Raw genomic sequence first — 72,089 nt, 5'->3', positions numbered from 1 at the left:
GCTTTACCAGCATGGCTGTTGAAAGCCAGGTGCTAAGGGACCGAGGTCTGTATGATTCGGTAATATCTACTATGTTGAGGGCACGGAAGTCCTCTTCTCGGCAAGATTTATCATCGTACATGTAAGGCCTGCATCTCCATGTGAGGAGATGGGGTGGCATCCACGTACATATTCAGTTTCCAGGATCCTGTTGTTTTTAAAGCGAGGAGTGGATCAGAAACTTGCATTAAACACCATTAAGGGGCAGATATCAGCTTTGGCTGTCCTTTTTCAGCGTCCCTTGGCGACTCATTCATTGGTGAGTATGTTTGTTCCGGAGGTTCAACATGTGGCCACTCTGGGTCGACCACCACTACCTCTGTGGGATTTGAATTTGGTGCTCTTGGTGCTTCAGAGACCGCCGTTTGAAAACATTAGGGAGATTCCCTTATTGACACTCTTTTAGAAAGTAATCTTTCTGGTGGCCATTACATCTGCTGGGAGGGTTTCTGAGTTGGCAGCCTTGTCTTGCAAGTCTCCCTACTTGATCCTCCACAAAGATAAGGTGGTGCTGCGTCCGCAGCCTTCGTTTCTTCCAAAGGTGGTTTCGGCCTTTCATCTAAATGAGGACATTGTGCGTCCGTCCTTATGTCCTCGGCCGACACACACCAAAGAGGTGGCTTTGCATTCATTGGACATGGTCCAGGTTCTGTGGGTGTATCTGTCTGCTACGCTCCTTTTTTGGAGGTCGGACTCGCTGTTTGTATAGGCTGGTCCAAAGAAGGGACTGGTGGTCTCATCGTCCACCATCTCTCGGTGGATCAGACAGATTGTAGTTCAGGTTTATGCCATAAGGGGACGAGCGCTTCTCTTTCCTGTCACAGCGCATTCTACCAGGGCAATTGGTGCCTCTTGGGCTTTCCGACATCGAGCGTAAGGCGGCAACCTGGTCGTCCGTTCACACTTTCACTAGATTTTACAAGGTTGATGTGAGCGCATCTTCGGATGCTTGCTTTGGACGCAAAGTTTTGCAGGCGCCTGTTTAAGGTTGCAACTCCTGCGTTGAGGAGCACTGGTTGTTATGGGTGGAGTTATTTTTGTTTGCTGTGCCCACCCCTCGTTTCTTTGACACTGCTTGGGGACGTGCCTAAGGTCCAGAAGAGCTTCTGTCCGTCAATGAACGATAGAGAAAATAGGATTTTTGTACTCGCCGTTAAATCCTTTTCTCTGAAGTTCATTGATGGACACAGCACCCACCCCTCCTTTTTTCTGTTTGTACTGCTTTTGACAAACTGAGCTGCTGGAGGGGTTATAGCCAGTAGGACCGCCCTCTGGGCAATACTGTGCAAGTGTTGCTGTTTTAACACTTTCTGCCTAGTCCTCTCCTACAGTGGCGATATAACCCCAAGGTCAAGAAGAGCTGCTGTGTCCGTCAATGAACTTCAGGGAAAATGATTTTATGGTGAGTACAAAAATCCTATTTTTTTCCACAGCAATACGTTCCAAATCCCCTCTCCTCAGAAGATCCTGTTCACAGCAGCAAAACCACCCTATGCCTTAAATCGTTAGCCTACCTGGCGGTATTCCCGAGTCTGGCTCGGGGTGAGATTTAATTACCATAAGCTGTATTCCCGAGCCAGACTTGGATCGCATTGCACCGCTGGATCCATGGTGGGGGTTACTTACCTTGTCCCCTGGATCCAGTGGGTTCGGCGCCAAATTCAAAAAGTAAATAACACAGTATAGATACAGTAATCTTACAGATTACAGTACTGTATCAAATAATTACACATCCCCTTTGTCCCTAGTGGTTTCTCCAGTGTCCTGCATGCAGTTTTATATTATAAATTACTGGAGATTGTGCATAGCAACCAAAAAATGTCTGTTTACATCAAAAGTGGTTATAGACCAGCTAGAAAACAGCGATAATAAATTAGAATGACTCGCAGAATTGAATGATAGTAATTTGTGGGGAAATTCGTCATCAAACACTAAGTAATGACGGCGACCATTCTGCAACTCAGCATATTTCATGTTTTTGATTTGTTTACATTATTGAATAATTTTTATTATTATTTGTTATAATTATTTATAGTTCTATATTATAATTTATGATTTCATATTTTATCATACCCAGGATGTCTATTAGACTCTTGTTTGGACCGATTTAAGTGAATTATTTTTAAGAATTACGGGCCTACAATATAAAACGCCAAATTTCCATGCAAAATAATGGTACCGCTTTCAGCACCTAAAATTTGAAATAATCATACCGCCAGGGAGGTTAAACAAATACATTCAAATTCCTACATTTTGGATGGAATTTTTAAGGCAAGTTATTGCTTCCTTGAGGCATGGGGAATACTTGGCATCCATAGACATCCAAGATCTATCAGCATATTCCTATTTGTCTACCTCATCAGTACCTTTTCCGTTTTGCGGTTGGAGAAAATCGTCTCCAGTTTGTCACACTGCCCTTTGGCCTATCCTCTGCTCCCAGAGTATTCACAAATGTACTTGTACCTCTTCTTGCCCTTCTCAGACTCAAAGCATCCAGGTCACAGGTTATCTGGATGACCTTCTATCCAGCCATGGAAGGAATTCCCTACCGTGGCAGATTTCCAACCCAGCCTTAACCATAGGGAAGTTGTTTTTGCCAAGTCACAGGAAGATCACCATGATCAATGCCATTTGGGCTGGAAAGGAGTGTTCTAATCCCTCCCTAACAGTTCAAGGCATATGGTCGGCAGAGATAGCTAAGCTCCCAGATGACATGCTGCAGGTCAGAACGATATGGATGGCTATGCACCACTCGACCCCCTTTCTGCAAGCACATCCAATCAACTGTGGTCTACATCAGTCAAAAAGGGGGCACCAGGAGCACAGCAGCCCTGAAGGAAGCAAGCCAGCTCATCTCATGAAAAAACACTATCCCGCAATCTCTGTTGTCCATATCCCACGATTGGAAAAATAAGACAAATTACCTCAGCCATCAATGCCTGTAGGTCAGGGGTGGCCAACCAGACAAAGACCAAGAGCCACATTTTTTACCAAGTTACCGCAAAGAGCCACATCATACGCATGGGCACACATGAACATCACCCCATCCCTTCCTCATACATGCATACTTTTGCCCAGCTGGATTTATTGTAAATGTCACACACTGTTTTAACACTACAAAGACCACAGGCCAGTCATTTTGATCAAGTCAGTAATCTTCCTTTGAAAGTACATCCATGTGACAGAAGACAGCAGCTCATCTAATTTCCAAAATCCAAATTGTCTTACAAACAGTGAACTGGTCAGGATAACAATAAACAGTTAATGGGTCTTCTAGCCTGAACTAGCAGTACATTCTTCCAAAAAACATCACAGAAAGCATGCAGCACACACAGAGCGTAGCGTTTTCAAGCAGAAAATCGCGCGATTTTGCTGCGTTTTTTACCACGATTTGCGGCGTTTTATACCGCGATTTTGTGCAGGGCAAAAGGTCACCAATGTTAAAAGAAGAAAAACACCCAAATCTGCTCAATTCGAGTGACAAAAAAGGGTCCGGAACTTGTTTGAGCGTCAGGCGTTCGGCTTCAGGCGACATGGAGTGGAGATGTGAACCATCTCCATTGAGAATAATACATTTTTTCCCCTCCAGCGTTTTGTAGCTTCAGGCTTCAAGCTACAAAACGCTCAGGTGTGAATGGGGTCTAAGACCCCATTCACACCTGAGCGTTTTTCTTCTTTTAACATTGGTGACATTTTGCCCTGCACAAAATCGCGGTAAAAAACGCGGTAAAAAACGCTTGAAAACGCTACACCCAGGTGTGAATGCAGCCTAAGGCCTCATGCACACGAGAAGCAGTTAAACGCGTGTTCAGATGCAGTTGGACACTTTTTTCAACTACCCCTGAACTCATTCAATGTTATCCTATGTGTCCATGCACACAGTCTCGTTTTTTGCCGTTTTTATGCAGTTGCGTTTAACCTCGTTTTTCCAGAAGCAAAAAAATGGGTTCAGACACAAAACGCGTCTAAACGCGGCACCCGCGTTTTGCGTTTATATGCGTTTTTAAAGGAACCCAATTTTTTTTTACCTGAAAACTCAGAAATATGATCTGAGAATGACATTTTGTGACCCGACTTTGGGGGCCCATATCTTGGGGCCAATTATTGGTATGCAGACACTGTGGATCTAGCACTACAACATATCCAAATTTGAGGATCCTGTCACCAAGAGACCCCGAGATAGGGGGCCTCAAATTCGGGTCGCAAAATGTCATGCACTTTTCTGCATCAGAGATACATGGCCTCAAAGTCAACTGTGACCATCTGCGGCAATGTAATTTGGTCATTAGGGTTGGGTGTTATGGTAAATGGTTATCCATTAGGGTTATTGTTTAGGATTAAGGGTTGGATTAGGGTTAGGGTTGTTTAGGGTTAGTGTAAGGGATAGGGTTAGCTGTTAGGGGTAGGGTTAGTGTTAGGGTTAGGATGAATGGTTAGGGTTAGGATTCTGGATATTTCAATAAGGCATTAAAAAATATTATACTACCATATACAGCAGCAAAGAATTAAAATATATTAATCAGTACATATTTCATGATAAAAAATATATTAAAAAATTGGCCAAATAAATTTAAAACAATTATAAAAAATCTAATTAACATAGATTTGCTTTTAAATAAAACTATTTGAAACTAGAAAAAAATGAATAAAAACATATATTAAGATTAAAAAATAATTAACTATTTTAATATTGTTTTATATTAGAAATAATGAAAACATGTTAAAAATTGCCACAAGAAAATTTTAGATATTTTTAAAAATTGGATAATTTTCTATAAATAGACATTATTTTTTTTTAAATAAAGGACAGAGAAAAAAATTCATCTGTACATCTATAGATAAATATATTTTATGAATATATACACATACCTGATCGTTTCCAACAGACGTTCCTCTGGTGACACACTGTTTCTCATATTTGTGTCCATGAATGTCAGACCAGGTTGTACTTTTTCTAAGAGCAGATCAAATGTGACAATAGACATCCGGCTAAAATTAAAAAACTTGTCGGGGTAGGTACGCAGCTGCACACACATTTGTGAAATATCCAACGGACATTCACTGTCCCATCAACGGATGGGTCCAATATCGACGAGCTCTGACTCTGCACCTCTCACGAAATTTGCGACGTTGCTGTCTCATCAAGAGCAACATCAGGAGCATTTCCTGACATATATTCAATATGGGATCCATTTCAAAATGTATACCACAGAAAGAGAGGCAAATGCAAGTGTACAACTACTCTCTATGCTGCTGCTGCTTACTCTGATCAAAATAGCAGAAATAGTTAAAAAAAAAACATGCTTTGAGAGCTTGGGGAGGGTCTACATGATGTTATCTTTATAAATGCTTATAAACGCAAACGCGTCTAAACGCGGCATGCAAACGGGCCAAAACGCGCGTTTCAGCTTTTTTGAGCTTTTCACCTACGTCTCGTGTGCATGAGGCCTAATGCAGGCCATACACGGTCGAATTTCGAACGAATTTTCTTTTCTTTTCAAAAATCATTTTTTTGTGATCCGATGATGCCACCATTGATTTTCGAAATTCGGCCGACCAAGCCTTCAATTTCACCTCATGTTGCTACAGAAAATAATTTTCTTGGCTGGGAATCTTCTTTTCTCTCCGTAAATTTTCTTTTATCTCCGTACATTTTCTTACGTTTCTCGCACGATTCTCCCATCATTGATTAGAAAATCGTTCGTTTTTCGAAAAATTTCCGTGTCCGATCCCTCAAATTTTATTTCCGCACGAAAATCGGCTGTTGCTGCAGCCCACTAATGGTGCAAAATTCATCCGAAAATTCTTAGATATGATTTTCGAAAGAAATTTTTTTCGAAATTCGAACCGTGTATGGCCGGCATTAGGCTGCATTCACACCTGAGCGTAGCGTTTTCAAGCGTTTTTTGCGGCATTTTTTTGCTGCGGTTTTTTACCGCGATTCGCGGCGTTTTTTACCACAATTTGCCGCGATTTTGTGCAGGGCAAAAGGTCACCAATGTTAAAAGAAGAAAAACGCCCAAATCTGCTCAATTCGAGTGACAAAAAAGGGTCCAGAACTTGTTTGAGCTTCAGGCGTAAGAGCCGCATGGAACCGGGCAAAGAGTTGCATACGGCTCGGGAGCCGCGGGTTGGCCACCCCTGCTGTAGGTGAATGAGCCTTTTACTCCTACATCTTCAACCTAAAATGTCAGAAATGGAGGACTACGAACGCGTTGATATCCTGGTCTCCAGATTCAGTAAGTTATCTCTGTTAAGGTTGGTCTATGTGCCTTTCCGCTAGTGCAAATTCTACCTCGGCTGCGGCACAAAATATAGCTGGTGATTCTCATTGCACAAAACTGCCCCAGAAAAAACATGTACACAGACATACTTAGACTGTTGGACAACCCTCTGGCCTTTTCCCAACAGGCCAGACCTGCTGTCCCACTGTCATCCTGCTTCTCAGTCACTGGCTTTAACAGCATGGTTGTTGAAGCCCAGGATTCTGGACGCAGAGCAGTCTGAGTATGTCTTTCCTACTTTGCTAAAAGCAGGAAAGGACACTTTCAGAAAGACCCATTATATTACCTGAAATTCCTTCTTTGCCTAAGGTGAACACAGACACTTCAATACCAGAGATTACTTTGGGCCTCACATTTTTGCCTTGCTGCAATCGGGACTTGGCCTTAAGCACTCTAATGCCGTGTACACACGATCCCAAAGTCCATATCAGACCCTTATCCAAGCATGCAGTTCGGCCGGTCAGGAAAGGGGGCGGGGACGAGCGAGCGCCCCCCCCCCTCCTGAGCCGTACCAGGCCGCGTGCCCTCAACATGGGGGGGTGCTTGTCCCCAACCAGGTGACGGGGCCAGCGACGTATCAATCTCGCCCATGGAGATGGCGGCATTGACCTCCTGCGCTAGTCCCGTCTACCTGGTGCCTCGTTCAAAATGAACGGACTTTCCCCCGTGTGTGGGCAAGTCCGTTCATTTCAAACGTACGGCGGACTCCCGCCATAGTCCGGCGGAAAAGTCCGGTTGTGTGTGGACAGGTCCGCTTGTTCAGAAAGTCCGGCGGACTTTCTGGCAGTTTGTCCGCCGGATAGTCTGATCGTGTGTACGCGGCACAAAAGGACATGTTTCCAACATTATTTGCCCTTTATATTTTTCTTAAATCCTCAAACTGGTTATTTTTGCTCTTTAGCCTCCCAACCACCCTTGAACCTATTGGGAATTCCCCTTAGCTGGTCCCTCCTGCAAAGTAGCCTTCTTGGTTGCGATTACGTCTCTGAGGTGTTTCTGAGCTAGTAGACCTCTCTTGTAAGGAGCCATCAGTCTTCCACCTCAATGAAAACATAATTCTGCTCATTTTTTGCCCTGCTCCAAAGCACACAAAAGAAATGTCACTGCCTGGACGTAGTCGGCACCATCTACTTAAAGACACAACCTTTTATCAGGAAAACGGATTTGTCCTACGATCAAAATCCACCATTGCTAGGTGAATAGGACAATTCATGGCAAGATTCTAGACTCTATAAACAAAGCACCTACTCTATTGTGTGCTCACTCCACCAGATCAGCTGGCATTTCAACATCAAGCTTCTGTTGCCCAGCTTTGTAAGTCACCATCTGGTCTTCTTTTCATGCCTTTTCAAAGTTCTACCAAGGGGACGTCCAATCTTCTATGGCTGCAGCTTTTGGCCACAAGATTCTTGCAGCACACTCTGAAATTGACCCTTGTTGGGCCTAGTTGTTACCCACCCTTCTCATTCACTTCTTAAGTGGTCTATGAATTACTAGCTTTTGTCCTGTATGATTAAGATGCAATGGATTTTGACTCACCTGTAAATTCCATATCTTGGTGTACAGTACAGGACACCCTCCTCTATATTCCTATGTTACTGTTGCATTGCTTGCTTCAAAATGAAGGATTCGTGGTGTGGAGTAGGGGTTATAGGGGGACTCCCAGGGGTGGTAACATCAAAAGCTTATGGGGGCTCCCAGAAGTGGTGTCTTCAAAAGCTTTGCGTGTCCAGTCTCCCAAAAGTATCCACCTAAAAGCCCATGCTCTATGAATAACCAACCTTTGTCCTGTACTGTACTCAGGATATAGTACTTGCAGGTAAGTAGAAATTCCTTTTTTTTTTCTTTCATTTTTGATAAAGTAGGACAATGTCACTGACGGGTTTTTTTTCTTTCATTTCACAGGGATATTTTCCTTCACTTTCTGTCCTGGGGACACAAGAGGAAGTGAGAGGATATCTTTACAGCTGGAGAGAAATCTTCTCTTAGTTGTCACAGGGACGAGTGTCCCTGTTGAAAGATTTCTGCTCTATTTCAATTCTGGTTGCAATTCAAAATTTAGAATTTACCCTTTCATTCCTATCACAATGGTGATCAGGACAAATTGAATCTCCCTAACCGGGACACATCAATGCATACTTGGCAAAGGTTCTAACCCCCTCGCCACTCTATCCAAATCTAAAATGAAAAAAAAATACTGCCCTTAGTAATACTTTAAGGGTTCCTTCCATTTGACCTCTCTACATACAGTCAGTTCTATAAATATTGGGACATTGACACAATTACAATCTTTTTGGCTCTATACACCACCACAATGGATTTGAAATGAAGCAAACAAAATGTCCTTTAACTGCAGACTTTCAGCTTTAATTTGAGGCAATTGCTCAGCAGGAGCGAATCACATTAACTGTCATTTACTGTGTTGATGGGGGAATCGTGCAAATTTCTTTCCTGCAACCTTTGGTTGCGTCTATGGTAGACCTTAAGTTACATCAGGCTTTCTCTAAGGGGCCAGCAGACACCAAGGAGCCTTTCAGAATGGATGTTTGGCGATACATTTTTGGCTGTAATATTTTGTCAATAAATAGCAGTCCTTGAGCTCCAGTCAAGTGATTTTGCCTAATCTGAGATTTTATCACGAGAAAGCATTTTCTAAGCCCTTGTACACACGGTCGGAGATTCCGTCGGAATATTTCCTATCGGACCATTTTGTCGGATATTCCGACTGTGTGTGGTCTGCATCGTTTCCGTTGGAGTATCCGACGGACCAACTTTTCCAACTTGCCGGTAAAATTTTCCGACAAAATGCTCCGATCGGACATACTCCAATCATGTGTAGCCTACTCCGACGGACAAGGTGCCACGCATGCTCACAATCAGATTCGGACACGGAAGCGCTCGCTCAGATAAAACTACTGCTCGTAATCGATATAGCACATTCGTCACGCTGCAATGTTAAAAATTCTTTCATGAAGCGCATTCTCTTGTTCTTTACAATGCTGCAAGAATTAACTTCTTTTGATGCTCATAGTCACACAGACTTCTCCCGAACGTATTCCTGAGTCTTTTTTACTCATTTCAGCAATACAATTTTTTAAATTGTCACATCTACACAATTTTATTTCTTTTTTTATTGTTTTTTGGGTGAATTTTGTGGGGGAGTTTTTCATAAACATCTCCTTTTTTGACAGTTTGCTCATCTTTGCATTTTTTGGGGTGTGTTTTGTGTGTCAACTTACCACAACAACATTATTATTTTTTTTTTCATATTTTCTTTTTCTTTTTTAATCTACAGGAGGTTGTTTAGTGTTGGTACCCCTTGTTATTCATTTCACTTTGTATTTTTGAAATGTACCTGCCTGCTCACAAATAAACTGGCCTTTTTGAAGTAAAACACATACGCAAGTATTTCTTCAAACAAAAAAAACCTTTATTTATATAGTTTTATGGGCCAAGAAGAGCATGGTGGGGAAGTTAGTGAGGCAAATATGCATGAGGACAAAGGGGCAGAGCATATGAATTAGAGCATATTGCAATGATGGTAATTAGGGAATGAGGAAAGAAATGCAAGACATTGGCAATCCTTGTATCCTGCCTGCTGATATAAGGGGTCAGCAAAGCCAGCAGATGGTGAAAAGTGGGGTCCGTCATCCGGCGATAATTCCTGAAATCATCAGGATTATTCTCCCGGATCTCACGGAGTAAAGGCATGTGCGAGAACTGGTCACGCTGGCGCAACCAATTCTTGGTCCACAAACGCCTCCCCTCCCTGTTCATGGAACGGCTTGTGTCAAAGTAAGAACCCCAACATGAACCCTTTGCACAGCACAAACTCTACGACGAGTACGTAGACGAAACATGGTTTGAAAACGGTCGGCTGGTCAGATTGGACAACAGAAAGCACCGATAAACAGCAATGCCTGAAAGAACGATCTGAAAAGCAGAAGCAAGCAGACAATAAGCAATGCAAATCAAAGCGTACTATACCAAGATATAGTCCACAATGAGAAACTAATGCTTACTGACTACACGCACTGATTATCAGATACGCAAAGACAAGCAGAAACTGAAAAGCGCAAATCGTCTCTCACCAAACTTCTACTAACACGCGATGCACACGAGATCAGCAGAAGGAGCCCAAAGGGTGCCGGACGTGGTGCTGTACTTCCCTTTTCTAGGCCCGTCGTACGTGGCTTACGTCACCGCGTTCTTGGCAACCGGAAATTCAGAAACTTAGTCTGACCGTGTGTATGCAACATCACTTCCGGACCACGTCCGGAATTAATCAGTCGGAATAACTCCGACGGATTTGCTTGTCGGAATCTCCGACCATGTGTACAAGGGCTTAGTCTCTCCACCCCAGTCCTTGGCTGGGAGCGCTGCTCGGATACCGATCGGCAGACCTTTTTTGGTCATGCCCCTTCAACAGAAGCCGGCTGTTTGGCCAGCTTCTGTCAGACTGGCTGCTGTACACATGGGCTAAATGTCACGCGGTTTCTATTCGACTGGCCAATGCCACCTCACATTTGACCCTAAAGTTTGCAGCACAGCAAAAGGCTGTAAGGAATTGTGTCAGACATTTGTGGAGACAGCCAAAAACTGCAGAGAATGATTCATCATTGAGCCTGCATCTCAGTCCAAGAAGCAGATGTTGACCTAGGGCCTAGACAAAGATGGCCTTGATTGTCTAATGAAGAAAACAGATGAAAGTAATGTCTTGAGATATGCCGTGCGCTCTGTTAGAGGCAATAAATACCTGTAAGTGTTACACAATTTTGTATGTGTGCACCAAATGTGGAAAAAAATATATATCTAATCTTACGCAGTCGTGCGACATGGCTCCCAAACAAAATTGGTGTGCTTTTTTTTCCCCCACATTTGATCACCTCTGTGGTTTTTATTTTTTGCGTTATAAACAAAAATAGAGCGAGAATTTTGAAAAAAATGCTGAGAAAATTTAGTACTGTTCGTGATACTTTTTTTTATTTGCACTAACATACAATATTTCAGGACAAGCTTTCGGGGTATGTCCCCTTCTTCAAGGTCCAAGCAGTACTCAAAAAAAAAAAATGCAATATTTTTTACTTTTTGCTATAATAAATATCCCCAAAAAATATATAAAAAAAACTTTTTTTTCCTCAGTTTCAGCCGATGCATATTCTTCTACATATTTTTGGTAAAAAAAAAATCGCAATAAATGTTTGGTTTGCGCAAAAGTTATAGCATCTACAAAATAGGGGATAGTTTTATGGCATTTTTATTAATAATTTTTTTTTTTTACTTGTAATGGCGGCGATCAGCAATTTTTATTGTATGCAACATTATGGTGGACACATCGGACAATTTTGACACGTTTGGGACCATTGGCATTAATACAGCGATCAGTGTGATTAAAAATGCATTGATTACTGTAAAAATGTCACTGGCAGTGAAGGGGTTAAGTGTGACCTAATATGTGTTTCTTACTGTAGGGGGGGCGAGGCTTGGTGTGTGACATCACTGAAGAGTGAAAAGTATTATCGAACCGAAATGCTGAGAAAGATTCACCAAAAGTAGTTAAGAATGTAAAGGCTATGCTGCAACCAGAGAATGCTGGCAACTCACTCTCATTCACGACTGACTGCTGGTCAGGACCAACAAAGTCAGCAATTAGTCTTACATGCCACTTCATTGACAGCGGATGGACAAAAGGGCAATTGGTGTTGAATACAAAGGTGATGCAAGGATCCCACCCTTGGGAGTACATTGGAGAAATGTTTCTAGGCATGCTTCAAGACAGGGGAATAAACAAAGACCGAGTGATGCTTGTGCTTCATGACAGTAGCACAAACATGGTATATAGGAATGAGGCTTTCTGAAGTGTCTGACCTCAGTTGCATGGCACACACCCTGCAACTTGTGGTAAATGATGGTCTGTCAAGCCAGAGAGCTTTGATAGATATAATTGGCATGCTGAAGAGGTATGCAGGCCATTTCCACCCTTCAATCCTTGCCAAGCAGTTAACGAGGTGCATTCAGGAAGACCTTGGCCCACCCAGAAACAGTTCTAATGTCCTCCTAAACTGTTCTACTGTTATTAGTGCCCCCAGATCCTCTTCCAATTTTCTCTTATTTTTAACCAGCCTTTCCCCAGTAATAGTTTTACTACATATCTGTTCATAAAGCTCAGAGAGTAATCCTTTAGCGGATCCTGGCTTAACTAGCATTTGGATAAGAGGGGCTCTACACCAATCCACTGCTTGTGTTTTGAACTGGGTGTACATGCATGTCTGATTTAAAGATACCTATAAAATTAATGGTTTGGGAGACCATACTCACTCCTTAAATCTACAAATGACTTCAGTGTACTCCCCTCATAGTCGTACAATACCAAGCACTTCCCATTCATTGATTTTTCACATGGGAACCAATTCTTGATTGGTTTACGCAAAATGTATAGCGTCTACAAAATAGGGGATAGTTTTATGGCATTTTATTATTATTATTTTTTTTTATTATTAGTAATGGCAGCGATCTGCGTTTTTTTTTTCGGGACTGCGACACATCGGACATTTTTTACACTAATTTGGGACCATTGTCATTTATACAGCGATTGATGCTATAAAAATGCATTGATTACTGTGTAAATGACACTGGCAGTGAATGGGGTTAAGTGTGTCCTAGGGAGTGATTCTAACTGTTAGGGGGCTGCGCTTCAACACACAGGACAGTGATCACAGCTCTCGAGAGAACAAAAGCATCTCCCCGTTCTTCCTCTCCATGACCGCTTCTTAAAGGGGAGGTACTTGTATGCCCTTTTGCCTACCAGCGCCATTCTGCTGACGTACATCTACGTGCGCTGGTCAGCAAGAGGTTATTAATTAACATTAACATGTTCAGTTTATAGATTTGTGCATAAAATTAACCCCCGATTTTGTAGCAAATAAATGATGATTTTTACATGTAGGAGAGAAATGTCAGAATTGTCCTGGGTCCTCCAGAACGCCTGATGGCGCTCCCTGCATGTTGGACCTCTGTATGTGGCCACACTGTGTAAAAGTCTCACACATGTGGTATCGCCATACTCGGGAGTAATAGCAGAATGTGTTTTGGGGTGTAATTTGTTGTATGCATATGCTGTGTGTGAGAAATAACCTGATAATATGACAATTTTGTGGAAAAAAAAAAGGAAAAAAAATCTTGATTTTGCAAAGAATTGTGGGAAAAAATGACAACTTCAAAAAACTCATCATGCCTCTTACTAAATACATTGGAATGTTCGGTCCCCGGCATTAACCGGGGGCCCGCATGGGACAGGGCAGAGGGCTCTTTGCCTGTGCATTTTCTCTCCTTTCTCTCAGCAGGGCTATTGGTGCAATATCCCTTAGCAACAAGCCGTCATTGGAGGAATTTGGCGGGCTGTTTCTTCGCGCCTATGACTGCTTATATAAGCCGGACGCTACCTCAGCTTCACAGCCACCTGAAGAGGACCAGTTTGCGCTCAGGTGTACAGTTAGAATGGAGTCTCTCCTTCGTCAGCTTCTGGAAAAAGCAGAAAGCTCGGGCGGTGAGGAGTGGCTGAGGCACTGCTTAGCTGAAGACCCTCCTGCTTTTTCTTCTCTCCCTGCCTGTCTGACGCCCATGCCGAACATTATGGAGGAACACAGGAATTCTCCTTCAGCTGGCAACTCCCGCACACCTGTAGGAAAAGGAAAGAAGCAGAAAAAGTCGGCAGCCCCTGCTGTTCCTTATTCTAAGGAAGATTCTTTCACTTCTACTTCTCGTTCCAGGTATCTTAAAGATGCTGCAACTTTATCCTCCTCATCCTCCATTCCAGAAACCAGCGCTGCAGCTCCTTTGGGACAGAATGCTGTGTCAGATATTCCGCCTGGTGAGAATCCTGTTTCTTCTTTACCTGACTTAATTGTTATCCTTAATTCATTAGCAAATGCTTTTACTAGCCTGTCAGAAGGGGAACAAGGATCTCCCTCTCCCTCTCTCATTGCCAGGGCTCTGTTTGCAAGCGCTGGCAGTTCTTTTCAGAATAGACAGCAATTAAACAATGTTTCAGTTCAAACAACTATCCCTGTACAGGAGGCACTGCCTTCTGGTACCTTACAAGGGGCACATTTATTTGGTGCAGCTCAGGAGACACAGCCTGCTGGTGCTCCTATTAATACTATGTCAGGTGTACAGTCTTCTGGTACTTTTTCCTATAATTTGCAGCCAGGTGCACAGTATTCTGGTGCAGTGTCAGGTGCTCAGTATTCTGTAGCGATATTACAAAATCCTGTTAATCATTTGAATATTAGTACTGCTCCCCCTATTGGTGTAAGGGAAGATGTGCAGCCTTTGCTTGCTTCAGGTGCACAAAATATTGGTGCTTATCAAGATGGTACTGGGTTGCAGCAGTCAGTCACTGCGGATGCTTTAAAGGTTGGCCCTGTCTGGAACGCTATGCGTTCGCAGGGTAATGTTAATATTCCTATGGAGAAACAGTTTAACCCTTTAAGAACTCAGAACATTTTAGTGAATACTGGTGGTCTTTTACAGCCTAGTTCTTGTAATAATACACCTTGTCAAGTAGCAGAAGCTTGTATGAAAGAGGCGCTTCCGTGCGAAATCTCCCCGTTAGGTTTCCACTTGTCTTCCTCAGTTAAGGAAAAAATTTGGAGAGGAGAATTTGTTGATTTATTATCCCTCCTGCCTTCTTCTAAAGAATTTCTTTCTAAATTAGATAAGAAATCAGAGGAGCGTTCAGAAGAAGATAGAAGGAGAGCAGTACCTAGAACATTCCAGAATTGGCTTCAAGCATTCTGTATTTTCGCTTCAGTTATGGGTGAAAAATTTCCAGAAACATTTTCTGGGCTATTTCAACATCTAGACATTGTTGCTGAGGCCTTTAGGCATTTCGGGGGTATTTCATGGTTTCATTATGATGAGAATTTCAGGCAGAAGCTGGCGGTACACCCTTCTCTACGTTGGGGTGTGAAAGACGTTGGCCTTTGGTTAAATCTGATGTTGCCTCCAAAACCGCAGGTGCAATTCAAAGCACCCAACGCTACTAATAATTCATTTCGCAAAGGTTTCTGCTTTGCATTCAATGAAGGACAATGCAGATTTCTGGCCAACTGTAGATACAAACACGAGTGCTCATATTGTACAGGGTCACACCCGGCTTGTAGATGTTATCGAAAGGCCTCTGCCATGTCAGGTCAGCCTCAATCCAGGGATGGGTTTTCAAAAGGCACAGACAACGGTGAAATTGTCAAACATGCTTCCTTGGCTAGAAATGTATCCAAACACCAGGATGGCGGAGCTGATTTATAGCGGCTTCAAGCATGGTTTTTTAGTCCCTGGTTTTTCTGGGTCTGGTTGTAAGTTAGTGGACAATTTGCGTTCGGTCTTTTCACACCCAGAGGTTGTTAGGGTTAAAATTGAGAAAGAACTAACAGAGGGCAGGATTGCGGGTCCGTTCTTCTCACCCCCTTTCTCCAACTTCAGAATTTCTCCATTGGGCGTAGTTCCCAAAAAAGAGCCAGGCTCTTTTCGCCTAATACATCATTTGTCATACCCTGCTGGCGAGTCTCTTAATGATGAGGTTGCTGATTTCGATGCTTCAGTTACGTATGCTTCTTTCGATGAGGCCTTGGTTCTCCTTGAGCATTTTGGAAGGAATTCATTAATGGCCAAGGCGGATATTAAGTCTGCATTTCGTTTACTCCCAGTACACCCGCAAGGCTTTAGTTCTCTAGGTTTTCATTTTAACGGATATTTTTATTTTGATAAATGTATGCCAATGGGCTTCTCCTTATCTTGTTTTTACTTTGAGGCTTTTTCTTCTTTTCTTCAATGGGTAGTGTCTGTGGTGCTTCCCGGTGCTGGTTATATTCATTATCTAGATGATTTTCTTTTCATAGGTCCACCGGAATGTTCTGTTTGCTCTGATTCTTTGTCAGCCTTCTTTGATATTTGTGAAAATTTTGGCATTCCCCTTGCCCAGGAGAAGACAGTGTTTCCATCTACTAGTCTGGAATTTTTGGGCATTGTCATAGATTCAAATGCCATGGAATTCAGATTGCCTCCATCAAAGCTTTTCAAGATTAGGTCGCTAATATCCTCTTTTCTATCTAGACGGAGAGTTCTGCTTAAAGATGTCCAATCTCTATTAGGCTTGTTTGCTTTCGCTGCAAGAGTAATTCCAGTAGCTAGGATTTTTTCTCGCCGTTTTGCTAGGGCTACAAAGGATTTAAAAAATCCTTTTTCTCATGTTACCATGTCAAAAGCCATTAAAGATGATTTAAAGGTATGGGATGAGTTCTTTCTAGGTTTTAATGGATCAACGGTATGGCAGAAAGAATTTATAGACGATTTTGAACTAGGCCTTTTTACCGACACTTCAGGTTCTATAGGCTTTGGTGCTTTCCTGGCAGGTCATTGGTGTGCTTCAAAGTGGCACACATCTTGGAGGATTCCTGACATTGCGCGTAACCTAGTCTTGTTAGAATTATTCCCAGTAGTGGTGGCGGTAGTTATTTGGTGTGATTTGTTTAAAAATCGGAGAGTTTTAATTCACACGGATAATAAAGGTGTCCTATTCGCGATTAATTGTTTATCTTCTAAGTCTGATTTTGTAATCAAATTGATTCGTTTCTTAGTTCTCCATTGTATGAAATATAATATTTGGCTTAAGGCTAAACATTTAGCCAGGTGTAAGCAATAGCATTGCAGACTCGTTATCTCGTCTTCAGTTTTCCAGGTTCCACGAATTGGCTCCGGAGGCAGACCCAATTGGCTCCCAATGCCCGGAATTCCTCTGGGGCTTGATTTGGGATTAATCTCCGCCAATTTAAAGAACTCCGTTTCACTGAGAACATGGGAGGACTATCTGCGAGCATGGTCGAGATGGGATAGTTTCTGCTCTACATACAATTTAAGTATTGCCAGTTGTAATGCTTACACAGCTCTGTCTTTTGTTACTTTTTTAATCCATTCTAACCTTAGTGCAGCTTCTATACATAAAATTTTGGCCGGTGTTTCCTTCTTTCTAAAATTTTTTGACCTTCCGTCCTTGTCTTCTTTCTATACAGTACGTCAGGTATTGAAAGGTTTTAGGCGTTCCCATTTGGTTAGAGATGGTAGGAGACCCATTTCTATTGATCTTTTGGTTAAATTAATTCAGACTTTGCCTTCAGTATGCTATTCCCCTTATGAAATTTTATTATTTAACGCAGCTTTTTCTTTGGCATTTTTTGGCGCTTTACGGCTGGGTGAGTTTTCCGCCTCAAATAAGTCTTCATGCGCTATCCTGTTAGATAGTGATGTGTTTGTTTCTTCAGATTCTATCACTATATGCATCAGAAGATCAAAAACCGATCAGGTTGGGAAGGGACGCATGATTAAGTTGGGTCGGGCAGGGTATATTCCTATCTGCCCGGTCCAAAATAATTTAAATTTTATCGCCTTTAGACCTTTCTTTCACGGGTCATTCTTTATTCACAATGACCTGTCTCCTCTTACTCGTTATCAATTTTCTTCTGTCCTTTCTTCTTGTCTAAAAACCCTTGGTTTGTCAGGCTTTTATTTCTCATCTCACTCCTTCAGAATAGGGGCTGCCACTGCTGCTAATTCTATGGGTTTTTCTTCTGAGGAGGTTCAGAGGTTGGGTCGTTGGGACAGTGTTAGATATAAGTCTTACATTCGACCTGAATTAGTTACTAATTAAGTTTCTTTTCAGATTTTCCTAGGTTCAAGGTCTGGATTATAGGCCATTCATTTATTCATTGGGCCTACAAAAGAGCCGAAGCACGGAATTTCGAAAAGACTTTGGGTTTTAAGGTTCATGCTTTGCAAATCTTTTGGCATGGTGTTAGGGGGTTACGTTGGAAAGATGTAAGAAATGAATTAATTTATTTAAATAATGTTTGGCCCAGCCCGGATCTATTAATAATCCACGCTGGGGCAAATGATATTGGTAAAGTTAAAACTTGGAATCTTTTATGTGAGATGAAACAGGATCTCTTTTCGTTTAAGGTCCTTTTTCCATCCGCAATTATCGCTTTTTCTGAGATGATTCCTAGGTTACTTTGGTCCCCCTCTAGCAATTTGTTTTATCTAGACAAGATTCGTAGATGCTTAAATAGGACCATTCATAATTTTTTGGTTTCTTCCAATGACCTATCCTATCGCCACGTTGAGTTGGAAGGTTTTATCTCAGGTCTCTATAGATCAGACTTGGTACATTTGTCGGTCATAGGTCTGGACATTTTCAATGTAGGTTTGCAGAATATGATAGAGAAAGCCACGGTGTTGGGGGGGCCTCAGCGTTTTGTTTCACAATTGGCTTCGGCCGGTGGGGTTCGTCTTCCAGTATAAGTCTGGAAGGACATGGTGATTGAGATCTGGTATTGGATCATTTTGTTAATTTTGAAATTTAATTCTATGCTGAAAGCTGATTTTTTAGTTAATGTGAATGTAGCTAATTTGGGTTACCCCTTGAATAAACACCGTGGCCATTTATGACCAAATATACTGTGTGTCAGTTTCAGTTATTTATTATTAGCTACTCTGTACTGTCCCATGTTCGGTCCCCGGCATTAACCGGGGGCCCGCATGGGACAGGGCAGAGGGCTCTTTGCCTGTGCATTTTCTCTCCTTTCTCTCAGCAGGGCTATTGGTGCAATATCCCTTAGCAACAAGCCGTCATTGGAGGAATTTGGCGGGCTGTTTCTTCGCGCCTATGACTGCTTATATAAGCCGGACGCTACCTCAGCTTCACAGCCACCTGAAGAGGACCAGTTTGCGCTCCCACCCCCCCTCCCTATTTTATGATTGTTTAGTCACGGTGCTATTCAGTGGGGGTTCGTCTTTCAGTATAAGTCTGGAAGGACATGGTGATTGAGATCTGGTATTGGATCATTTTGTTAATTTTGAAATTTAATTCTATGCTGAAAGCTGATTTTTTAGTTAATGTGAATGTAGCTAATTTGGGTTACCCCTTGAATAAACACCGTGGCCATTTATGACCAAATATACTGTGTGTCAGTTTCATTTATTTATTATTAGCTACTCTGTACTGTCCCATGTCTTCTTTCCAAAGAGGGGTCATTTGGGGGGTATTTGTACTTTTCTGGCATGTTAGGGTCTCAAGAATTGAAATAGGCCGTCAGTCCTTCAGGTTTGATCAATTTTCAGATATTGGCACCATAGCTTGTGGACTCTATAACTTTCACAAAGACCAAATAATATCCACCAATTTGTACTTATTTTTACCAAAGATATGTAGTAGTATAAATTTTGGCCAAAATTTATGAAGAAAAAATTACTAATCTGCTAAATTTTATAACAGAAACGAAGAAAAATTCATTTTTTTACAGAATTTTCGGTCTTTTTTCTTTTATAGCACAAAAAAAAAAAAAAACTGAGAGGTGATTAAATACCACCAAAAGAAAGCTCTATTTATGTGAAAAAAAGGACAAAAATTTCATATAGGTCCAGTGTTGCATGACTGAGTAATTGTCATTCAAAATGTGAGACCACCAAAAGCTGAAAATTGGTCTGGTTATTAAGGGTGTTTATGTGCCCAGTGGTCAAGTGGTTAACTAGGGCTTATTTGGGGGTTAGGGCTTATATTGCAGCCATCAACGACAATCACGCTAGGTCTTATTTTCAGGGAAACAGGGTAGCTTCCTGTTCTTAGAGCTGCCTTTTGTCCGCAACATGTTGCTGCATTGTTTTGAAAGAAAATTCAAAGTGCAAAAACAGTGTGCATGAAAACCACCTCATACTATCACAGACGTTTCTCTGCACCTCCCTATTTCTATGGCCGAAATACAATTTTAGAAACAGACCTTCCAAAAAAAAAAATTGCAACTCTAAAGTTTGTGGTGCTGGGTGTAGAGGTATTGGGGTACAATTGACTCCATAAACAGGTATTGCATGTGTAGCGGTTGATTATCACTAAATCACCCTGTTGCCAGACCCCCATCTATCACCTCAAAGACAATGAGCAGTCATTCGTGTAGTTTTGTTGCGTTTATTGGGGGATACAACTTGGTTTGGGTAAAGGAAGATATGGGATGCCCATAGCACTTATTGAATTGTCATCACATTAGCAGAACATTGATTAGCAGCTTTAGCCCCGAAAAATTATGCCCTTCTAACATTCAGTCTATTTCCTCTGCATATCTCCACTGCAGAAAATTGCTTCTCTTCCTCTGCACTCACTCCTGCAGACTATTACTCCTCTAGATTCCTCTCTTCTTATACAAATCCTCTATTGCAAAACTGTTAGATTCATGATGCTTCACTTCCAGTAATACAAAAAGGGATCACTCTGAATAACCCCAGTTTGCTGGCTGTACTTTAATGGTGTTGCTTCAGCAAATCAGTAAGCCAGAGGCATGCAATACCTCTCCCCGATGGCTCAGAGAATTTGCTAGCTACACAGTCTCTTTAAAGGTATTACCAGAATGCTTTACCGAGCCAGAGATGCTTGGTACCTCTCCCCGACGGCCTAGCAAATGGTAATGAGCGCACTGCTGTTCCCAGCCAGTCCATAACTGCAAACGCTGTGTTCCCCGGCCACAGTATTCTACACTACTCTCAACAATTCTCCTCTTGCTTCTTTCACACTGACCTTCTCCAAAGGACAAGTTCTGTGTTCCCCAGTCACAGAACTTTTGATCTATTCTCAGTCCTACTGTTACCGCTTCTTCACCGATCTCCTCCTGTGTACAAGTCCTGTGTTCCCCAGTCACAGCAGCTTGACACCAAACTCCATGGTGAAGATCTTTATCCAGGAATATCTCCTAGCTGCTCTGCCATCCCTCCTCTGCGCTTGGCGCGCCCCCCCCCTGTGGGGACGCCCTGCAACAGCTACCTAAAACTCCATTCTCCTTTTCTTCTACATCGTCGGAACCCCCTGACAGCATGTGACCCCAGCTTATATGGGAGGCATGCCCCCTGCCAATACCGAATGGTAATTGGTCAGAGCTCCTCACATGAGCTGCCTGCCACTCAAACCTCAGGTCCAACCCCTGTTCCAGAACAATCTTCCTGAAAGCAGGGGAGGCACCTCCGAGTCAGAGCACAGGTGGTCACACCCACCACTACACTAAACACTCCCAATCTCAAATAAAAACATACAGGCCTCTCTAAATTTGCCTACACTGATATCTTGAACCCCGAAAAATCCTATTCTAGCACCTATCTTATGGTAGAGGGTGCTACACATGACATGCAGTGTCCTGGCTGCACACACTGAAGGGCAGGCATGTCTGCATTTCCTAGAACAAAATGTCAGTGCAGGAATACTGTCAAACACATCATTGTTTTAGCTTTCCTGATTTTTTAGTCTCTGCAGCTCTTCCTGCTGCCACTGGCTTTGTTTCAGTCACTGACACTCTGTAACAGTGTGATAGAGATGCAGGTAATCAGTATTCCTTGTTCACTCAGTGGGCTTTTGCTCCACAAGTCACAAACCAGAAGTAACATCTGACATTACTGATGGTTAGTGCAGAGGTCGTGCAGGAGTAAACAGAATGCTAGTTCCTTGTGTCCCTGTTTAGCTGCGTCAAAAGTGCTTGTATTAGGCCAGGGTTTCTAAATCTTTTTTAGTCATGGCACCCTTTAAAACTATGCAAAATAAAGAGGCATCCCAGTCCCAAGCTTATTTATTGGACTGAAGGATACTGTCAGGTCACCTTGAGGCGAGGTGACAGATGCACACCGTAGGGATCAGGAGTGCACCGCAAGGTTGTGGACCCTATGGCTGACTGCTGCAGACAGGAGACAGATCCCACTGGGGTTAGAGCGTAAGATTCCCTTGGGCGCAGAGTCTAAGAGCCAGCAGGTGTTCACCAGCGCCTCTAGTGGTGAGGATGGACTTGGCTGCAACTGGCTCCAGGTTGCGACCCCCAGGGTTCCCCAGCTCACACCCACAGTAGGCAACAGGAGGATAGAGGTAGTGAGGGACAAAGCCAAGGTCGGGGCCACAAGCAGACAGGAATAGTCAGGGACATGCCAAAAGGTCAGGATTACAGCCAAACAGGGATAGTCAAGGACACGCCAAAGTCGGTAACAGAACAACAGTAGAGCACACGGCAGGTAACAGGAAGCTAACACAAAAAGGTTGATCAGCAGGGTTGGCCTGCAGTGCACAGGTTAATATAGAGCTCCCTGATAGGAGCTAGGGTGGAGCCATGCCAGAGGATGGATTACAAAAGCAGACAGGTGAGGGTCGGCTGGTCTCTAGATGAACACATGGAACCAGGTAAGCAGACAAACTATTGCATAACCATGACAGATACTGGCATGATCATGTCACCCTTTCCTTGTCAGTTTCCCCTTTCACCTCAGAATTTCCCCCCTTACACCAGAGCGCTCCCATCACATCATAGTCACTCCATTACATGAGAGCCCCCTTCACCGCAGAGTCTCCCCCCAGTCACATCAGAATCAGCCCTCTTCACATCAGAGTCCGCTTCTTTGAGGCACTCCTAAAGTGCCTCAAAGAAGATGCTTGCAGGACTTTTTTTGATGTCCTGCCAGCGCACCGCTCCAGTGTTAAAGCCCTCGGGCTTTCACATTGGAGTGACAGGAGAGGCGCTATTTCTAGCGCTATAGCACCTGTAAAGCGCCTCGGTGTGAAAGGAGTCTTAGCCCACGTACACACGGTCGGAGATTTTGCCAACCAAATCTGTCGGATTTTGCCCGTCGGATTTAGTCCTACGGATTGTGTCCGAAACTGTTGCATACACACGGTCGGGCCAAGTTGGCGAAAAATCCGATCTTTCAGAATGTGATGACGTAATTTCGTTACGATGGGACTACATTCAGGCTAGTAGCCAATAGCTTTGATGTAGGAATTTGATCTGAGCATGCATGCCACTTGGTCCGATGAAAATGCTCTACACATGATCGGATTAGGTCCGTCCGGCCCAGTTGGTCGGGAAATCTTTCCAACATGTTGGAAAATTGGGTCGGACGGAGATTCGGACGGAATCAGTCCGATGCATACCACACACAGTCAGATTATCTGACGACACGGTCCGATAAGACTCATTCCGACAGATTCTCCGACCGTGTGTACAAGGGCTTAGAGCTACAAGAGCAGAGTTTCATTTACAGAGAACTGAGCGGACTAAGCTCTTCAGAAAACCAGCCAGTGTCACCTTTAAACAGACCCACAGCTGACTGTAGCACCAGAGGGCTGGCAACAGCACCACGATCTTCAAGATCTCTCAGGAGCATCTTTACACACGCAAGGCCTGAGGACAGCTGGTTGCCTCCTTCCAACTTCCAAGCCACACCTTACGTCTGTGATACCAGACTAGATCTTCACCGGACAGCTCCCCATAGTCAGCTCTCTCTCTCTCTAGCTTCGGGGTCTCAGCATTCAGTTCCTCAGGTTGCCCACCTGAGGCCTTGCAACAGCAAACATGGCAGCAAAGCCCCCTTGGCTGGACAAATTCTTTACTGGAAAAGACCCAGAACTCTCTGTGCTTCAAGAATATATACAGTCTCACAGCATGCCAATAGGGCCTACCTCCTTGGGATTGGCCAGGGCTGTATTAATATGTATGCCGCCATCTGCACAACTCCACAACTAAAATCCGGAAGCTTCTCAGGCTCTCTGGAGACAGAGGGAGGCAGCAGCTGAGCACACTGAGCAGACCTAACTAGTAGAATGCAACTGCACTGATTACAATGAGCAAACTAAATCTACCTTGTTAGGGTCAATCCTGTGTCTAGGGTGGTCCCTCTTTAACCTCTCAGACCTCAGATCAATGTATAGTGCAATTTCAGATATATCTGGAGCCAAGTCTCAAAAACAGAAATGACACGCATGCGGTATTGTATTCTGGAAACTGACTGTATTGAATCACCAGAAGGCCTTTCTTAAAGCGAATTAAAAATCACACAGAATATTCATAGTTAAAAACATGCACAGTAGATATTAATGCAGTTACAACTGGACAAAACAAGCAGCCTTTGTTCTTTGTTCTCCAGCAGCTTAAGGAATGTGAGAATATAGATAAGAGAGCATGTGAGACAGTTCACTTTACAAGAATCTCATGCTGAGACAGATATTTGTGAATTTAAAGGGGCACTCAAATTGTATATATTGTGAAATGGAAGTTTGTGAATATTAAGATGGCTGAAACAAAACAAGATGGAAGCTTAGCATAACCTTTCAACCTCCTCTTAATTCATAACTATGACTTTCTACAGATCCGCAGCTCCTGAAATGTACGGTTCTTTCTACGTTTGTTGTACTCATTTACATAAAGCTGCAGATATTGTGTATATGTGTGAGAAGGTTGGTCTGGTGTAGTGCATTTGCTAATAAAAAGCAAAATAAGCTTGAAAAGCAGATAGCCTATCAATCCTAACAATAGTACTATGATAATCATAATCACTATGTCCTTTAACCATGAAAACATTCCACCTAAACCCAAACTAGAAAAGGGGTTCTGAGACATTCTTAATACTTAAGGCTATTTTTCAACAATGACTTGAGGTTTAGAGGGACAGCTAAAAGTGGGATCTTAGCAGTTTCTGGGTGTAACTTACTACAAATCCAGCCTTTTTTTTATCCTTTCTTGCATAAGCATATTTAAATTTTAACTGTAAAATTTTTCCAGAAAAACCCGTTTCTTTGATCAATTCATTAGAGACATCTCTTTTACTGTGATTTCTGGGGTGGAAGTCAGTATGGTTGGTGTGTACTTCGCTTTTACCACATATGAGTTTTAAGTCCCCTAAGTCATCAGGATGATAGATACAATTAGTTATCCACACTTGGACAAAGATCAGAAGTAGAAACCTCTAGACCACAACTTGATCACCGACCTGGAAAGGGTGGGTTGGTACCTGTGAAGAAGAAGGAGAGGTGTGAGCTACTCTTCTTTCAACAATATCAAGAGTTTCAATCAGTTTTATTTACATATTCCTCCTGTACTTGTTCCAAATCACCTTCCTCCACCATCAAAGGATGATTAGCCCATGGTGCGGGGAATGGCCTACCCATGAGTACCTCAAAGGGGGAATAACCCATCACACTGTGAGGGGTCATTCTGATTTCAGCTAATACAGCTGGAAGAACTTTTCTCCATTTGCCAAAATTTCCACCCGTAGCTTTCCTCATCCTGTCTTTAATTGTTCTATTCATTCTTTCTATAATCCCTGAACTCTGTGGATGGTAGGGGAGGTGAAATGTTCAGTCTGTTTTTAGTACTTTTACAAGATCTTGGCAGATATTAGCTGTGAAGGCTGGGCCATTGTTTGAATTTATTTGTAATGGACATCCCCATCTAGGAATAGTTTCCTGTGCAAGGATCTTCACCACAGTTTGTGCGTTTTCATTGTTGGTGACAAAGATTTCTGGCCAGCGTGACATCATGTCCACTATGACCAAAAGGTATTGTTGTTTCTTTCCTTCTTTGGGCATATGAGTAAAGTAAATGGGTAAACGGCGTTGTTGAGTACTCAAGATGTTCATGCTTTGATTTCTTTGGGTTTGTTGGATTGTTCCTAATGCAAGTGACACATCTCCATACAAAAGCTTTGACTAGATTAGGTAGTCCTGCAATGAACAAAAAAAAGCATCTAGGAGTTCACATGTGGCCTGCCAGCCCTTGTGACCCAGTCCATGGTATTGTGCAATGAACTGGGGGGGGTGCTAGCAACAGGAATACACGGTTTCCACTCTATATAAATTTATCCTGTTTTTGGATCCTTTTGCACCATTCCATCACAGTTCCATTGTGCAATATCTTCAGGGGTGGCAAAAGCCTGCAGTTCCTTGAGCCAATGTGTCTTTCAGGGAACATGGTTGAGGTGTTAGCATGGGCATTTGAATGTCTGCCTTTTGTGTAGATGCAGCTTCTTTGGCGATTTTATCAGCCAATGCATTCCCTTTGACTATATCAGTCATTTGGCCTGTATGTGCCTTACAGTGCATGATAGCTAATTTTGAAGGCAACTGAATTGGATCTAGTAATGCTGTGACTAGGTCAGAGTGTGAGATGCTCTTTCCATCTGCTGCCACATATCCCCTGCGAAGCCATATTACACCATGGTCCCAGGCCATACCATGAGCATATCTGGAATCAGTGTAAATGTTTACCTCTTTTCCTGATAATGTATTGGATTAGCCTCGAGGACAGTATCCGGCAGTTGGACCACGGCATATCCCGCATGATAGACATTATCCCTTGGTCTGCTGCAAGAGCCATCAACAAAAACTGTGCAGTAGGGATTGGTACTGAAAGCATGTCTTCTCTAGGTGAAGTGTCCTGATATATTGATTTTGTACAATCATGAGGTGGTGGTAAGTCATTCTATTCTCCTTTAAGACCTAATAAGGCATTGAAAATTGGGGCTGGGCCAAAGTTTGTTTGAACTTTTTATTTTCAGGTTTGCATTGGACAGGAGGATGAATTCATACCCACTCAATCCCCGTGCTTACAAATGCTGACTATGTAAAGTTTTGAGGAGTGTGGTGACATTGTGTGTAAGGTAGTGTCATGAACCAAGGTAAATGGTGTTGCCATCTCTACAACGATTGCACAAGAAGCCAGCGCTCTAAGACACACAGGCATGCCTTGCACCTGTACTGGAACCACCTTTGAGAAAAAAGCTACAGGGCGCAGTCTCCCACCATGTTCCTGGGCAAGTACTCCTGCCATGGTTCTGCAATTTTCTCTGGCAAACAAGTGAAACATTTTGCCATATTCAGGGAAGCCGACGCTCGGGCTGGTAACCATTGCACATTTCAACATGGCAACAGCATTTAACATTTCATCAGACTATTTTACAATATCAGACATTTCAGAGAGGGTTGCTTGTCTCAGTATATTGTCATAGAAAGAATAGTCAGGAATCCATTGGTGGCAGTAACCAATCATTCCAAGAAAAGTGAGCATGTCTTTCTTGATAGGTGGGCGGGGCAGACCCACTAGAGCAGCAGCTCTTTTGTGACTGACTTTCCTAGCTCCCAGAGACAGCACAAACCCTAGGTACTCAGCCTCCTGTTTATACCATTGTAACTTTTTCTTAGACACTTTGTGACCACATATATGTAACCATTTCAATAAGTATAAGCTATCAGCTCGGCAGTCCTCCTCTGAAGAACTACAAATCAAAAGATCATCAACATATTGCAACAGTACAGAACCATGAGGGGCAGTCCAAGGCTTGAGGGTGGCTTGAAGTACTATAGAATAGACCACAGGTGAGTCTATGTAACCCTGGGGCATTCTACACCAGGTAAACTGGCGATTGAGTTGGTCAATCGACAGAGTAAAAGCAAAGAGTGGCCGTGTCTCCTCGTCTACAGGGACGGAGAAAAAAAAAAAACATTCTTTAAATCAATCACAGGAAAACATTTGGCTGTTGGAATGGAGGACAGGAGTGATGGAACATCAGGTACAATGGGTGCTATTGGGACTATGAGGTCATTTATGGCCCTCAAGTCCTGTACAAACCTAAAGGCACCATCCGGCTTCTTTACAGGGTTAACAGGTGTGTTGTATGGAAAAATAATTTCTTCCAGGATCCCATCCTGCAGAAACTTTTTCACCATTGGCACTATGCCATCCATTTTTTCCTTAGAGAGTGGATATTGTTTGTGATAGATAGGAAATGCACCTTCTTTGAGACTTGTATGGTGTGCATGAAATAAGTCCTACATCCAGATCTGTTGTAGACCAGACCTGGGGGTCTATATCCTCAAAATCTTCTTCACTACTTTGTTGTGACAGCATCAATAAACCTGGTTTACATGCTACTATAGTGATTTTATCTGAGGAAATGTCTAGACCTCCTTCTGAGTTGGTTCTAATTTTGATTCCTAGTGGCCCAAACAAGTCTCTTCCCATCAAATTTACAGGGCACCTTGGTATTTTTCTAAAAGAGTGTGTGCATATAGTGTACCCTTCATCATCTTCTATTGGTAGGGGTGGGGTACTATATGTTTTTTGTCAGTATCCCATTAATTCCCATAGAGGATTCTGCTGGTTCCCATTTGCCTTTGAAATGATCTTCACAAATAGTGCTCCTAGTTGTCCCGCTATCAACGAGATAAGGAAGAGGTCTCCCATTTACTGAAATAACAACCATTGGACTGTCAGTAAAATCATTTATGACAAAAGGAAAAGCTGGGACACTACCCTCCAGGCCCCATCATTGTTGTTGATTCCCCCATTTGATTGGAAATGTTGGACCTTGTTGGATTGATGTCTGTGGTTGTGTCTGGTTAGGGACAGAGCTGCTGGAGTTTGGAGTCTGTGGAGAGGTGGGGTGAGGACATTGACTCACCCAGTGATCCTCGGCACCGCAGTTGAAACATCTGTTGTTTCTAGGGCTACTCATCCCTCTTCCATTTCTGCCTCTACCTCTTCCTCTAAAATTTCCCTTCATATTTCCTGGTAAAAGTTGTGTGGAGACAGGTAATGGCTTTTGGTATATCACAACAACCTGCTGCATCTTTCTGTGAAAGTGCTTTGCCAAAGTCAGTTCTAGAAAGGGTTGATCATTCAGTAATCATTTGTTTGACTGGGACTACTAAATGGGCTTTGAGATTACTCAGGAAAGTCTGGATCAATAATGTATCCATAGTTGGCAGAATACCCAAACCGGCTTCCCGTGTCCACACATCATTGAATATTTTCCATAATCCAAGAACTGATTCTCCTGTCTTTTGTTTGCATGCTATGGCGGTGGGCAATGAAGATTTTGGTTTAACACATCTCTCCCTTGTTCTGTGTTAAGCTTGTAATCGGTTGCAGCTGTACCCGCTGGTTCTACAGTAGATATAGTTCCAACCTTGGTCCAGTCCCAACCTGTACCTGTCACTACAACACCCTCAATAATTAACCTCATATCTTCCTGTGTGTAGTTTCTGACTTTACAAGCCCTTCTCAGGTAGGCGAGAGTGGTGGGTGCAGAGCCAGTGGATTTAGGACAGTTTTTAACTATGCGATTTATTTATTTATTTTTTTCCAGAATTTTTTTATTGAATTTTATATAACACAAAACAGTTATAATGAGGCACATAGGGTAAATTTCACAGCATTTGCATAATACCAATATGCGCGAAAGTCTTATAATTGCCATCAATTGATAAACAATAGATAATACTGGTATGTATCACCCATAAGCAATATAGTGCATACAATATTAGTAGAAAAGTGATCATTAAATACAGTAGCAAAAATATGCAACTAAATTCTAAATCAAAGAACGTCAAACCAGGGGGAGGTTATATAGATGGCTAAACAGGGCCAGAGTCCGAAGGCATGTCCCATCTCCTTATGTCCACCCCTACAGGGAACTTGCTGTGGACAGGAGAGAACGAAATTGGTAAGCATGAGTGAAGACCTTAGTGTTCCGAGGCCCAAATCAAGCGAGGTTATTGATAGAAAAGAGAGGGGAAGAGAAAAAAAAAAAAAGGGGGGGGGAAAGCGAAAAGAATGGAGAAGGGGGGGTTGCGGGGTAATGGGGTGTGTGGACAAATATATCATTATTAGAATGATTCACAATTAGAGCTATTGGACCGTTGAAGAGTTGCTATGTACTACTTGACTTCTAAAGTGGGACCAGCAAGACCAGGTGGTACTGAACTTGTCATGTCTGTCGTGGGCCTGATGGATTAGCCTTTCCATTTCTTCAATGCGGTCTACTTGTTGAATCCATTCGTTGACAGTAGGTGGATGAACTGTCTTCCAATGTCTGGGCTCGTTTCGGAATAGATGTGTGATGCAACAGAAATTGCGCTGGGGAAAAATCTGGAGTATACGTGGTTATATTGGCAATCAGAGCGTGTATTTCTCGCCAAAAAGATGCGATTATGGGGCATTCCCACCAAATATGTATAAAAGTACCTTCTGCCGAATTACATCGCCAGCATGTAGAGGGAACTTGTGGGAAGAGTTTGTGAATTTTAATCGGACGTGCGATACCATCTGGAGAATATTTTATATCTATTTTCTTGTGTGGAGACATTAATTGAGCCCTTGTGCATAAATTCAGAGATGCCGCCCCATTCATCTGCGGAGAAGGTGCAAGAGAGATCTGTCTCCCATATCCGATGTATATTATGCAAGGGAGATGTATCCATATGGAATAGTGCTGTAATTTTCGAAATCAGGTGGGGCTGTGGCTCAGAACTACTGCACAAGGACTCAAAGGGGGTAAAATCTCTATGCCAATGCGTAATCGGTTTAGTGTGGGTCAGAAAGTGCCTTATTTGAAGAAATTTATAAGATGGTATGTGGAGTTCTGGGAATTTAGATGACATTTCAGTGAATGAAAGAAGATTTCCATTAGTGAAAAATGTGTGTGCTCTGTATGTGCGGGGAGGTAAGGGGCCACTCAAGTTGTGATCACCCATGCCTGCCAAGAAATCTGGGTTCCCGTTCAATGGTGTCATGGGACCGGGGACCGGATTAAAATTTAGAGCACGGCAAGATGCCCGAAGTGCTAGCAATGTTGGCCCTATCAACGGGTGCATGGAGCAGATGGGGGGGGAAGTGAGGATGCATTAATCCATGGGATATTCGATAGGGGAAGGTGGGTAAAGGCCTGTTCTATCCGGATCCAGTCTTTACTGGCGCTATGTACATGACAATCCACTACTCTTGTGAGAAGAACGGCCCTATAATATGTCTGTAAATCTGGCAAGCCCAATCCCCCTAGCCCTTTGGGGAGAATCAGTTTGTTCCAGCTCAATCTAGGGGGACGATAAGACCAAATGAATTTTCTGCACATGCGACTGTAAGATGTAAAAAAGGAGGGGGGGAGCTTGATGGGGATAGTTTGCAATAGTTACATCAATCTGGGAAGGACATTGAGCTTCAAAATGGCTATTCTACCAAACCAGGAAAATGAGCCTTTATGCCACTGCAAGAGATCGTCTTGCAGTTTAATAAGTATGGGGCTAAAATTACATTCGTAAAGCCTGGTCAAATCAGTTGGAATGTGAATTCCCAGGTACGTTAACGCTGATGACTCCCACCTAAAAGGGTAGTTATTTTGGCAGAGTGTAACCGTGGCCAGTGGCAGTGTGACGTTTAGGGCTCTGGAGAGATAAGGTTTGGAAAGTGTTCAGGTCTTGAAGGAGGTTAGGAATAGTAGTTATCGGGTCAGTCAAAATAAGTAGTATATCATCCGCATAGGCGGCTATTTTAGGGTTGGGATTTAATGGTAATCCCTTTGATGTCGGGGTTATCTCTCATCCTTCAGAGAAGAGGCTCTATAGTAAGGATAAATATGAGGGACGAGAGAGGGCAACCTTGACGTGTGCCGTTGGCGATGGAGAAGGCATCCGACAGGCGTCCATTGACCCTTAATCTAGCCGTGGGGACCGAATATAGTGCCATAATCATTTGTACAAAATTGACAGGGAAGCCAAGGGTCTGCAGCACCACCTTCATGTTATCCCAAGCTACCCTGACGAATGCCTTCTACGCGTCCAAGACAGAAAGAATCCTTTTGTGTTTGAGATTGTTAGCCAATGATGTATGTTAAGGGCCTTAGTGGTGTTGTCCCTGGCCTCTTAACTATGCGATTTATGTCTTCAATCTCTATAACTTTCTTTACTAGACTGTCACCTACAGTCATGAAGGGCAGCTGTTGAGTTGCAGCTGTCGCTTCTTTCTCTTTCCGCTGTATCCTTTGAGCTCTAGTCTCGGTTTGTTTTCCTGATGGGCTTATTATGTTAGTTATACCAAATCTGTCAGTAATACTAGTAATAAGGGATCCTCCCATTGCTTCATTATCCTTATCTTCCTCATTATCCTTATCTTCCTCAACATCCGACTCTTCCTCTGTATCTCTTACTGTGAATGAAACTACGGCTGTTCTGTCTGCCTGTTGTTGTGGAGGTGGTGCCTGTGGTATTTGGGGAATATTTGGAGGATTAGGGTTGTTGGTTTGTGTAACATGGAAACATGCTAGCAAATCTAAGTCCTTGGGACTCAGACTTGGGTATAAACCTTTTGGGACAGTGGGAGTTGTAGTAGCATTATAGGGTGGGGGCATTGTGACGAGATTTCTCTAACTCATGTTTCTTCTCCAAAGCTGGATCTTTATCCTGTATTTTGGGAGGTTTAATATTTTTATTTGTCCTATCATACCAATTGGGAGCGGATGTCAACCAGTTTTACACTCCCTTTCACATATAGTCCTTGTCCCATTGGGGATTCGGACCATAATATGGCCATGCGTCTTTGTCATTTAGACAGAGACCTTTGATCATATCCATATGAAAGGGGTCACTTGCACCATTTCGGGGAAAGGGACTACAGCGGCCTAGACCTTCTGTCCATCCTGCCATATGATCCACCCAGGGGTTAACGAGGTAGTGATCCATCCCACATACTCTGGCAACAAATTCCTTACAACTTTCGCCTACTTTTGGTATCGGAATTTTACCCTGTGTTTTTCCCATTATCAATTCACAGTGCATGACTGCCACCTTGCGGTGTGAGTCAGACAATACCTTAACTTATTTTTCTTAACCTTAACAGAATAAAGAAAATAGACTTGGAACAAGCTCAAGAGTCCTTGGACATACAATAAATGCACAACCTTGTATGAAATTAACTTTACAATGTACATTAATTCTTAAAATTTCTATATACAGTTTACCTTCCATAAAATATGGACCTCTACCCAAATTGTGTCTATAACCTCTGGGGACACTGCTAACCAAGTGTGCCCTTTGGTTCTTGAAACAAAACAGCAGTCCACATATACACTCAGAGCACTTTATCCAGTGTGATACTTTTAAAGCAAAGCAGTTATACAATCATACAGAGTTTACACAATACATCCATCATCAGTCTCTTGTTCTGTCCCAAACGGAACTAAAACTCTAGAGTACGCTGTAAATTCTCCTAAGGTCACCAAAACCTTTTCAAGTGTCCCCAAAACACTATTTATATGACCGGTCAACATTTATCTCTACTTATGAGAGGTTCTATAACCCAACAGCAATCTCTGTGGGATGGAAGCCAAGCCACAGGACCCCGGCAAGTCAATTTCACTCAAAAAGAATAAGATTCACTTACCGAGTCTGTTAAGGGTAGTCCTCCATCCCTGTTAAGGGTATTCTTCCATCCCCCCAGTGCTGTTGGGGTCAATCCTGTGTCTAGGATGGTCCCTCTTTAACCTCTTAGACCTCGGATCGATGTATAGTGCAATTTCAGATATATCTGGAGCCAAGTCCCAAAAACAGAAATGGCATGCACACAGTATTGTATTCTGGGAACTGACTGTATTGAATCCCCAGAAGGCGTTTCTTATAGCGTGTTAAAAATCACACAGAATATTCATAGTTAAAAACATGCGCAGTAGATATTAATGCAGTTACAACTGGACAAAACAAGCAGCCTTTGTTCTTTTGTTCTCCAGCAGCTTAAGAAATGTGAGAATATAAATAAGAAAACGTGAGACAGTTCACTTTACAAGAATCTCATGCTGAGACAGATATTTGTGAAGTTAAAGGGGCACTCAAACTGTACATATTGTGAAATGGAAGTTTGTGATTGTTAAGATGGCTGAAACAAAACAAGATGGAAGTTTAGCATAACCTTTCATACCTGTCATTTACAGCCAGACTGGGTACAGTAAGACAACCAAATTTGTCTATCCAAGCATAGCTCCACAACACAGTGAGCCAACACTAAATAAATATATATCTAATCCTACCACCTATCTAGGAGAATGCTACACAAGTAATCAGAAGCAGAAAAAACTACTGCAACCAGAATATAACATTAACCATATGTATAAAGATGCACAGCAGTGTAGAAATAATACAAGTGTAGCAAAGTCCTGGGGCCCCTGAAGCCCAATGATGACCGCCAGAGTTAAGGTCAGCTGACATCCTTCAGTGTAGAGTGGATTACAAGACATGGTGGGTGTAATGCAAGATGAACAGGTGGATGCCAAACACTTTTTGAATGCAAAGAGATTTATTGTCTCTTAAACAGAACGGTGGGAGAGAGGATTAGGGTCAGGACACCCTTAGGTAGATGCAATGTTAATTGGCAGACTCCGAGACTTCTATAGGTAGACGACTATACAGGTGAAGGCCTCCAGCCAGGCACCACTTCTGTATAGGTAGGACCGCGGTCTCCTCTGGCAACAATTTTATAGCTGTTACTAACGGTGAAGGTATTTAACTATGCCCACACTCACTCACTGTAGGTCTTCACTCAACGAGCTCCCAGTCTCTCTCACTAAACTTCAGATCCACTAGCTACTGGATCCCCTGAGCTCTTTCACTGTAGTACTCAGTTTCTTCCTCAAGTGTCACCCCCCGCTTCACTGCTGGGTAAACAGGCTCACCTACAAATATACTCTAAGGTGACCACTACACATACAGTAGCACAGAGCTAGCTATCTGGCACTGTGCATGAGAAATAATAAGGACAGGGCAGAGATACTCTGTCATAAGGATTTAGATATACACGCAGTAACTGCAGTTAAACTAGTAGATCATAGGAATACTTGCATAATAGTTCCATCTAACTTGGCGTTAAGCAGCATGGACAGACCATATGGCTGAGACCTTTTCTCTCTCTCTCTCTCTCTCTCTCTCTCTCTCTCCATCTCCTCCCTGTGTTTCAAAGCTATCCATCCAGGGACAGAAAGTGCATATGTAATATATTTACAAATTCAGACAGTAGAGGGCAGCAAATGCCTACATTAGAAAAATGCCAGAGGAGGGGCAGACAAGACAATTAAACCTGTAAGGCAAATAATGATACTTTCAGGACACATTGTCATGAGGACAGAATAGGCTCATTGACACTGTAGCTTATATGTTAGCAGATGTATAATGCATATGGGCTAGCATTTGTGGCTTTTATCTTGTGCTGTAATATGCTGCAATGCTTTTTTATGTGCAGCTCTTAACCCTCTACATTTTTTGGACTGTATTTTATTAACATGTACCGCATGTAAATTCTACAAATACTACTTGTCCACACCAACAAAAGGCGGTGTGAACTGAACTCATATGATATAAGGTACAGCGTTGTATTGGGAAACACAGCCCCATACTGCTGTTGTGAAGAAGCCTAAAATGATGGGAAATCCAACATTTTACAATTGGAACAAAGTTGTCACATGGATACTGCACTACCTTATGTGTCCCTATGACTGAAAATAAAGGTATATCTCCCTAAAGTGGTTCTAAAGGCAGAAGGTTGTTACCCTAATGCACTGTATGCATGAAAGTGGATGTAAACCCTCACATATACCCAGTGAAGTGAACAGCCTCAGATGATACACAGGGATGAAACAAATTTCCCTGCATAAGTTTTACATGTATATCTGCTGTCTTCATTTTTATATACAGTTTAGAAAGTTCTCTTTGTGTTAGATTTTCTCTTCCTAGTTAGCACTGCAGTGAAGTCTGGGCATACAGCCAAGACAGCTGATTGGAGAAAAGGCACACACCCCCTCTTCTCATAGGTAGAAACTTTCAGCTCTGTTTGTTGAATCATTCAGCTCTGTGCTAATCTATAGCATCTTCCCCACAAAGCTCTGGCTGCTTTTATCATATGTGACGGATAACTTGTTAGGAGTTATCAGGCCGATAACAGAAGAACTGGGCAGGAGACAGCTACAGGACATAGTGCTTTGAAGAGAGATAATAAAACACTGCAGCTATATGTTCCCAGCTCAAGTTTCATGAAATCGGGTTTACATCCACTTTAAGGTACAAAAACCTTTTGGGTGCAGTTCCACTCAAGTTCCCGTGCCCTCATAGCCAGAGGCTTGTTATGAGGGCACTCGACAGAGGGGAGGAGCCAGGACTGCCGGCCGGGGGACCCCCCCAAAAAAAGAGGTTTGGGCTGCTCTATGCCAAACCATATCACAGAGCAGGTAAGTATGACATGTTTGTTATTTTTTATTTTTTTTAAGCAACTAAGGCCTCATGCACACTGGATGTTATAATAACGTTATAAAAACGGCAGTAGCTTTGCGGTGAGTTTTTCAAAAAATTTCAATGTTTTTTCAATAGCATTTTTAAGGGTTTTTTTGGGGGGTTTTTCAATGGGATCAAAAACTTTAAAAACCACTGGTGACCCACACTTTTGAGTGTTTATCTTTGTTTTTTTGATGTTTTTACAGCTGAAAAACTTCTCTCAGAACCCACTAGTTTTGTTTTGTTTTTTTACAGCCAAAAAAACGCTCCAGCCAAAAACAGATAACAGCCTATGTGTGCATGGACACATAGGATAACATGCTGGATAGTTTATTGACTGTAGAAAAAAAAACATCTGAAGCCAAAAACAACAGCTGTAAAAATGTCCAGTGTGCATGAGGCCTAAGGCTTCATGTACACTGTTGCTGGTAAATGGACGTTTAGGAGCAGTTGGGCATTTTTTTTCAGCTGTCCCTGAACTCTCCTTTATGTTATATTATCAGTACATGTACACAGGGTCGTTTAAAGTTGTTTCTAGACAGTTGAGTTTAGAAGCATTTTTTGGAACGCAAAAAAAATGCATTCTGGATGGATATTCAGAGGCATTTGAAACGCCAAATGCCTGTAACAGCTTGTAAACGCGGTAACTGGCGTTTAGCCACGTTTCGTTTACAGACGTTTTTAATTTTGTCTATTTGAAGAAAAAGAAAGAAGAAAAAACGCAAATGCAGGCTAAATGTGGCATGTAAACGAGGCAAAACTGACATTTTTAAACATTGGTTACTATCTGTCAGCTTAAATCGTTCCGGTGTAGTGTCATATTTTGCTCCCCATCATAGAATGCTCCGGAAGTGACGTTGCGGCCAGAAATTTTGCATTGCGCATGCGCAATGCGTTCCAAATGCTTGCACCATGCGTTCCAGAGGATTTCCGACAATGTAGTTCAGTGAAACCGTCAGATAATGTCACGGGAGTGAGGGGAGGTAATCGTGACATTAACTTTAGACAGAGCAGAGAGCGGCGGACAGAGAGCGGGTAACTGTGGCTCAGGGAGGGGATTACCTCCCCTCACTTCTCTGACATTATCTGACGGTTTCACTGGTCTGCATTGTCGCAAATCATTTAGAACGCATGGCGCAAGTGTTTGGAACGCATCGCGCATGCGCAGTGCTAAATTTCTGCCCGCAACGTCCCTTCCGGAGCATTCTATGATGGGGAGCAAAATATGACACTACACCGGAGAAGTTGTAAAATGCCTGTGTACATTAAGCCTTAGAACCACTTCAATGTTAAGTTGCAAATATAAGGTTGATAGGGGTTCTTAGCAATTATTTACGCTTTTCAAAATGTAAAAAAATAATTAAAAAAAATCTCCTGTAAATATCTCAGTTATCACAAGTAATGACTCCATTTAGATAAGTACCATATTCTACAGAATATAAAACAAAACGCCGGTCATAAAGTATCTTGCTGATACCAATCCTTTATTTTTTATAAAATCAACAAAAAATGTATGTGGCAGCTCTAAATCCACCCTCCTGAATCAGGAACCTGGGAATGCAGCACAAGTAAAACTCAACTTCTTAAATTCTGAAGTAGTACAAACATGACAGGGGTCACATAGACAGCTGAATATTTCATCCAAAAGCCACATAAAATCGCTGATGTCTAGTATCTACTGTATACCACCACTGAAGCAAACCTTTGCATACATAAAACAATTTCCTCTGTAGTTGTTGCTACTGGTACTGTCCTGACACTAGGATAAGTGCATTCTTCCACATTAGAAATCTGTCCATTGTAGTATCCCAACCACTAGTGGTACAACCCACATACCTTGGCTATCACTGGTGGATATCAGTGACAGAAGCTGCCAGTAAAGTGGACATCCTGTAAGTATTGCAGTGACTCAAGCTGCCGGAAGCTTGCACTGGCATTATAATACAATGCAAGGGGGCCTGCACATTATATTATTATACCAGCCATCATCACTATGATCTCATGTAGATATGCAAGACACAAAAACTGTCACTAAATAGGACCTGTCATGGAATCAGGGAGGTATATCAGAAAATGATGCTACGAGTAAAAAAAAAATATTGTATCATAGGCATATGGCACCAATCTGATGCCACTAAAATCTTGTCATTATGACATCAGCTTGAGTGTATTTCAGGAAAGGAGATGGGAGAGGAACAGATGGTGCCAGGGACTATTGTCACTGGCATGTTGATAGATCATCCATCCCTTCAGAGACTTAAAGCGGTATTAAACCCAAAGCCATAAATTTAACATATTCCAGATTACCAATCCTTAGATGTGGTGGATTCATTCATTTTCTTTTGTAGGCTTTTTTTCCCCCAGGTGATCTGGCCAGTAACAGACTTCCTGTATCAGAATACCTATACTCTGGATGAAGGAGCACAGAGACACCTTCAGAGAGCAGCATAGTTAATCTGGGGGGAAGAGGACTGTTAGATGTACTAGTAGATTTAGTTACACTAACAGATTGAAGCCAAACTCCAGCTCACACTTTTTAAGTGGTCACAGCAACAATTTTTTTCTTTTGGGATAAAGGTTTTACGTAAATAAAAGCAGATCATTGTAAGCACCCCTGCCAGTGTTAAATGGTTTGTCTCAACAATCCAACTGCTACATCTACAGGACAGCTTGTTATTTTGAAAATAGACAGACTTACGGCTGGATCACCAGGTGAAAATAAAGGAAATAGAGCCTAAAATAAATTCCAACAGCTGTCACATCTAAGAAATGGTAAGCTACAGCGTAATAAATGTTTTCTTTTGGGGTTTAATACTGCTTTAGGATCAGTGCCGCTGGGAGAACCTTCTACACTATCAGCTCTATAATATATTAATCATAAAACTACGACTGGAGTAGTTATGTGCTGGTCTGCAAAAACGTAATAACAAAGGTTAAAAATATCCCACATGTAACATACTATACTGTATGTACCAAAGTAAAATAACTGTTAAGCCCCATACACACTATCAGATTTTCTGCTGATTTTTTCCTTCAGATTTACCAAAACCATGTAGTGCAAGGGCCTGACTGATTGCATACACATTGAAATTCCTAAGGTTTGACATCATATTATATGGTTTTGGTAAATCTGAAGGAAAAAATCTGATCGTGTGTATGGGGCTTCAGGAGATTGTTGTTAGAAGATCATGAAGTCCTCAAGCTGTCCTTGAATGATTTGAAAGAGTCAATCATTTTGAAAAGGTGTAACGGTTGCAGTAGTCTATGACAACTAATATACTTTGACATAAGTATGGGGTTGGGGTTTTTCCCCATCCTACTTACCTAGGTGGATGCAGCATCGGTCCAATGCTGCATCTGTCCCCCAGCGTCTCTACGCTGAGAACCAAGCGATCGAACATCGCCGATGGCTCAGTTCTCACAGCCATCCAAGCAGAGAACTGCTGACTGTCAATCAGCATCTCTCCGCTCTGCTCCTCCACACTCATTGGAGCGCTGAGCTGTGGAGGGGCGGGGAGCGGCCGTCTCAGTGGGGAGCTAAAAGGCTGAGACAGATATCAGTCCAGGCACCTGGCGGATCCCAACTTCCATTATCGTGATGTCAGCAGAGAGTGGACTTCGGTCCGCTCTGCTGAAAACAGGTCACAGTAGTGCAAAAATGAACTGCACTACTGCGACCAATAGGAGCAGCCCAGCCAAACGAGCTTAGGCTGTACTTCTCCTTTACTTTCATAATATGTGAACTGCTGGTATTTTATTTTGAATTTGGTGCAGATGTTGTGCCACAATGTGGAAGTGGAGCACATTAGAACGGTCTGAATTTGGTGCACAAGTCACTGTCGAAACCAAAACTGTCACAGATGTTTTTTGAATTAGGAGCAACACTTTAACTTTAATTAACACCAGAAAAGTGGCGCAGCAGTGTTATTGAATTCCCTCTCATATGTTTAAGTGTTCCCAAGTGTACCTATAAAATAATAAAAAAAACTATTTCTTAATTTGCCAGTTGTGTCTCTGGTGCAGAATTATACACAGGACTTGCTAGCTATTCTGAAAAATGTTAAAGGGACAAAGTGGGAACAGAGTTAGGCTGGCCATACGCAAGTCTTTATTTTTTTTTTCATTCAACTAGCGGGTTTAACAAGAGAAAATTGTGGCGTGGCTTGGGCATGGCCGAGTGAGGAAGCAGGATCCCAGAGCTCCTCACACACCGCAGCTAAATTAGCCTGTTCCGGTGAATATATCGCCTCATAATCATCCTCACTGGCATGTCCCAGCGCCGGAGGGCCTCCTCCAGACATCGGGGTACCTCGCAGCCTGGAAGCGGCTCCATAGGGGCATATTTCGGCAGCAAAGGCGGGCAGCACGAGTCTCCCAAGATGGCGGCCGTGAAGGGACGCGGAACGAACGTTCTGGCGGAGACATGTGTTCAGCCACAGATGGCCAGATCTCCTATACAGACGCCGCAGCTGGTAAGCGATGCCGATCCCCCTGATTCCTCTGGCTCTTCAGCCTCTCTCGATCAGGGCTCTGAGGCCTCAGCATTGATGGGTGATAGGGACTTGAAGCAGCATATCTGGTCTCTCCCCACAAGAGAGGACCTAGACCGCTTTGCCACTAGAGTGGAGAAGGCCTTTAAGCAGGACATAGAGCAATTGAAGGAAGACACAACTCAGTTGGGGAATAGGCTGGAAACCCTTGAACAGACTGTGGAGGAAGCTTTGCCAGTGATAACACAGTTAAGGGACAAGTGCGCAGCTCAGGATCAACAGATAGAAGCATTGATTTCACAAATTGATGATTATGAGAATCGCAGCCGCAGGCCCAACATCCGCATACGGGGGTTGCCAGAGGCAACAGGAGCTAAGGACATTGTCCCCACCTTGCAAGGCATCTTTAAAGAGCTCTTAGGCCTCCCCCCACAGCAACCGTGGAAATTGACAGGGCACACAGGGCCCTTCGCCCCCCCGTCGCAGGATGTCGATAACCCGCGGGATATCATTTGCAAATTGCATAAGTACACGGTGAAAACCAAATAATGCAACTCATGCGCAGACGCCCCTTCTTTGACTTTGATGGTGCACGCCTGTTCTTTTATCAAGATCTGTCCAGGCGCACATTGATGCAGCGCAGGGCACTTCACCCTCTCTTGGACTCCCTCCGCACAGCAGGCATTACTTATAGATGGGGGTTCCCCTTTAGCCTCCATGCTGAACGAGATGGGAAGTCGGCCACTCTGCGTACTAAGGACAACCTTCAGCGTTTCCTGCTGCAACTGAACCTGGACCCCGTGGACTTTCCTGATTGGAGGCTCTCCGCGAATATACAGACAGTGCAAGCTCCCCCACCGTGGCAGCAGGCCCGACCCAACCGACCTCCGCGGCACCGCAAACGCTCATCCTCGACGGCAACGCGACAGGAGCCCATGGCTGGGAATTAGCGGCGCTCCACTTGCCGACATCTTCTTCACATTAACCCTTGGATGACTTTTGATCAAGAGCCCACAGCTTACGACAGAGTTGCCAACAGTATACGCAGTGGCAAAGTGTGACTTATTTGCTTAGTCTGCGGCTCCTCTAGTTGTCAGTAATATTTTCAGTTTTATATTTCCTTTTCTTTCCCCCCCCTTTTTTTTTGGGGGGGGGGGAGCTGACAGCCCTTTTTGCAGGATTTACACGGCGCGAGGCCGAAGGAACTGCCGTGAGAGATCACAGTTGTTTATTGTGCGCTACAAGTTTTATGGCATATCAGTGACTTAAAAGTTTTTTTTTCCCCCGGACACTTACAGCGTTTTTTAGTAGTGAGGGGCGGGGTTTTCCGGGTTGTCCATGTCCAGTTACGTTCCCCACGTAGGACTACCCGTATTGGGTAATAGCCCAGGATTGGGTGCGTTGCCGGGCGCCGGCTGCCTCCCTGTAATAGGGGGGCGGCGGGCGGCAGGCAAACAGTTTTTGATACCCCTGTGCTGCATTGTTGTGGCGCAGGTGGACCTAGACCTCAGGATGTTATTTGTTTTATGCAATGTGCTAATGCTTTCTTTTTTCTTCCCCTCATTTTTCTTTTTCTGTTTTTCCGTCTTTTGTTTTTTGTCCCCATCCTCCTCTCTGCCCCCCCTTCTTGCTTCCCTTCATTCCAGCCTACCCTCTTGTTCCCTGATAGGTTGGAGCTACCAGAATCTTGTCTCACCGGACACCGCAGAACTAGGAAGGTCGCCTGGACGGAACCCTCAGACACAACATGGCTACGCTTAAGGTAGTGTCTTACAATGTGAGGAGTCTGTGCTCCCCTAACAAGCGAAATAGGCTATGGTTAGAACTGAAATGCCTGGAGGCGCAAGTGGTGTTTTTACAGGAGACCCACTTTACCGATACCTCTCTCCCTAAATTGCCCTCACACCTATTCTCGCAATGGTTCCTGAGTAACTCGCCTATGCCCAAATCCAAGGGCACGGCTATAGCCATTCACAAAAATTGCCCATTCCAACCCCAGGAACATAAGGTAGACCCCCAGGGACGCTATGTGTTCCTAAAAGGCACCCTCCTCGGACAGTCCTACACCTTTGCTACACTCTATGCCCCTAACACCCAACAACTTACATTTATAGATTAAACCCTCTCTACACTGGCGGACTTTAGGGAAGGTAGGTTAATTCTGGGAGGGGACTTCAATGTCAGCCCAGACCCCACACTTGACACCTCCGCAAGTAGATCGTCGCATTCCCATGCCTTCCTGAGACATTTCCGCAGATCCCTCCAGGACTACGCCCTGGTGGACTGCTGGAGAGCAATACATGCATCTGAAAGGGACTATAGCTACTTCTCTGGGGTACACAAGGTGTACACTAGAATTGATTTGATGCTAGTGGACCAGGACACCTTGGATTTTATCCTGGGAGCAACCATAGATCTCATAACCATCTCTGATCATGCCCCGGTGACGCTTACGCTTTCACTGGCCCAGGCCTCGACTAAAGCAAGGACATGGAGACTGAACGAGAACTTGTTAGATGACCTGGCGGTAGTGACGGGGGTGCAGGAGACTCTGACGCACTATTTTGCGGAGAATGATAATGGGGAAGTGAGCAAGGGCATTCTCTGGGAGGGACATAAAGCCGTGGTCCGGGGAACCTTTATTGCACTGGGAGCTAAACTTAACAAAGAGAGGCGGGCGAGCTTCCTGAGGGTGTTGCAGGAGCTGAGACGCGCCGAGCTTGCACATAAAAGAACGTCGGGCTCTACGGAGCTCAGGCGTTTGACAGAACTCAGACAAATATTTTCTAAACTGCTGGACCGGAAAATTAACCGGAAACTGCGCTACCTGGCCCACACTTACTACGAACACGGCAACAAGTGCGGCAGGCTACTGGCCCGAGCGCTTCGCAAGAAGAGACTCCTGGCTCATGTACATAAATTGTGCTCTCCTACTGGGGACTATACACAGCACACATCCAAGATAGCCTCTATGTTTCGCGATTATTACGCAAATCTTTACCACTTAGACCAGGCCTCCCCCCGGCCGACGTAGCCCTTAAGAAGACGCGCATACAGTCATACCTCTCCTCCGTAGGACTCCCCACCCTTACTACGGATCAGGCAACTGACTTAGAATGCCCAATTACAGGGGAAGAAATCTTAGCTACGATTAAGTCTATGCCTACAGGCAAGAGCCCCGGCCCTGATGGTTTTACCAGGGCCTACTATGTGAAGTTCTTTGACAAACTGCAATCCCCTTTGTGTGCCCTCTTTAACTCCCTCGCCTCCAGCGGGGCCTTACCACAAGAGACCTCGCTGGCGCATATTACCGTGCTCCCGAAGGAAGGGAAGGACCCATCCCAACCGCAAAGTTATCGCCCAATCTCCCTCCTGAACACGGATCTTAAAATCTTTTCCAAAATTATTGCCAACCGCCTGAAACCGCTATTACCGGAGTTGATCCATGCTGATCAGACGGGTTTTATAATGGGACGAGAAGCTAGAGACAACTCCAATAGAGCTGTCCAGCTTATTCACTGGGCACGTGCACGCGGTCGGATGCCTCCATACCTGGTGTTGTCTACGGATGCGGAGAAGGCATTCGATCGCGTGGACTGGGAGTTTTTGAACGCAGTGCTTAGGGGTACGGGGCTGGGCCCACGTATGCTGCGTTGGATCTCGGCTCTTTATGTGTCTCCTACGGCCCGGGTTAAGGTGAATGGTGGCCTTTCCTCATCGTTCCCTATTCGTAACGGCACGAGACAGGGCTGCCCGCTCTCGCCCCTTCTATTTGCACTGGTTTTGGAACCATTACTACAGAGGGTCAGAGACAATCCCAGTGTCAAGGGGGTGATGGCGGGCTCCTTAGAGCACAAACTTTCTGCTTATGCGGACGACATTTTGTTTCATGTGGTGGACCCTCTGGTCTCTTTGCCGAATCTGATGGGAGAACTACAGGCGTACGGAGCGGTATCCAATTTTCGGATAAATTATTCCAAATCAGAGATACTGCCGATCACCGTTCCCCCGGCTTTGGGGGACGCCTTGAAGGGCTCATTTCCGTTCACATGGGCTACCCCCTCCTTGAAATATCTAGGTGTCCAGCTCACGGATAGTACTGACTCACTGTCTGCACATAACTATTTGCCCCTAATGCAGAAGATTTCAACGGATTTGTCCACTTGGGACAAATCACTTTTTACCTGGGTGGGTCGAACAAATATTTTGAAAATGACGATACTACCTCGCATTTTGTTTCTCCTACAAATGATACCGATACACCTGCCACAAGGGTTTTTCTCAAACCTACGTAGCCTTTTTGTTAAATTTGTGTGGGGCGGGAAGAAGCCGGGTTTGGCCATGGCAACGATCCAACGCTCTAAGCTGAACGGCGGCCTGGGCATTCCTAACATACTCCAATACTACCAAGCGATCGCATTACAACGCATTCTAAATTGGAAGTTTCATACGCTACATAAGCTATGGGTCCCTCTGGAAAAGACTATGGCGGGCAGAGACCTGGCCTACGCACCCTGGGTCCCGGCCGGGGACAGGGGGCTCTCAGGGTGGGTTTCCCCTTTTACAGTCCACTCCCTGGAAACGTGGGATAGGGTTAACACACGCTTTGCACTAGCACCACGGTTATCCCCTCTAACACCGGTGAGTGGGTACCCGTGGTTCCCCCCAGGGGAACAGATGGCCGCGTTCGGTTCGTGGATACGGGATGGGAAGGTCAGCCTGGACAGATTTGTGGAGGGAGGGGCGGTGGTGCCACTTTCTACTTTAAGGGAGCGATACGGCAGCTTCCCCTTTGATTTCTGGAGGCATCGCCAACTGGAGGCCTTCATCACCAAGCACAGTAGACAGACCCCACTTCGGGCCACACTGACAACCTTCGAAAACATGTGGGCAGCCGCGGAGCCTCTGACACACATGATCTCAGAGATGTATGGGCTGTTAGAGTCCACCACACCTACTCCCAAACCACACTATATTACGGACTGGGAAAAGGACCTCCAACATGAATTTACAGGTGACCAGTTACGTTGTTTATACAACCTAACACATACCAGCTCGATAGACTCTAAGACCCAAGAAAATAACTATAAAATTCTATCCAGGTGGTACAGGGTTCCCGTCACCCTGGCTAGAATTTTCCCAAACACCCCGGATGTATGCTGGAGGGGATGTGGAATGAGAGGCACCTTCCTCCTTATTTGGTGGGAGTGCCCTGTGATAGTGCCATTTTGGAATATGGTTCGCAAACACGTGTCAGACAGTCTGGGTACTGATATCCCAGCCCTGGCTAAGCACTTCTTGCTCCACATACCCACTATGCCTCCATCACGTTATAAAAAGAGTGTACTCCCCCACCTCCTCAATGCAGCCAAACGCTTAGTGCCACTATATTGGAAGAGCTCGCAAATTCCAAGCGAGCAGGAATGGTTGGGGAAGGTGGGGGAGATAATGGAAGCAGAGAGCTGGATGGCCACTTGTAGGAACACCTGGGAGAAATTTGAGCATACATGGGCACCATGGAAGGCCCATGTCCAGACCGCAACTGTGGCTACATCCAGTTTAGATGTCGCGCTTCTTGCCCTAGCAGACCCTGAATTTGGGAGACTTGTCCAGGCGAACCTTCCTCCTCCGAATGCACCTTCTGCTGGTGAGTTGAACACATAATCCGGTGAGGCATGAGGTCCACACTTCTTTTCCCACCCCCATCCCAACTCTCTTCTCTTTCTGTTTCCCCTTTGTCTCTATACATACTCTAATGGAAGATGTTTGGTTTTGGTTGACTTCATATGTTCTTCCCCTTTACTATGCGGTAGGAGTCACTTGTACAGCTTTAACAGTGTTAGGGGGCACCCCACCCTCTTCTAGTATGGGAGAGGGACCTGCTCATGGGATCGAATGTCTGGAGCGGGAAGGGTGATACCCTGGGTTGGTTGAATGGAAGTCACTCTCTGCCACCATGTATGCTTACATGTAACTTGACTAGGTTGTATGTATCCCTCCACCCCCATGGAACCCCCCCCCCCCCCTTTTTTTTTTCTTCTCCTCTTCCCCCTTATTTTCCCAATGTATGTTGATTTTTTGTGTTGTTTCTCCTTCTCTTTGTTAAATTTTGAAAATAACAATAAAATACCAATTACAAAAAAAAAAAAAAAAAAACAAGAGAAAATTAATTGATTCCCCCATCCACGTGCGGATTAAGGAATCCCTCCCACTGCCCTACTGTAATCTGATAGCAGGGATATTTCCGTGATGTCAATCCATATATGCCCAGCTTTAGTTTTCCAAGCATGAAGATCTTTAAAATGTGAGCAGAAATGTTTAAATACTTTTTAAGTTATTCTAAGTGAATCAGAACATGTAACAAATATAAAGTAAATGTTATCCCAATTTTGCTGCAAAAGTGGAAATCCCCTGCATTTAGGTAGTCTAGCCTACTTCTTGAGTAGTTCAACCTTTCTTCTAAGCATTTCTGTACTGAAACCAGCCCACCCTACTCTTGTTGATAATGGAATATATGCCTGTAGTAAGAACTACATGTAGCACTAACCCCCAAAGGAGCTGCTGGTTAGATTGGGCTGTTACCTTCTTTTTCCTCACTTCACGTCTAGGGGTGTCCCGTGGTAGATGGCCCAGTAACTTGAGATACTGATGACAGATCCACTTAAATGGATTTTATTTGCAAAAACATAGACAATGAACAGTCTCTTAAAATGGGATCAGAGGGTTGGAAAGGAAGTTCAGGTACTCTTTGTGTCAAAGTCAATATTGAAGAACTTGCTTACTTTGACTGCATCCAGAGAATAGCCATTCACAACTGGATGTTCACTCAAGTTGGATAGTCCCTTTCTCACAAGGCCTAGCAGCCAACAAGGTGCTTACTCAGGAGAAAGTCTCTGCCACAGATGTTGTTGTAGAACATACAAGGATGTCTCTGCCACAGACGTTGTTGTAGAACACGTAGGAAAACTAAACTTGTAGAACACTCGTGTTATACTTGGATCTTTCAGCCAGCTTGGCGATATCCACGAGACCTGATTCTGTTGGGTACTTCAGCTCCTCCAGGCTCTTGCTAAGAAACCAACCCGTACGTGGCCTTCTTCTGAAGAGTCCTCCCCTGGATAGCGTGAAGTCACGGGGTCTCTCCCAAACCGGAGACGGCACCCAAACACCTCAGACTCCTCCTTTAGTTTCCTTGCCTTGGGCTAGCCAGCCCCGGAAAAACAAGATCGGGTGGATCCGCACCCCAGGCCATAGCCTTCCTGGGAGCTGGTCAGGAGGACCAGGACCATGAAGTCAGTACATTCTTCTGGACTGGAACCCTGAACATCCGCATCTTAAATACCCTATCCCAGAAAGCACAGCAAGAGCGCCACTCTCACTGGGCGGGCTCCGAGAGAAAGTAACTTAAGCACCCAACCAGACCATAGTTCCATGCCTGCCAGAAGAGACAGTGCCCCCCGTGTCCAGGCTGAACATCCCATAGTCCAGTCAGACTGATGCTGAGGTCCAAATTTAGACAATTGTACCCAAACCAAACTGCAGTTCAGGTGTAACATTAAGTTTGAAAAACACTTAGCGTGTGCTCTTTAGGAGCCCGTGCTACTTACAGTATCTAACATCTTCAGATTAGAATCAAACCTGCCTTGGACATTTGAATGTAATTGATGGCGGAAGCAAATAGAGAGGTTACAAGGCCCAGGTTTGGGCTATACAGAGCCATGTGTGTTTATTCCACATGTGTATTACACAGTACTCAGAATGATGTAACCTGTGTGAACCTTCCCATTTTTAGCATACCTGTTGTGTTTACTGGACCACTTGTCCAGAATCCTGCTTTAAAACTATAAGGCTGGATTCACACCCTTGCTGACCACTGTATGGAATTAACATATTAGTCCCGATCATATAAAATACTTAAATAAGATCTATACAAATACACTATACATTCCTTTTAAGCTAAGTTATCCATGACCATGTAAATTTGATTAAAATGCCATTGGGAAAGTTTGGAGGGAATCTAAATGTAAGAATTATAATGTTTCCATTTTAGAAGCTAAGCTATTTACCCACAGGTTCCTTCTACAATACTATCTTCCGTGCATGATTAATTATAACCACCATTATTAACAGTATGTTCCCTTCGTGCTGTTTCTGTGCTTTCAGAAGGTATTTATCTGCCATCTCACTTCAGATTGAGGTAAACAATCATAAATAAGAGGCTTTATCTTATCAGAAACAAAGCAATTGGTACTGGAGACTGCTTATCTTATCTACACAAGTTGGTGTCAAAGTTTGAGGGCTCTAAGCTGCTACATTACAACAAGCAGAACTCAGCAACTGATAAACACTAATGACACTGATAGAGTGTCAACATTAGTGTGAACCCATCTACTCTCTCTGTGGAAAATCCAAGCTAGGTGACAGGCAGTGAGTTTGATGGACAAAGGGACATTTAGCCTACATGGTTCAGCTATTAAACCAGTCTCATATATGTTTACACTGGAAAATGTGTACTTGGTCACTGTGCTGGAGGACTTGCCTGCTGAAAGGTCCTGGTTATTGCCTGATATGTTATCACTTTGACTGCAATATGTAACTCAGTGCCAAGTAAGCAAATTATTTTATGGCTTGTATGCTTTCTTTTTATTATGTGAAAATCAAGAAACGTTGATGTAATAAGCTATAAACCAGTAGATAATGATACTAATCTTACACAACATATCTAAATAGGGAAATTAGGCGGATTACAGTTTTCTCTTAAAATCCAATAACTTAAATGATAACAAATGCAGATAATAAAAAAGGGACAGAACACTACCAACATGTTATGGAAAAGAATTAGAATGGAGTGACTAAAGGCAGATAAATAGGAATATATCTAAGGCATCAAGCGTTCTCTGGTGGGATCCTTCCTCAGAAGTATGCAGTCTTTGTAGAGGAGCAGGGAAGGCAGGTTGCAGACAAATTTGCTTTTGGCTTATCATAGGAAAACAAGAGTGACTGTAAATGTTTTCTTAACCTACCCAACCATAGTTCCCACTGTAGAGCCTTGCTTGTGTTGTCTAAGTCACTAGGGGGCCTAGAGCAAACATCTTATTAGTGGGCCCCATCAGAATGGTTTCTTTCTAAATAGATTCCTAATGAAGCATACTGTATTCAACCTTGGTTTGAATTAAATGAAAGATAGGCTTCAGCTCAAGTCCCTGCCGATCAGTCATGTCCCTCTGACATGTTTCACCCACATAGGTTTGTGAGAGGGTGCGGTGGCAGTAACTCACACACAGTCCAGGTGGAATAGAAAGAACTTTTATTAAGGTCAGAATATAATAATTCACGACAAACCCAGCAGAAACATTAGTGGTAGGTTGACTAAAGCACCTAAACCCGAGGTAAGTATAGAAACAAGTCCTATTTGCAACTCCAAAACATCCAATAAGCAGATAGTATGAGACCGGTCTAAACTATGTGACATGTTCACCAAAGCCAGGAGTCTGGCGGACAAGATGGGAGAACTAGAACTACTGTTGTACGAGGAGGATTCCAATTTTGTAGGAATTACAGAGACTTGGTTTGACAGCTCCCAAGATTGGTTGGCAACCATTCAAGGGTATTCTCTATATCTCAGGGATAGAGAGGGTTAAAAAGGTATGCCTTTATATACAAGTGAATGTGAGAGGTGACATCACTAAGGGAGCAAAGCAGGAGGTGGAATCCTTATGGGTAGAGCTACAAAGGGAGGAAACTAAGGGGAAAGTAATACTGGGAGTATACTATAGGCCCCCTAACCAGAGGGAGGAGGCAGAGGCGGACCTCCTATCACAATTTGGATTAGCTGCAAGAATGGGGAGTGTCATTACAATAAGGGATTTTAATTATCCAGACATAGACTGGGTGGAAGGAACTGTGCATTCATCTAAGCCCTTGTACACACGGTCGGAAATTCTGACGGAAAATGTCCAATCGGACCGTGTTGTCGGATAATCCGACTGTGTGTGGGCTCCATCGGACCGTTTTCGTTGGAATATCCGACCAATAAAGTTTGAGAGCTGGATATAAAATGATCAACATGGTCCGATGCACGTCATTTCCGATCATGTGTAGCCTAGTCCGACTGACAAAGTGCCACGCATGCTCCGAATAAATTCTGAGACGGAAGCGCTCGGTCAGGTAAAACTACCGTTCGTAATCGATATAGCACATTCGTCACGCTGCAATGTTAAAAATTCTTTAAGGCAGCGCATTCTCTTTTTCTTTATAATGCTACAAGAATGAAGTTGTTTTGCTGCTCATATTTACACACACTTCTCCCAAACTTATTTCTTTATTCTTTTTCCTCATTTCATGAATACAATAAATTCGTCACATCTCCCTAATCATTTTTTGTTTTTTTTTGGTTTTTGTGGTTGGTTTTTTTAATCAAGATCTCCTTTTTGACAGTTTGCTCATCTTCATTTTTTTGGTCTGTTTTGTGTGTCAACTTGCCACAACACCATTATTATCGTTTTATTTTATTGTTTTATTTTTTAATCTCTAGGAGGTTGTTTGGTGTTGGTGCCCCTTGTTGTTAATTTGAATTTGTATTTTTGAAATGTACCTGCCTACTCACAAATAAACTGTAATTTTTGAAGTAAAACACATAGGCATGTATTTCTTAAACCAAAAAAAGCTTTAGGTGTCATAAACAAATAAAGAGGGAGGCAGCGCTGGAGAAACTGGGGAAATTAGGGAAGGCTTCGGCCCCCAGGGCACACATCAACTATTTAAATGCAAAAATTGGTGGCCTGATGAATACATATCTGAGGGAGAACAGTCTGGTCCTGAAGTCCAAGAAACCCAGAACAGCAGCGGATGACATCTATGTCCCCAGGCTGTGGTCATACAAGAGCCTGCATCTTCTGTCAGACCAGACTGAACCCAGGTCATCACTCTCTGGTCTTCTTTACACGCTGTGGCTGTGGTGCTGGAGGTGTGGCAGAAGGAGGAGGAGAAGCATGGTCCAAATCACACAAGTGTGTTGTTTGTGTGATTTGGCCCTTCAACCCCTTATTGAGTGTGTGGATAATGAGCTCCTCACACATGAGGTGTTGCCCCTCCTCCATTTGCTGGAGTTTGCAGGCAGCCAAGGCGGCAAAGGCCTCTTAATATGTGGGGGTGGCTTTGAGGGCCACTGAAGCCTCCCCAATTAGCTTCAGAGCCGACTTCTCCACATTCCCCCCCCCTTTCTGGCCCTTTTGGGTGGAAGGCGGAGGGGAGGGATCTGTGATTGAGTCAGGCTCCTAGGCCTTCCCACCTCTTGGCTGCCACTTACCCCTGCCTCCTCCTGGCTGCCACGTTCCACAGCCACCTCCTCGCTGCTGCATTCCACACCCTCCTCCTCGCTGAGGTCTTTCTGTGTATGAAAACGGGACATAGTTTTAGTTTTTGGTTCATCAAACACACACAATTTTCAGCTCTAGACTGTTGCAAATTGTTAACAAACAGAAAAGACTATCATTCTGGGCCCAGCATTTTTCATTCTTGGCCCAAATATTTTGGCCACTACTGTCTATTGATCTGTGAAACACTTTCTAAAATCAGCAATTAGTGAGCAAAAATCAAGTTAACATCATTCATTTTTAGTCCAAAAATCTGTAGAACAATACTATACCTGGTTCAAGCTGGGCTCCTCCAGTTCTTCCTGTCTGAAAGGCCCAGGTTGGGCGTCGGAGAAAACTCATCAGGGGTGGAAGGAAGCGTGGAAGGAAGAGTAGAGAGGAATTCCCTGACCTCAGCCTGGTCTGACAGAAGATGCATACTCTCATAGTACCACAGCTTAGGGACATAAACTTCATCTGTTGCTGCTCCAGTTTGCATGGACTTCAGCACCTTCTTGCGCTCCCTCAGATATGTACTCCTCAGGCCACCAATTTTATTTTTTAAATAGGTGATGTCTGCCCTGGGGACCACCGGCTTCACAAACTCCAGCAGTTTCTCCATCGCTGCCTGTCTCTTTAATTTGTTGCTGTAGTGGGGAGGTGTAGCTTGCCACAGACAGGGCAGCTCCCTGTACTTGTTGATGAACAGGGGGAGAAAGCTGTGGTTGTTAAACCCATCCATATTATTTTATCTGCAAGACACAACACAAGACAAACCCTAATGTCAGGCATACCTCTCCTAATCTTATCCCAATATAGGCCTCAATCTAGAAGCAGTATAGGCTAGTGATGTACCAAGTTAAAATTGTACTTTCGTTTGAACGATTGGCGCGTCAACTTCTCCCTCTGCTCACAGATCGTATGCACGACACACGCGTGTTGCGTTTTATATAAAGTGTGTGAAACTCCGCCCGCCCCTGACGTTCTTTCTAGTCTATTCATTGCCCCTTCTCTTTCGGTGCAGTGGGGAGAGCACATGGCGGAGACACAGCAGGGTCATGATAAGAATTCCACTATCGAGGAGGAAGACAAGGAAAGCCCGAAGCCAGAAACGACCCGATCCCAGAGGAGAAGATTTAAGGCCTAAAAAAGTGTAGGACAAGTCTGTCACCTCATCTCACTCTGAAATTGGGTTTGCACTGTTGTAGAAAAGAGCCCCAAAAAAAACCAAATAAAACCTAGAATACACCTAAAACAAAGCCAAGCAGTAAATGAAAACAAAGATTATTGGAGTTTGAAAGAAAAATGTATTAAAAAAAAGCCTCTCAGACATTGTCTGGCATATCAATGGCCCCCCTACCCACAAAGTACTCCATATATCTTGATCTGACCTTGCGGGCGCTTTGGGGGGGGGGCAAGCCAGGACAACCAGCTTCAAGGGCCGTCAGGTTGGCATTTTCCAGTAAGTCTGCATCAGGCCCAACTGAGGCCACATAGTTTGCTGAGTGTTTTTTTAAAAAAATTGTGCAGAATGCAGCACGAAAGCACATTATAATTGAGTTTATATTCCGCCATGTGGATTGGAGTCAAAAATAGGCCAAACCGGCTGGCCATTATCCCAAAAGTGTTCTCCACTACTCTTCTGGCTCTGGCCAGCCGCAAATTAAAGATCCTCTGGTCTGGGATGAGGGTCCTCATCGGGAAAGGCCGCATCAGAAGGTTTGCCAGAGCAAACACCTCATCCGTGATGAAAACAAAGCGGAGTCCTTCCACATTCTCCTCTGGAGGTGGCAAGCCCAGACTGCTACTCTGGAGATGCCAGTAGAGCTCCGTCCGCGCGAACACTTCACCATCTGACATCTAGCCATTTTTCCCCACGTCCACATACAGGAAGTCATACGTCGCTGACACCACCGTCAACATCATGATGCTGTTATACCCCTTGTAATTATAATAGTAGGACCCCGAGTTGGGGGGTGGGACGATGCGGACGTGTTTCCCATCAATTACACCTCCACAATTGGGAAAGTACCAACGGCTGGCAAAGTGGGAGGCCACAGTCTGCCATTCCTGTGGTGTTGAAGGAAACTGTGGAGTCAAACAAGAAAAAAAAAATAGTCATTTTGCACATCAACATTGCAAGCAGATTAGACACAAACATTTTTGGCCAAGATCAGTATAACATTTTTGGAAATGAGTATTTAAAGCCAAAAGTATAAGGTCCCCTTATCAGATTCCTCACCCCCCCCCCCCCATCTGATGGCCCAGTGCAAAAAATTAGGGGGAGGGGTGTTTTGGACAGGTAACCCTCTCCACTTCATTGAGAGCTGAATGCAGAAATAATGTGTGATACTTTGGCTAGCCCCTGCTTACTTACACTATTGCCAGCCCATCGGTCAGGTAAGAAGTGTCATAATACAAAAAAAAAGGAACAAATGGAAGCACATTTTGACATTCTGCTATTACCTATCAAGATAATAATAGGAGAAAAAAAACTTTAAACTGTAGCATTTGAAAGTATTGAGGCAGGCCCTTGCACTACATGATTTGGCAAATTCATCCATAAATCTGACCAGAAAAGGGGTAGGTATAATGTGTATTGGGTTTGGCAAAGTCAGAAGATAGAGGATTGCTATCAGCTGACCTAGCAGTTGGGGGGAGGGGAGTTCCTAATGAGTTTGGCCCACCAAAAAAAAACCCTCTGGCACTCTGCATGAATTTAAGCACACACATAACATTTGTACACATTTTAGGGGGTGTTTAGGGGAAAGCAATACTATGGATCTGACAAAATACATTGCTAAGTGACTAGGCTGTAGGTTTATAGGCCCAGAAGAGCATGCTGGGGAAGTGTTAAGGCTATTTTTTATATCTCACTTAAATGATTAATGATACAAGAAATAAGTGATTAAACCTTTGTCTACATAAGAATAAAAATGAATGATAACAGTGCAAAAAGATAAACAATTACATTTATTTATACAGAAAAGAAACTTTAGAATAATTAGAACTTATCATATAACTTAAGTGATGTTACAAGTACAGTGTAGCTTAGGCTGCAAAGATAATTTAGGTTCCAATAGACATACACTTTCAATATATTTATCAATATCTCAAGACAAGTCCTAGGAAAGAAATAGTTAGAAATAGAAAAGAGACATAACAGAGAGAGAGAGAGAGAGATACAAGTATACGTTACACGGACATCCTGTTGTCCCTGATGGTCTGGAACTGAAGAGGGCATCAGCTAACTTTCGCCCTATTTTATATGCATTCTCGGCCAATCAGAAGAGGGAACACACCCATTGGCTCTGAGTTCGCATCAACCTCTGGCTGATTCTGAAGTCTAAATGCCTATTGGTTCAGAATGGCTCACACTCTGGCTAATTCTCAAGCTCCCGGAAATATCCATAGTTCAGGCCTGAATGTCCGATGCCAGTTCGTCTATCAATCTAATGAACCACCTCCTTTGATCCTTAAGCCCAAACAGTTCCAACATTAGCATGTTAATGTCCCCTGGGGAGATGGAGCCTCAATATCTGCAAAGGTGATTGGGAACACAAAAGGGAATTCACTAAACACCTGGGGACGTTCAATGGTTCCCACGAGATAGGAGACAGTAAAAAAACCTCTGTCCACCTACACATAAACCTGAGAATATTAAGTCATACATTCAGAATGGTTTCCTTTAAGCTCCTTGCTATAAATATTATATTTCAAAATCTCCACAACAGTTCCCCCTGAAGTTTATTCTTGAACTTATATCCTCCTTCAGTGATTTTGTACCCACCCACAACAGCCCAGAAGTCCCAACCCTTCCCCCCACCACCACAGCCTCCTCTTCCTTTCTTGAACACACCAGAACTCCTCCATGTAGGCTTGAGACAGCAAAGAAATCTTTGTGCCTTTGAGACTGCACATCCAAACCATGAGTGTCTGTACTGCAATGTTTCATCGCCCCTCTGCCTTGGAAGAGCGGAACTCCAACAATGATGGCGGGATCCTGGCATAACTGGTCCTGTAACTTGGTAAGACCATGTATTGGATCGGACTGCGAGGCAGCACTTTTCAGCGTTGTAAAGGACAGTTCAGGAGTCTTATGTGTTGCTCTTGTCTCAAGAGATGACTTGATTGTCTTCCAGTGGTGGTTGGGCGGGCCTCCGGACAGTCATGCATGAATACAAAAAACAACAAAAAAAGGGAGAATGTCAGTGTACAGATAGTGGAGGAATGCCAGACAGGAGCAGCGGGTTGGCCATTAAGACCCAATACTTATAAGGGGTGTAATGTGGATGAGTATAGTGGGCTCCCCACAGGGAACAGAGTCCAGGCAACAGCCAGTATCATCCATGGCCCTTGATGGTAGGGATAGTCAACACTGCCTGTTATTGCCAGGTCCCTGGGTTCACCACACCTGCTCGCGGTGCTCAGGTTAAAGCAGGAGGTAGAATTACATTAAGTAAGGCAGATACGGTAAAGCCTTCTAATTCACAGCTCATCTCTGCTATTCAAACAAGAGTTCCAGAAGAAAGATATAGAAGAACATTATTAGCCAATGGACTGGTCATCACCTAAAGTAATTAAAGATAAGAATATTAAATAAAGAAAGTAGGAACAAGAAAGAAGAGGGAAAAAATCAAATAAGCAAAAAAAAATAAAAAAAGAACACATACAGTTTTAATGCTACTTCAACCCAGATGTCAAAGAACATTGAATCTGCATTCTTAAAAACAAACGAATAATATATAACTGTCCTGAAAAATTATTGCAAAGTGCCTTGAAAAATAATACATTGCCGCTGTTACCGCAGCAACTTAGCAAAAGAATTTAAAATAAAGAGGAACAAAAGAATAAAAATAGGTAACTCCTCTCCGATATTAGTGATCAACAGGTGAACCCGATCACTGTCACAAAAAATGTACAAGCCGGGTACAAAAAGAATATTAAAAAAAGGAGACAATAAAACAATGGTTGCCAAAAAAACTTTTAGAATTTAGTCAAACCCGACAGCACTTTGTTGTTCAAATTTTCTTAGAGGCTTTTTCCCAAAATAACAAAAAGAGAAAAAATATAGTTCAAGGGTCCTCTTTTAAATGCGCACAATACTCTACATCAGTCTCTTAATAGCTCACATCAGGACAGCAACAGGGTGGAGTTTACTAAAAGCTGTGGCCCTAAGACGGTACCTGAATAAACTTTTCCCATCAAGAAACCTTAGTTGGAGATATATAGATGACATTTTTCTTGATTGTGAGCTCACCCAAATCGTCTACTTCACTCCTCCTCAAGATATCCTGATTTCCAGCTCTCTTGTTACCTCCTCCCATGCTCAACATCAGGACCGCTCCAGAACATCTGGAACTCCACCATCCCCATATGTCCAGCCAGTTCCTACCCTGTCCACCACTAGGTGATCCCTAAAAAAACTTTTATTACAGGAAGCCTACCCCGCCTCCACCTAAAATGTTACCTCAGCCAGCTCCATATTCCCAGCCGCTATTCTTTTTTGTACCACCCTCTTCTCCTTAGATCATAAACCCCTTGAGCAGGGCCCTTCTATTTACGCCCTGCGCAGACTGTTGGCACTAAATTCTAAATTCTGTTGCCCAAACTACCCAACTTTTAACTCCTCCTGAATCAATGGAAGTTTCAATAGGGGATGTCAGTTTTTTTTAATAAAACCTTTTCTCTGGGGTAATAGGGGTCCGCCCTTGTGTTCCTGCTATATCTATTACCAGGACAGGGGAAGATGTGCAATATACTCCCTAAGGTAGTGTCCCACGCTGAGAACAGTTCAACCCGTATAGCAGCATATAGGGCATCACTGGACATTCAATACCAGCACCAATACCCTTGTCCCAGGTCTTGATTATTTTTAACTTTGTTTAGGACCAGTTGGGACACTACCCCGGCCTCTATTGGACCTGATCCCCTCCTGTGCCAGTATTGTTGTCTTTTTCCATAGCACAACACCTTCCTTTCTCCAGCACTCATCAGTAACAGTCATCTGAAGCTGTCCAGACTCAAACCATCAGAACAAGATGGACTCCAGGGTGTAACACAGTAGAGTCTGATAGGATAGCACCCAGATTGACCACAATATCTGCCCAATGTTCCATCCCTGCCATTAGGGATGAGAACAGTGCAAATTTAGATTTTTTTGACGATCCTCGAACGGAGTCATCAACCAATCTATTACGACTCATAGGCAACCTGGATACTACCCCTTGCCTGCCTATCCTTGCAAAGTGATGCTGGACAGAGCAAGTTGGTTTTCCTAACCCCTTCCCTGATATGAAGCACAAGACCTCCCAATGTGGTCCTGAGTATCTCCAGCTCCATAGTGTTATAAGGTACCCAGTGCCCCACCTCCAACTGTAGTGAAGGCAAATATGCATGAAGGACAAAAAAGGAACTTTAAAAGCTTCCAGCATGCATGAGGACAAAGGGGCACATCATATCAATTACATCATATTGCAATCATGGTAATTAGGGAATGAGGAGAGAAATCCAATACATTAACATTAAATACATAGAATGTGATGTTAAAGGAGAAAACTTACCTTAATATAGTCCTTCCGCAGGACCTGTATGATGGCAGAACAGGTCTCTGGAATAATGATTCCCAGAGCCTGGGGGGAGATGCCTGTCGAGAACTTGAGGTCCTGAACACTTCTCCCTGTCGCCAAGTACCACAATGTGGCGATGAGCCTCTGCTCTGGAGTGATGGCTTGCCGCATGCAGGTATCCTGCCTGCTGATATAAGGGGACAGCAAAGCCAGCAGACGGTGAAAAATGGGGTCTGTCATCCGGAGATAATTCCTGAAATCATCAGGATTATGCTCCTGGATCTCACGAAGCAAAGGCATGTGTGAGAACTGGTCATGCTGGAGCAACCAATTCTTGGTCCACAAACTCCTCCTCGCCCTGTTCATGGACTGGACTTGTGTCAAAGCTAAAAGCCCAACACCAAGCCCCTGCAGAGCATGAACTCTACGTACGAACTCTAAGTACGTACACGAAACATGGCTTAAAAATGGTCGGCTGGTCAGAACGGACTAACAGAAAGCACCGATAAACAGCAAGGCCTGAAAGAACGAACTGAAAACCAGAAACAAGCGGACAATAAGCTGACTGCTGCGGATGGGAGTCAAGGTGATAAGGAAGGCAGGGCCGCCAGAACACCAAGACAGATACCACCAGGGTTAGAGCGTAAGATTCCCTGGGGCGCGGAGTTTAAGAGCCAGCAGGTGTTCACTAGAGCCTCTAGTGGTGAGGATGGACTGGGCTGCAACTGGCTCCAGGTCGTGACCCCCAGGGTCCCCCAAATCGCACCCACTGTAGGCCACAGGAGGATAGGGATAGTGAGGGATAAAGCCAAGGTCGGGACCACAAGCAGACAGGAATAGTCAGGGACACGCCAATAGGTCAGGCTCACAGGCAAACAGGGATAGTCAAGGACACGCCAAAGTCGGTAACCGAACAACAGAAGAGCACATGGCAGGTAATAGGAAGCCAAACACACAAAGGTTGGTCAGCAGGGTTGGCCTGCAGTGCACAGGTTAATATAGAGTTCTCTGATAGGAGCTAGGGTGGAGCCATGCCAGAGGATGGATTACAAAAGCAGTCAGGTGAGGGTCGGCTGGTCTGTAGAGATGAACACATGGAAACAGGTAAGCAGACTAACTATTGCATAATCATGACAGCGTACTATACCAAGATACAGTCTGCAATGACCAACAAATGCGAACTGCCTACACGCACTGATAATCAGATACACACCGACAAGCACAAACTGAAGAGCAGTAATGATCTGAAGCACAAATCTGAAAAGCGCAAATCATCTCTTACCAAACTTGTACTAACAAGCGATAAACATGAGATCAGCAGAAGGAGCCCAAAGAGTGCCGCATGTGGTGCTGAACTTCCCTTTTCTAGTCCCGGTTTACGTCACCGCGTTGTCGACCGCAAATTCCGACAACTTTGTCCAACCGTGTGTATGCAACACCACTTCTGGACTAAATACGTCAGAATTTATTCTACGGATTTTGTGGTTGGAATGTCCGACTGTGTGTAAAAGGGCTAAGGCTCGCCAGTTCTTAAATTTCTTGCAGGACAATTTCATGGGTCAGATGGTAAATCCACCAACTAGAAACAAAGCTTTACTAGACCTACAGATTACCAACAATACAGACCTGATCATGTATGTGGAAATATGGGGCAATTTAGGAAACATCAATCACAGGTCAACTAGATTTAGTATAAATCTGTGAGGAAAGGCTTGCTGGAAATAGTAGTTCAACACAAGCTGGTAAGCTATTGCTGGGGGCCTATGCGCAGGCGCGATCCCCTGCGCCAGGCAGGCTTTTTAAATTCAGCTGTTTCACTGAAGACCTGCTGTCTGATCTACAGCCTTCCCTGTGAGTTGCCTGCTTATTTGATCTGTTCCTGTTATTACCCAGCTTGTCCTGTGACTACCTCTGCTATCCGCCTGCATCTTACCCTGGCCTGTCCACGGCCTTGCACCTGCCTCATCCTTTGGTTCATCTGTGCCTGCCTGTTACCAACCCGGCTTTTCCAGTGACTTTGCTCCTGTCTCCTGCATCTGTTCCAGTACTGCTTATCGATGTATGACCCGGCCTGCCTGACCTCCCTGTGTTCCAATACTGGGAACCTCCTCTCTGTATCCTGTGTGTGGCTTCCTGACACGAGCCTGTTCCAGTCTCCAGCCAAGTCTGCTGTCTCCAGTCTGCTGACTCCCAGCCATAGCATCATTTGGAACTCCAGACCTACTTTGCAGCTGTTGATCCTGTTGGGCACTTGTGCTATCCTGCACTCCCATGCCTCCTGTTCACTCTATCAGGGGCCACGAGTCAGGGGCAAGAGAAGCCTTCCTCTGCATATCGGGCTCATCTACTAGGTACGTGACAAAATCATACAAATAGGAAACATAGGTAAACAAGGACACTGAATTTCAAAAGAGCCAACTTCCCTAAACTATGATCCTTGATAGAAGATAATAATTGGAATAAAATCTTAGGAACAAAGAACACAGAGGAAAAATGGGTATGCTTTAAGAGCATAAGAAATAAGGGCATTAGCCAGTGCAATCCAATAGGAAATAAATTTAAAATAGTTAATAAAAGTCATGGGTGCCTTAACTCTAATGTAAAAATGCATATAAAAGCAAAAGAGAAGGCCTTCAAAAAAATACAAGGCTGAGGGATCATCATCAGCATTCCAACTTTAGAAAGAATGCAACAGGAAATGTAAGGGTGCAATCAGGGCGGCTAAGATAGAACATGAAAGACACAGAGGTGGAGAGCAAAAAAAATCCCAAGAAATTCTTTAAGTACATAAATACTTAAGATCATTTTGGTTCCCTATAAGAATGATGAAGGGAATCTGGTTACTAAGAATGGAGAGGTGGTGAAGTTATTGAATTTTTTCTTCTCCTCAGTCTTCACGAGGGGATTCAGTAACCAAAACTGCAATGTTTATCCTCATGATATGTCACAGAATTGGACAGAATTAGAATTAGACTTGAAAAACGTAACATTAATAAGTCAGCGGGATCAGATGGCTTGCACCCGAGGGTCCTTAAGGAACTCAGTCGAGTAATTGCTAGACCATTGTTCCTAATTTTTATGAACAGTCTACTGACTGGAATGGTACAAGCTGATTGGAGATATTTAATAAAGGGCCAAGATACATCCCTGGGAATTACAGACCAGTTAGCCTAACATTAATTGTATGCAATCTCCCGGAGGCGATGATAAGGGACTATATACAGTGCCTTGCGAAAGTATTAGGCCCACTTGAACTTTTCAACCTTTTGCCACATTTCAGGCTTCAAACATAAAGATAGAACATTTTTATTTTTTGTGAAGAATCACCAACAAGTGGGACACAATTGTGAAGAGGAACGAAATCTATTGGATAATTTTAACTTTTTTAGAAAATAAAAAACTGAGAAGTGGTGCATGCAAAATTATTCGGCCCCTTAACTTTCAGTGCAGCAAACTCACTCCAGAAGTTCAGCGAGGATCTCTGAATTATCCAATGTTGTCCTAAATGACTGATGGTGATAAATAGAATCCACCTGTGTGTAATCAAGTCTCTGTATAAATGCACCTGCTCTGTGATAGTCTCAGGGTTCTGTTGAAAGCGCAGAGAGCATCATGAAGACCAAGGAACACACCAGGCAGGTCCATAATACTGTTGTAGAGAAGTTTAAAGCCAGATTTGGATACAAAAAGATTTCCCAAGCTTTAAACATCCCAAGGAGCACTGTGCAAGCGATCATTTTGAAATTGAAGGAGTATCAGACCACTGCAAATCTACCAAGACCTGGCCGTCCCTCTAAACTTTCAGCTCAGAGAAGGAGAAGACTGATCAGAGATGCAGCCAAGAGGTCCATGATCACTCTGGATGAACTGCAGAGAACTACAGCTGAGGTGGGAGAGTCTGTCCATAGGACAACAATCAGTCGTACACTGCACAAATCTGGCCTTTATGGAAGAGTGGCAAGAAGAAAGCCATTTCTCAAAGATATCCATAAAAAGTCTCGTCTAAAGTTTGCCACAAGTTTGCCACAAGCCACCTGGGAGACACACCAAACATGTGGAAGAAGGTGCTCTGGTCAGACGAAACCAAAATCGAAACTTTTTGCCCACAATGCAAAACGATATGTTTGGCGTAAAAGCAACACAGCTCATCACCCTCAACACACCATCCCCACTGTCAAACATGGTGGTGGCAGCATCATGGTTTGGGCCTGCTTTTCTTCAGCAGGGACAGGGATGATGGTTAAAATTGAGGGGAAGATGGATGCAGCCAAATACAGGACCATTCTGGATGAAAACCTGTTGGAGTCTGCAAAAGACCTGAAACTGGGACAGAGATTTATCTTCCAACAAGACAATGATCCCAAACATACAGCAAAATCTACAAAGGAATGGTTCACAAATAAACATATCCAGGTGTTAGAATGGCCAAGTCAAAGTCCAGACCTGAATCCAATCGAGAATCTGTGGAAAGAGCTGAAAACTGCTGTTCACAAACGCTCTCCATCCAACCTCACTGAGCTCGAGCTGTTTTGCAAGGAAGAATGGGCAAGAATTTCAGTCTCTCGATGTGCAAAACTGATAGAGACATACCCCAAGCGACTTGCAGCAGTAATCAGGGCCCTTTTTAAGGCAGGGCAAAAGGGGCAGCTGCCCTGGGCCCTGTCATTGTTGTGGGGCCCAAAGCAGCTGCCTCATACTTGCCAACTATTCTGGTTTAAATTCCCTCGTCCCTTGAGGTTTTAGTCCTGCGCTGTGTCCCAATATCTCAGTGTGAAGAGGCTGCTACTAATGCTGCCCAGCTCTGCCCTATTGTGTACAGGTGACTCACCTCCAGACCCTGTGTTTACACGAAAATAACAGGAATTCATATGTAATTCATAAGTAAATAGTGGCGGCCAGTGGCATTGATATGTATATCATGTCCTCCTGAGGTTATATCCACAGTAATCTCTAGCAACCAATCAACAAGCAGAAATCATATGCTGTAACCTCTAGCAACTAATCAGTGAGCCATAATGTGTGCTCTAACCTCTAGCAACCAGTCAGTGAGCGGTAATGATACACTGTAACCTCTGGCAACCAATTGCAATAGCCGCCCGATCTGATTCAGTAAACAGATCTAGCTGCTATTTATTGTATGTCTCAGAGCAGGTGGAGAGCAAAACTGCATGGGGGGCCCCAAGAAAAGTTTTGCCCAGGGTCAAATCAATATTAAAGATGGCCCTGGCAGCTCTACAAAGTATTAACGCAAGGGGGCCGAATAATTTTGCATGCCCCACTTTTCATTTTTTTTTAGTTAAAAAAGTTTCAAAAATCCAATAGATTTCGTTCCACTTCACAATTGTGTCCCACTTGTTGGTGATTCTTCACAAAAAAATTAAATTTTATATCTTTATGTTTGAAGCCTGAAATGTGGCAAAAGGTTGAAAAGTTCAAGGGGGCCGAATACTTTCGCAAGGCACTGTACAAGATCTTAGTAATGACAATGGTATCATTAGCAGTAATCAGCATGGATTCATGGAGAATCGTTCTTACCAAACCAATCTATTAACCTTATATTAGGAGGTGAGCTGTCATCTAGATAAAGTAAGGCCGTAGACATGTATCTGGATTTTGCAAAATCATTTGATACAGTTCCTCATAAACCTTTACTGTATAAAGTAAGACAGATAAAATAATAAAAACAGTGTAGCGCTTCAATGATAATAAATGTAATCAACATAAATTATAAAAATAATAATGATATAACAAAAATCGCTAAAAGTCCAACATTAGGCGCTCATTTCCCAGATTGTGACCTCAAGCCTTCTAGACTCAACCGTCATATGACTGTGTGAGTCCAACTGTTCCGGTAAGAAGTATTTATCTACTTTTCTCTGATGTTTACAATCAAGTAGACCCACATGAATACATTCGTCTAGTACAACATTTTCCTTCTCTGTGACGGTTTGGTCACTCCTATGCCATCTACATAGTGGAATGAGCGCCTAATGTTGGACTTTTAGCGATTTTTGTTATATCATTATTATTTTTATAATTTATGTTGATTACATTTATTATCATTGAAGCGCTACACTGTTTTTATTATTTTATCTGTTGAACTTTGTTTGTTTTTGGTGTTGGCTGCTGTTGTGGCTGTTGTGGCCATCTCTTCACAAACTATAGCGCAGTGTTTTCCCTTTTTGTATGTATAAAGTAAGGTCCGATAGCATGGACCATAGGGTGAGTACATGGATTGAAAACTGGCTACAGGGGTGAGTTCCGATGGTAGTGAAGAATGAGGAGTACTCAGAAAGGTCTGGGGTAGAAAGTGGGGTCCCACAGGGTTCTGTCCTGGGACCAATCCTATTTAATTTATTCATCAACGACCTGGAGGATGGTATAAACAGCTCTGTATTTGCAGACGATACTAAGCTAAGCAGGGCAATAACTTCTCCGCAGGATGTGGAAACCTAGCAAGAAGATCTGCACCAATTGAGGTGGAAAACGACATGGCAAATTAGTTTTTTTTTTTTTGTAAATTACTTTTTATTGAGTTTTTTGACATACAAACAAACATTAACCCGCAAAAGGAGGAAACAGACACTGGTTACAGCATAAAAAAAAAAAAGGTAAAAAAAAACAAAAAACCTCCCAGTGTAAACAAAAACGGGGACCATTCCCCAACCCCCACCCCCCAAAAAAAGGGAGGGGGGAGGGGACAACTCCCACAAAAAACAAAAACAAAAAGGTGTTAGCCCAGCCCTGGTACGGTCTTATCTAGACAGATACGCCCACTACATTACCCTCCAGCCGGAGGTACAACTGATAGCGATTCCGTGCGGTGGCTCTTCGTTCCATCGTACAGGAGAATGTCTACTCGTGTGGTCCCTCCCTCCCTCCCCCACTCCCCGCCTAAAGAAAGGGTACCCCTCAGGTATGTGAAAGGGCCATCAATTGGGGAGATCTTTGCATTTGGTTCCAGCCCACCCCACTCCACTCTTTCAGGACTCTACAGGGAACCCCAGGGTCATTGAGTGTGGCTGATCATACAGTTAGTCCGAAGCCGTGTCCACAGAAGCCACCCATCCTCCCCAAACCTTATCAAACTTGGTAAGAGCTCCTCTGCTCAAGTAGGTAGCTTTATAAAATGGGACTGCTTTGTTGACAAGAGATTTCCAGCTCTCCAAGGTCGGGGCAGACGAACTCTTCCACGATAAGACAATTCTTTTTTTAGCATAAAACAATAATAGGGTGAGAAGAGTTTGTATAGCCCTAGTAGTGGCCAAAGGTTCAATCAAGTGCAACAAACACACTTCAATGGACTGGGGGATTGAAATAGAGGTGACCGATCTGATACAGTGAGCTATAGCTTGCCAGTAGGTTTTAATATGAGGACAGTCCCAGAATATATGCATGAAGTTCGCCATAGGCATGGAGCATCTCCAGCAAAGCGAATGCTGGTTCCCAAACATTTTCGCTAATCTAGCCGGGGTTAAATATATTCTATGTAGGAATTTGTAGTGGATTAAGCGGTCTCTGGCAGAGACTAAGTATTGAAACCTGGTCCCCCACATGTCATCCCAATCATCTCTGTCCATAACCGGGGCCAAAGCCTCCCAGGCCAGTCTACAAGGTTCCATTAACGTGCCCGTTTCTTGGAAAAGGTTTTTATATATGCTAGAGACTGGTTTAACCAAGGAGTCATTGCGTATCAACAGTCACATGGCAAATGAGGTTTAATGTAGAAAAAAGTTAAATAATGAATCTGGGTGGCAAAAATATGAATGCAATCTACTCACTAAGGGGAGAACCTCTGGGGGAATCTAGGATAAAAAATGACCTGGGGGTAGATAACAGGCTCAGCAATGGCATGCAAGTAAAGCAAACAGAATATTGGCATGCATTAAAAAGGGGATTAACTCCAGAGATAAAACAATAATTCTCCTACTCCACAAGACTTTGGTCTGGCCGCACCTGGAGTAGGCTGTCCAGTTCTGGGCACCAGTCCTCAGGAAGCATGTGCTTGAACTGGAGAGTCCAGAGAAGGGCAACAAAACTAATAAAGGGACTAGAGGACCTTAGTTATAAGGATAGTTTATGAGCACTAAACTTGTTCTGTTTGGAAAGGAGACGCTTGAGAGGGAATATGATTTCAATGTACAAATACCGTACTGGTGACACCACAATAGGGATACAACTTTTCCGCGAAAGGAAATTTAATAAGACACACGGCCATTCACTAAAATTAGAAGAAAAGATGTCTAACCTTAAACTGCATAGAGGGCTCTTTACTGTAAGAATGGTTAGGATGTTGAATTCTCTTCCACAGGCTGGGGTTTCAGTGGGGAGTTTCGCACCAGAACTTTTGAATGGACCAAAAATTCATGCGAACTTTAGAACCCAATTGAAGTCTATGGCACTCTAACGTACGAAATAAAAAGTGCTAATTTTAATGGCTAATAAGCAAGATATTGTCCTAAAAAGGGTTTGGGGACCCGGCTCCTGCCCCAGGGGACATGGGTCAATGCCCACATTTTTTTTTAAAACTGACGTTTTCTCGGGAGCACTGATTTTAATGATGATTAAAGTGAAAAAAAAAGTGAAATATTCCTTTAAATATCATGCCTGGGGGGCATCTATAGTATGCCTGTGAAGTGGTACGTGTTTCCCCTGTTTAGAACAGTCCCTGCACAAAATTACATTTAACGGAAAAAAAAGTCATTTAAAACTACTTGCGGTTTTAATGTCATGTCTGGTTCCGGCAATACGAATGAAAATCATTGAGAAAAAAATGGCATGGGTAGCCCCCCCCCTGCCCATTACCAGCCCCTTTGGGTCTTGTATGGATATTAAGGGGAACCCCGTACCTAAATTAAAAAAAGGAAAGGTGTGGGGCCCCCAGGCCCTATATAATCAGAACAGCAGTATACAGGCTGTACAAACAAGACAGGGACTGTGTAAGTTTGTTGTGTTAAGTAGAATCTGTTTGAAATTTTGAACTGGTACATTTTTAAAGTGTAGCTCCAGTCAAAAAATCTATTTCTAAGCTTTTTGGAAAACATAGGGAAGGGTTATCACCCCTGTATAATTTTTTTGGCCGTCCGTCTTTTTTCATCTCACTTCCTGTTGTCTCCTTCCGTTTGCAAGTAGGAAACGTTTGTAAGTTGGATGTTTGAAAGTAGGGGCCTGCCCTATATGCTCTGCAGAAATGGGGGCCTAAGGTGTTGGTGTTGCCACAACACTGTAAGCCCTCAAAGTGACTCTTGGTGGGCGCTGGAGCGATCCCTGCTGTGAATGGTTATATCAAGAATTGTAATTACATGCCATTGTTGAACAGTGGTTGAAAAATTGGACCTTTGGTGGTTGTGGTGGTGCTGGTGCCACAACACTATAAGTCCTCACAGTTACTCTCGGTGGGCGCAGGAACGGGCCCTGCTGTGAAATATTATATCAAGAATTGTAATTAGATGCCCCTATTAAACAGGGGGTGAAAAAATGGGCCTTAGGCTCTGCTTGCTGGTGCCACAACACTGCAACCTCTCCCATATACTCTAGTTGGAGTGCAGGAATGAGCCCTGCTGCAAAGCATTGCATCAAAAATTGTATTACATGCCCCTGTTAAACAGGGGCTGAAAAATTGGGCCTTAGGCACTGGTGCCACGACACTGCAACCTCTCACATATACTCTAGTTGGAGTGCAGGAATGAGCCCTGCTGCAAAGCATTGCATCAAAAATTGTATTATATGCCCCTGTTAAACAGGGACTGAAAAATTGGGCCTTAGGCACTGGTGCTGGTGTCACGACACTGCAACCTCTCCCATATACTCTAGTTGGAGTGCAGGAATGAGCCCTGCTGCAAAGCATTGCATTCAAAATTGTAATCACACGCCCCTGTTAAACAGGGGCTGAAAAATTGGGCTGGTGGCGTTACCCAGAACCAAAAATGTTCTTCCAAGCTATCAGCAGGATCATTGAGGAGGAAGAGGATAGTCAGTCAACATAACAGGACAGTCACTCAGCATCAGCATAGGCAGTCTTGAAGGGATGTGACATTTCAAAAACAAGTGTTAAGTTACATCAGCTTAAGGTGCTTGGTAGCTGGTGGTGATCCAAGACTGATTCATTTTTATGAAGGTCAGTCGATCCACCGAGTCGTGTACAGGTGCACCCTGTGATCGGTTACAAAGCGTCCAGCAGCACTGAAGGTGTGTTCTGAAAGAACGCTGGATGCAGGACAGGCCAGTAGCTCAACTGCATACTGTGCAATCTCTGGCCAGTGATCCATCGTCAAGACCCAGTAAGCCAGAGGATTTTCGGTGGGAAAGGTGTCCAAGTTTGACCTTGCCCCTAGGTATTCCTGCATCATGTAAATCAGATTCTGGCGATGGTTGCTGGAACCGATCATACCTTGGGGCTGCGGACTAAAAAATTGTCTGAACGCATCGGTCAGACGGCCACCTTCTCCACCGCTCCTTCTGTGACTGGCCAAAGCCTTAGCAACACGTTGTCCAGGACCAGAAGTTTGTAACCTCCCAGTCTCTGGGAACGCGTTGCACAGACCTTTCTGCAAGGCCTCCCAGAGATGTCTCATCCTCTGCTCCCTCTGCGATGGCAAGATAAGGTCCGCAACCTTACCCTTGTACCGTGGATCAAGGAGAGTGGCCAGCCAGTAATGGTCCCTCTCCTTGATCCGAAGAATGCGAGGATCCTTCCGCAGGCTTTGCAGCGTAGGTTAGCTGAGGCATTCGGTCCGGAGTCCACTGGGTCACTAAGGATGACATGATCCACAGCCACCTCCTCCCAGCCACATACAAGTCTGCGGGTTTCTGGGGACTGTAAATCCTCCCTAAAAGACTGTTGCTGTTGATGCTGAGTGCCAGGCTCCACCTCCATGCTGACACAAGCCTCCTCTTCCTTCTCCTCCTCCTCCTCTTCCTGTGTGATGGGTGGGACAGCAGGAACACTGCCTGGATAAAGGGGGCCTTGAGAGGCAAGGAAGTCCTCCTCTTCCTGCCTCTGTTCTGCCTGAAGTGCCCTGTCCATTATTCCACGCAGCCTGTGTTCCAACAGGTGGACAAGAGGTACAGTGTCACTGATGTATGCTCACCATCCTCGTGGCCTCCTCAAATGGTGACAGGACAGTGCATGCATCCCTGATCATTGCCCACTGGCGTGGTGAAAAAAAACGAGCTCCTCTGACCCTGTCCCAGTGCCGTAGTCGCATAGGTACTCATTGATGGCCTTCTACTGCATGTGCAGCCGCTGCAGCATGGCCAACATTGAGTTCCACCTAGTGGGCATGTCACATATAAGGTGGTTCTTGGGCAGGTTCAACTCCTTTTGGAGCTCAGCCAGCTGAGCACTGGCATTAAATGATCGGCGGAAATGCACACAGACTTTCCTGGCCTGCCTCAGGACATCCTGTAAGCCCGGGTACCTGCCCAAGAACCGCTGCACCACCAGGTTAAAGACATGAGCCACACAGGGCACATGGGTCAGTTGCCCCTGTCGGAGGGCGGAGAGGAGGTTGGTGCCATTGTCGCAAACCACCACTCCTGGCTTAAACTGGCATTGCGTCAACCACCTCTCGGCCTGCATCTGCAGATCTGACAAAATATCTGCCCCAGTGTGGCTCCTGTCCCCCAAACAAACCAGCGCAAGGACGGCATGGCATCTTTTTGCCTGCGTACTTGCGTAGTCCCTTGAACGCCTATGAAGCACTGCTGGTTCCGAGGACAAAGCACTGGAAGAGGCCATGGAGGAAGAAGAAGAAGAGGGGGTGGAAAGAGGTGTGTCACAACCAGTAGTGGCATTTTAGAGGCATGGTGGGGGAACAACCTCCAACACTACTGCACCTTGTCCTGCATCCTTCCTAGCTGCCAGAAGAGTGACCCAATGGACAGTGAAGGATAGGCAACATCCCTGTCCATGCCTGCTGGACCATGAGTCAGCGGTAATATGCACCTTATCACTGACCGCCCTGTCCAGCGACGCATGGACATTGCCTTGTCATTTGAGGAACTGCACATTGGACAAACTTACGGAAGGTGGCCGAGTCTACGAACTGAAAAGGCAGCAGTTGAAGTGCTAGCAATTTAGCCAAGCTAGCATTCAACCGTTGGGCATGTGGATGGCTGGGAGTGAACTTCTTTCGACGGTCCAGCAGCTGGGGCAGGGAAATTTGCCTGCTACAATCGGACGTGGGTGTACTGCTAGCAGAGTGCCCGCAAGTACTTGGCTGTGACACACCTAATTCTATACCTTCATTTCTCTCAGTGCAGGTTTCAGAGAGGACTGAAGGTCTAGTGGGGTTGGAGATCCCAGCTGATGAGGAGCAAGGAGAGGTCCGCCTTTGTTCTTTGGTGTGGGTCTTTAAGGTACGCTTGCCAACGAGTTGCATAGCAGGTCAACATATTTTCTGGTCAAGCATGTGGTGCCCAAGCGGCTGATGTTTTGGCCACGCAAGATACGCTTGAGACATATGTTGCAAATAGCAGTGGTGTGATCTAATTAACTCGTCTTAAAAAAGGCCCACACCAAAGAACTTTTGGAATAACCTGCAGAGGCAGCACCCTGCACAGGCGGAGCTCTGCAGTGTGATTCAGTGGGTGTGCTGCCCCTAAGCTGGCCCCTGGAGGGCATCCTGCCTCGTTGGAGATGTGCCTCTTCCTCCTCTCTCCTATCAGGCACCCACATGGAGTCAATGGCCTCATCATCCCCTCCCTCTTCATCACTGGAGAAAACCTGGCAGTATGCTGCAGCTGGTGGAACATGACTGCCAGATTGCTGTCCTTCTTGAGCATCCCCTCTCTTTGCGCTCACACTATTGCCTTCCTCTAGCTGGGTATCATCATCAGAGCCTTCAAAATGCTGGGCATTCTCCTGCAGCATGTACCCAACACTGTGCTCAAACTGTTCGGGGGACTCCTCAGGAGGACATGGTGGGTCTAGGGAAGGAGTGACTGATGACATTGAGACGAGAGAAGAGGACGCATTGGCAGCTGCTTTGCTAGTACCCTGAGCCTGGGTGATAGGATGAGGAGGATGAAGAGGGCTTGGTCATCCACTCTACCAAGTCTTCGGCATGATGCAGCTCAACACGTCCACCTGACAAAAATAAGGACAAGCGTGTCCCATGGCCACGGGCTGATGACGATGCACCGCGTCCACGACCAGCACTGTTGTCTTTAGACACAGAGCCTGCTTGCCCTCTTTTATTGGCTTGTGACTGTCTGCCTCTCCTTGTTGGCCTTCCAGACATAGTAATGGCCTGCAGGGAGATGGGAAAACCAGCAATTGGGTAGTGTATTCCGTGCAGGAGGCACACAACACACACTTTAATGCCTGCAGATGCCTGTATTACAGAACAGGAGCAATAAAGGGTAGCTACAGGTGTACACTGTGCTGGAGGCACACAACACCCACTTTAATTCCTGCAGATGCC

This window comes from Lithobates pipiens, unplaced genomic scaffold (genome assembly GCF_037356315.1).
Source record: "Lithobates pipiens isolate NorthernLeopardFrog02 unplaced genomic scaffold, aLitPip1_a1.2 Scaffold_3, whole genome shotgun sequence".
NCBI classification, from domain to species: Eukaryota; Metazoa; Chordata; class Amphibia; order Anura; family Ranidae; genus Lithobates; species Lithobates pipiens.
The sequence above is the reverse complement of the archived record's forward strand: the minus strand, read 5'-3'. Positions refer to the sequence as shown.